The sequence below is a fragment of the Nicotiana tomentosiformis genome, chromosome 12 (genome assembly GCF_000390325.3).
Source record: "Nicotiana tomentosiformis chromosome 12, ASM39032v3, whole genome shotgun sequence".
Lineage (NCBI taxonomy): Eukaryota > Viridiplantae > Streptophyta > Magnoliopsida > Solanales > Solanaceae > Nicotiana > Nicotiana tomentosiformis.
Genome location: NC_090823.1, coordinates 29,225,078 through 29,297,166, shown reverse-complemented (window position 1 = coordinate 29,297,166; position 72,089 = coordinate 29,225,078). Strand labels below are relative to the sequence as shown.

General features: G+C 38.3%; 2 protein-coding genes and 1 long non-coding RNA gene across 3 annotated transcripts; all 3 read right to left on the bottom strand.

Moving 5' to 3' along the window:
- Positions 1–13,696: 13,696 nt before the first annotated feature.
- Positions 13,697–14,522, bottom strand: LOC138903750 (uncharacterized). Its single transcript, XR_011413142.1, has 3 exons — positions 14,392–14,522; positions 13,887–13,970; positions 13,697–13,774 (listed from the first exon to the last, which is right to left on the bottom strand). It is a non-coding gene; the product is annotated as an uncharacterized lncRNA (long non-coding RNA).
- A 14,959-nt stretch (positions 14,523–29,481) lies between these two features.
- On the bottom strand, positions 29,482–36,956 carry LOC104108140 (copal-8-ol diphosphate hydratase, chloroplastic-like). The gene is made up of 6 exons (XM_070192016.1): positions 36,894–36,956; positions 34,883–35,195; positions 34,409–34,592; positions 30,232–30,448; positions 29,933–30,050; positions 29,482–29,832 (listed from the first exon to the last, which is right to left on the bottom strand). The coding sequence occupies exons 2-4, from the start codon at positions 35,145–35,147 to the stop codon at positions 30,358–30,360; spliced, it is 540 nt and encodes a 179-aa protein (XP_070048117.1). The 5' UTR covers positions 35,148–35,195; positions 36,894–36,956; the 3' UTR covers positions 29,482–29,832; positions 29,933–30,050; positions 30,232–30,357.
- A 22,957-nt stretch (positions 36,957–59,913) lies between these two features.
- LOC138902406 (uncharacterized) lies at positions 59,914–60,360 on the bottom strand. Its single transcript, XM_070190272.1, has one exon. It carries the CDS (start codon positions 60,358–60,360, stop codon positions 59,914–59,916), a length of 447 nt encoding a protein of 148 aa, XP_070046373.1.
- Between the last annotated feature and the right edge of the window lie 11,729 nt (positions 60,361–72,089).

Genomic DNA, 72,089 nt, shown 5'->3' with positions numbered 1-72,089 from the left:
AACGAATGTATATAGTATTATTTTATGTACATAGATTCTTTAATTTCTTACCATATGTATACATAACTCAAGCTGAAAATAATCAGTTCAATTGAATACATAAGTCGCCCCAAATTTATTTTTGTCTGTTTGACTTATTTTGATAATTCAAAGGATAAAGTGAATGATGACTCTAATCACTAGCTAGTAATATTGTTGCTAGGGGCGTACGCACATTGCATGATACCGCTTCGTCAATTATTTTACTAAATATATATGTTAGATAATAAAAAAAATAAAAATATTAGGTAAAAATATAAAAATTACACGCTTATCGTTATAATAATTTATTCAATTTTTTACTTTTTAAAATAGTGGCACCTAGTGGCGGAGCCACATGCACCCAATGGTCGGAAAATTATACTGTTTAGCTCGGTAATGTTTTTTGAAAGATGTATATATACTATATATAATGACACCCCTTAACTTCTTGGTGAGTTTATTTCTTTATATTTTGATTTCCATTAATGAAAATTATGGCTCCGCCACTGGTGAAACCGCTTACAAAATTTGCTGTGTGCGCCACTGATTGTTGGAATAAGATATATAAAGAAGGAATCCTTGTATACTCACTGCATTTTGTAGTTGGTGATGGATGTCTTTGCCTAGGTCTTCAAAAGTTTCTTCTGATAGTTGGTGCAAAAACTGACGAAGATTTTTGAGAACTAAGATCTCTTTTGTTTCATTACTGCAACAAAGAAGGAAAAAAAAAAAAAAGCAAAATAACTTCTGTAAATATAGACACCGAAGTACCACTTAAATATTTGTTGTGAGAACTGAGAATGTGTGCAACTTGCTATGTATATTTTATAAATTTGTGTCCAACTAATCATCTTACATATTATACGAGATTTAGCCCACGCAAGTCGTTCTCTTGACTTCTCGACCGAGGTAACGTCGACCGATACAGGTCCCGAACATCGATGCCCGGAAGTGATCACCTAGCTCGAAACCAAGGCCGAGGTTCCGATCCGATGCCGAGCTCGAGTCAGTATCGAATTCACAGACAAAAAACTATTACAACCGCACCAAAGGAGAGAATCTCGGCGGGAATTAAGGAGGAGACACACCATCATGGGTCCTCCACTAGTAATATTATTCCATCATGTTGCTATAGATAAAGTAGTGATCCTTGACTATAAAAGGCAAGATAGATTGTAATAGAAGGCACTTTTTTGCTGGGATTCAGAATTAATTGTGTTTATCTTTCTAAAGCTCACTAAATATCTTTGTTCATCATTTTCTATTTTTGCACCACAAATAGCGTATTGTTATTTTCAGATCAAAGGAATCTACTTGCCCTTAGAACCATACATAAATTCAACGTTATCCGATTTTTCGGATAAACAGTTGCACTTCTCGAACCACCTATTCATGTGTTTAAGCAATATTAAGAAGATAAAAAAAACTTGATGATTTATTGTTTATAGAGATTTAAAAAGAAGAAGTTCCGGTGCATACTCTTGCATAATCAGCCATTCAAATCGATGTTGACTTTGGCATCTATTGTAATCCAATTTCGCCGCTTGTAAATAAACATTGTTGTTGATATCGGGCATTCTGCATGGGCAAATGATTAGCAAATTTCCAATTAGCCAACCACATACTTTGGGCTTTTTGGACTTTATTATGTGTAACTTAGGATTGTTCCTAAAACCTTAATGCTAGCCGCGGTTTGTGAGTGGCAGGGGCAGATCTTTCAATGTAAACATAAATACATATTGGCACTGAAGACATGATTAAACTATGGAGCCACATTTTTTACTTATGTACAGAAAAACCAAATGAAAACTAATAAAACAGTTTATTGACTAGAAAATAAAAGTGTTACCTGAATAACGTCTTGCCAATCCAAATATCATCTGCTCCACCATACTGTTCTATGTAAAGCCTAGCTTCCACCTGAGGTAAGCTGGCATACCATGAAAATTTTAGTGCATACCTTATCTATAAATAAATGTTTTACAACATATTTAGTAAATTATGCAAAGTAAAACATAAAGAGTATCACATGTTGCAGTTTTTCAAAATGAGTAGTTTATTTCTCATGGATTTAACTTATATATACTGCGTAAAGAAATTTACTATTAGTGTGTTGTAAGCTATTCTAACAGGCAGTTAATTTCCCATATTTTCCATGTTGCTAATCGCATTTTCTATGGATGATTACATGTAGAAATTAAAATCCCATTATTTACCACCCCGGGGATGTCCTTAGCTATGACCCATTTGTCTAAGCATTGGTTGTTTGCAAGACATTGCTGTAAGAAGTGATAAGTAAAATTCTTTGCCTCTTCAAGAATCTTTTCTCCTGGGAATAAAACTTGGGAACATCTATAGAGATTAAACATATGTGTTGGTGACCCGTCCACTTCACCTCTTTGGCAAAAGAATTGATCACCATCTTTGAAATTGTTTAGCGCATCTGTGACAGATAATAAAAAATTAGATCATTTATTGTATGTGGCGAAATTCGAATTTCGTGAGTCAAACAAGTTTTTCTTTGACCGTGATTTTTTCATATGCTTTTTAGATATTTTGAATTGTTAATTATTGTAACTTATAGTATTTTTTACATAGTTTTCAAATATATAAATTTTGTTTCAAAAAACTAAATTATTCTATGTCCTAATTCACGGTAAAAATGTAAATTCGAGCTCCCCCAAATAAATTGGGACATGGAGTAAGTAAAGTTTGCGAAATCAGTGAGGAACTCATTTTCCATTGACTTGCCTGGACTAACATCATACCCATGTAACCTTAGCAACCTTATAGCCATACATGTATCATCAACGTCACAAACGTTTGAATTCCTTCCACTGAAAATTCCATTCTCCTCGTCCCAATATCTGTAGTTCAACAATAAATTAGACTTGTCACATAAATTGCTCAAAATTGGTCATTTCATGCTTTTAATTGTGTGAAGCAAATATATTGCTCTTTGTTTACCTGAACACATGATTCAAAAGTTACTTGAACTCTTCCGCAAAATAATAAGAGATTCCAAGGCGTTGTAATCGATCAATTGCCCAAAGTCGTGTTACCAAGTCGAGTGGGTATTGTCGCGCTAGACATATTGCATGTATCATCATTTGAAACTTGTGATTTTAATCATGTTATAATATTTATGTTGCTACAAAACTTGTCATTAAGTGTGAATGAAACGGAAGTAAGGAGTACAATATTTTGGAATTGTTCATGGTATGTAACTAGAGGTAGCAATTTGAGCCCAAACCCATTTGACCCATCCAAGGTTGGGTGGGTCATTGACCCACCAATTTGTTAAACTCAACCCATCTTAACCCAGCATATCTCAGTCCATCTAGAATTGGGCTGATTTTTAGTCCAAATTGATCAATGAGTAACTTTGCTAAAATATCTTTAAAATAATTCTTTTAAATTTGATATGTTATATATGGCCATAAAAGGAAAAAAAGTTTTATTTGAAAATTAAACCATTCATAAGAAAATAATACATATTAGTTAAAGCTTGATAAGAGTTGAGCGGGTTGTTATGACTCAAATTTTAGCCCATCTTGACTCATCACATCTCAGTTCAAGTAACTTTTGAATTACCCGTCCATTTATTGACTAATCCCATTTGACCAGCTCAAAATAAGCCCGACTCGCCCATTTGGCACCCGTATATATAACATCATTGGACAAAGGAAGATTCTAGGTACCTCCTCCATTCTAGGAAGATATGCCAAACACTTTTCATCATTAGTTTCCATGAATGCAAAGGCAGGGGATGTTAATAATGATGAAAAGTGTTTGGCATATCTTCCGAACGTTGGATGTTAAGAATGAACCATCAGGCATTTGAAGCTTCAAAAGCCTTTGCCAGTCCAAGTTGTCCCTTAATCCTTCTAATGAATACAATACTGTTGTCGGAATCGTATGGATAACATCTTTAGGAATTCTGCAAAATAGAAATATATGAATAAATCACAGGAGGAAAGAACCGTTGACGTTAGAGACGACCCTGCTTAAGAAACTTGTAAAATTTTATAAGTACTCAAGACATTTATACCATAATAGATCATTTGATTTGGTGTAAATACTGAGTGCAAATTAGTATTTAAGAAGTTATTTTAGATATTCAATCGGCCTTTACCATTTTTATACAGTTGCCGGCAAATTAATGCTTATCATGAAAATTTCCTTATAAAAACCTAAGCGATCGATCTGATAGTATTTATAAGTATGTTGGACAAATTGTATACATATAACTTAAACTCGAAGATAATAACATAAAAATCATGTTTAATACTGAGAAATATATAGCAACACATTCCACACCTTTGTTTCTCTTAGGAAGGCATGTGTTCCATAGTGTTAATTCACTACAACAAAAGTGGTATTTAGCTACAAAATTATTAGCTACGATACAAAATTCGTCACCGATTGTTTACTTTTTGCGGCGCCATTTTTTGTGTAGTATCAGCCACAAAAGTAAAATTATTCGTGACAAATTAGTTTCGTCACCAATGTTGCATACAATTTGTGACGAAAATTTATTTGTCTTATAATTAGCTGAACTTTGGATACGAAAAGGTTTCGTCACTAAAAATGTATTGCCAAATAGCGACGGTTCAAAATTTGTAACTAAATGGTGTAAACTTTAGCCATAAAATTGTATACTTTTTTGTGACCTTACTTTTTGTCACTAAAAGTATAAATAATTAGTGACAATAATTTTATTGTCTCTAATCAAACCGTAACTTAGTGACAACAAAGTTTTGTCATAAAATATACAATATTTATATAGCGACGGTTTAAACTTTGTAGTAGATATTATGGTATCAAATTCAATTTTATATTTGATATTTCCAAATATCTAACGAGCCTACGTTAATTAATATACATAATTTTTTCATTTTTCTTTTACTTTACCTTTTTATTGTATAGCTTCAAATTATTTCAAAATTACTTTACTAGAGATGAGCAATTGTTAGGTATATTATATAGGTAATTCATATTATTAACATGATTTTATTGTTTAAAATTTTCTTCACATAGCAAGTGTAAATATCTATCTATGTAGAATATGAGAAGCAAATCAATGTGATGATACCAAGTGTAACAACAAAAATTCAACAAGTGTCAAATTTTAGGACAAAATTAGTTAGGTTAGTTAATAATTAGTTACTCTTTTTTTATTTGAATTAAAAATAATTAAATATTTGAATATTTTGAAGGAAAACTATTATAAAAAAAAAAGAAAAATTATATAAATAAATAACTTCAATTTAGAGATATACAAAATGATAAGAATAAATTATGTTTTGAGATGACAAAATTTTTGAATAATAGTAATTCATATGGTCATGCTATATGGATAAGATCATGTAACTAAAAATATTATAATAGGTAAAACTAAAGACAAAAACATAAACAATAATTTTAAGAAATAAATAAAATATATAAAGATATAATTAACTTATTATGTAGTAATTTTAATAAAAACGTTGAACTTTCATATTAAATACAAACGGGAAGAAGAATTCAATTTAATTTCTTTTTGAAAATAATACAAAATAATTATAATTATAATAATTAGTAGATTTATGACATTTAAAAAAAGAATTTCTCTGTTGAACCTTTGAACTAATTCAACACCATTATTTAGAAAAATAATATAATAATATTCGTATTATATATAAACACTAAATGAAAACAAATTAAGATATTATAGAACAAAAACTAATGTATAAAAGAGGAGAATAGATATAATGTGATTCTATTTACACTTTAAATTTATTTGATAAAATTAAGTAAATACATAATACTCAAAAATATTATTGATAAATTTAAATATTGATATAATTTAAGAAAGTCATACAAAATAAAGTCAAGTTAAATTTTAAGAACAATACAAAATTATATGAATTGTATTGTATTAAACTGGTAATTTATTAAAAATATTGTGATGACCCAAAATGTCATCTTTAAATTTAATAAGTAATTCTGTGTTCTAAAACCTCAAAAAGCACCATTTATCATTCCTCGACTTGTGTGCTCAATCCGTAAAATTTTTCGGAAAACTTTTCATGTGAAAAATAATTAAAATGGGAAATAGAGCTTTAAAACTCAACTAAGTTAACTTTGGTCAACATTTTGAGCAAACGGACCCGGATAAGTATTTTAATAATTCCGGTAGGGCTGTATCATGATTTGGGACTTGGGCGTATTCCCGAAATCGAATTCCGAGATCCCTAGCTCGAGATATGGAATTTTGATGAAAAATTAATAGCATGAAAGCTTAATGATTTCTAAGAAATTACTTATGTTGGATTTATTGACTTCGGGTCCGTATTTTTGTCCCAGAGCCCGATATAGGTCCACTATAATATTTATGACGTGTCTGCCGAATTTGGTGAGAATCGGAGTTGATTTGACATGATTCGGACGTCCGGTTGTAAAAAGTATAAGTTTTAAAGTTTTCTTGAAAACTTCCTTTGATTTGGTGTCCGATTCGTAGATCTAGGCATTATTTTGGCGATTTGATCGCGCGAACAAGTTCGTATGATATTTTAGGACTTATGTGCATGTTTGGTTTGGAGCCCCGAGGGCTCGGGTGAGTTTCGGATAGGCTACGAGATGTTTTCGTACTTAGGAAATCTAGTTTTCTGCATATTTCAGGCTTCTGGTATGTTCTTCTTCGCGTTCGCGAATGTACTCTCGCGAACGCGAAGAGCAAATTTGGGCTGGCACGTTTTGTGCTTCGCGTTCGCGACATAGTGACTGCGTTCGCGAAGGCTTGAGGTTCAAAGTTTCGCCTTCGCGATAGAAGCCTCGCGTTCGCGAAGGGAAAGAGACTGGCCAGGAAAAATTAGCCTTCGCGCTCGCAAAGGCCAAGCCAGGCAAGCATCGTGTTCGCGAAGAGTAAAAATTGGACAACACAAATTGTATTTCGCGTTCGCGAGAGTACCTTCGCGAACGCGAAGGGTAAAAATCCCAGAAACAGAACTTAAGTTCTGGAAATGGGGTTTCGATCCATTTTCAATTCCTTCCCATTTTTGAGCTCGGGTAAGGCGATTTTTGGGCGATTTTTACGGGAAAATATTGGGGTAAGTGTTCCTTATCCTATATTGATTATATTTCATGATTTCATACTCATTTATATCATGAATCCGTGAATTTATGGAAGAAAAATTAGATTTTTATAAATTCTTCCAAAAATAAAAATTTAAGATTTGAAGGTCCATTTAATATCTGAATTGGACAAATTTGGTATGGTTGAACTCGTATCGGAACGGGTGTTCGGATTTCGCGAGTTTTTTCGGAATTTGAGACATGGGTCCCACTGCCGAATATTTTAATGAATTTCATATTTTTATCCGGAAAATTTATAAATTCGTATGGAATTAATTCCTATGATTTGTATTGAATATATCGAATTGTTTGTGAATAGATTTGAAGCTTTCAGAGGGAAATTTAAAAGGAAAAGTTGTGGTTTAATAATTGATTGGAATCTGCAAAGCGAGGTAAGTGTCGTGGTTAAACTTGACTTGAGGGAATAGAACCCTTAAATTATTTGTTATGTGAATTGCATGTGAACGACGTATAGGCGAGGTAACGAGTGTCTATATATCGTCAAATTAATTGTTTGCATGCTTACTTGAAAAATCATAAATTATTTTTAATCATAAATTAATTATTATAATAATTGTTTCTCTCTTATTCTTTATCAAATATTGTTGTTACTTACTGATTTGGCGTACTCACGTTACTCCCTGCACCTTGTGTGCAAATTCAGGTGTAGCTGGACACGGTAGTGGTTATTGAGTGTTCTGGTTGCAGATTTTCTTGGAGATAGCAAGGTAGCTGTTTGGCGATCGCAGCCCCTGCTCTTCTCCCTCTTATCTTCCTCTAGTGGTATTTAGCTATTTTCCAGGCTGAGTTAGCGTTGATATTGTTAGACAGATTGTATTAGATGCTCGTGACTAGTGACACCCCAATGTCGGGCTTTTCTTTTCCGCACTTTTATTTTTTTTTGATTTGAACTCCTTAAATGAAGGTTTTATGTTAAATAATATCGAAATTATCTTGAAAATGAAAATATCGGTTTTGTTTGGAAATGAGTCGGCTTGCCTAGTTCCACGATAGGCGCCATCATGACAGGTTAGGTTTTATGGTCGTGACATATTTAGACACCGTTATTTTTTATGGATTAATCACTATATTTCAGACCTTACTTCCGCGTTTATTTTTTTGTTATTAATAAATTTAAAGATTGTTTAAAAATTGGTTAATATCATTCTAATGTTGACTTGCCTAGTAAGTAAAATGTTAGGCTCCATCACGATCCGAAAGTGGGAATTTCGGGTCGTGACAGCGCAAGCTCTAATAATAGTTTAATTTAAAAATATACGAAGTGTATCAGACTTGTGTCATGTTATAGATCTAGGTTCTTAGAGTTATTTACTCATTTCCTTCTTAATTTGGTTATTTGAGGCCTTAACATCGAGCCGATCCCAACATAGCCTATTTTAGTATCGAGCGAGTCAGCTTTTATAATACCAAGTTGAGTTGAGCCCTATCGAACTCTATTTCAATTTAATCAAGGCTGAATTGAGCCCAATCTTCTCTTCTCTATTTGTTTTCACATATTAGGGAATACATTTTCGGGATTTATCATTTAATCACATTATACTATATCCGAGAGTACGCAAGTTTGAAGAAAGTTAAATTTGAACTTTTTTTATGCTACTCATTAAGCAAAGCATACTAGAATATGAATTATTAGATATTGTGTTATGAAAATGATAATTTAATTTTAACTTAAGAATAAATTTGAAAAAAATGAATAAATTCATAGTATATGAATTGATCATAAAATATATAGAATTATGTAAAGTCGATGATGTTAAATTAAATATATAATATTAAGTATAAGTTATACAGTAAGCAAATAAATGAACAATGAAATCATATAATAAAAATTACGAAGTACAAAAGTTATAACTTTATCATCGAAGAATTTAACGGGAGGAAATATTTAACATCATTAAAAAGAAAAATTTATGATAAATTTTATTTTTCGATATATTATTTTAACGTAATCAAACTTTCAAAATCACACAAATTTAAAATAGTCAATATACTAATTTAATTGTGATTAATTTACATGAATTAAGACATAAATTTTTATGCATTTAAATTAAATATATAACAATATATTGAACTTCCAGAGATAAAAAAAGTAAATCAACAGTAAAATAAAAAGTTTGTACTTAATTGAATCTCACTAATAATTTAAACTCTTGAATTAAATGTTTTAATTAATACTATTCAGGTAATCTATAAAGTGTCCTTGAGTTATATTACTAAATTATATTACTGGCAACAATATTATTTTTGTTTCAACCATAAAGTGCCTTTGTGGTTTAAAAATGATTTGCTGATTAAAATTCCCCAATTTTGTGCAAAAGTAAAGCGGGAGGACTTCCCTCTCTTTCTTTTGGTTTTTGGTCGAACACTTCCCCCTTTTTTGTTCCAAACCCTTCCCAAATATTTTTTTTGATAAGGTAAACCGTTCCCAAAGTTTACCAGATGCTTCAGCCAGAGTTCCGAAGTTTGAGATCTGAATGATCCTCCGGCCTTTCCTCAACCCAAAATTAGGGCTTGAAATGGTAAGCTTATTCTCCTCTTGTCTCAAGGTTAGGGTTTAATTTGATTTTCATGTAAAAATTTGTTAGATTTGCTAAATTTTGGGTACAAATAGATTCTTATGCTTTCGCAACTCGAATGCTTTGTCACTGGCGGAATAACTTCATGACTTATTATTAAATCCGAGAATTTTTCAGTTGAAATAGAAAATACAATTACCAGAATATATTATTTACTATTTGTGTATCAGCTTAAAAGGTACTGAAATAATTGTAGGCTGGGGCTCAATTTATGTGGAGGATTTCGAGAAAATGTATCTGCACTTCCCATATGCATTGTCTCATTGTTTGGTTTTCTAACTTCTTAGGTTTATTGAAATGCTTTTTGATTTGGAGTTTGTCTATTAAACCATATTATGTTTTTTTTTCATTGTAATTATTTATCTAGGGACAGGTATGCATCTAACTTATAGGTGTTGTATGTTTTACCAAATCTCAGCTTAACAGAACTTTGTTGTTATAGCACTAGAATGAAAAGCCTTTCATTCCTTGTTTATGTGATTTACTTTGCATTGTCGAAGCCTTATTTTTACTTATTCGTTAAACTTTTTCTTTTTCATTGAACATATTAGCAATTTGTTAAATTTTATGTGCAGGGATGAGGGCCTAATATTGAGGTTAGACTCTTAATATCACTTTAATTGAATGACCTTATATCTTTAGAGTTTTTGTGCGTTTGTCCATAAGCTCGTTGCATATAAATATCTTTTTCAGTAATCCTGTACGACTTGGGATATGGTTGAGACAGTAATAATTATATATAACATGAACACTTTTGCTTCTCTTTTGGATTGGCAACTTAATATCAATTATGTCATATACAATTTCGTTCTTTTTTAGGGGGTGGGCAGAGTGGGGTGAAGAATAGTTAAGCTGAACTAACATGTTGCGTTAGAGAGGCTAAAGTTCAATTTTTTCAACAAACACGTCAAATAAGTAACATGGCTATTCTAAAAACTAGAACGCATGTGCTGCAACTGAAATTTTTATATGCACCCATTTGGGATCCTGGACTTCACTGTGTTAGTTTTAGAGGCTATTTCTTTTTGGTATTTACTCGGTAGAAAAAGATGGTTGGGGAACACCTTTTGACTGTGCACCTATCTCCTTTTTCCCTTATATAATGGAAGTTGGATGCATGCTAAAATGATGGGACATGCTGAGGCTCAGAATAAGTTCTAGTCTATTCTTAGTGAGGAGTTAAACTGGTAGAATTAACTATTAGATAAATGTGCTAATCTGACCTTTCTACATTTAAATTTTTTACTTGAATAAGTGGACTTGATATGTCCTAACTGGCTATTGATACATTTTTCTAATGAAGAGATAATTTTCTTTACTATCATTGCCTTCTGTCTGCATAATCGTTTCTTTTATAAGTTTTTTGAGATTGTCAACCAACCTTGAACCCTTGACCTAGTAGTTTGAAGAGAACTTCCAACCACTATGAACAAGGATGGCCGGTGTATTTTCTTCGAATTTGAATTTGTTAATGGTGAACTCTTCATTACTCCATAGAGGGACATGCAAGGGTATCAACATTCTGTATTAGTGCTACCACTTGAATTTTTTTTCCTTACTCTAACATGCATCTTTTTCAGCAAATCTATTGTTGCACCCTAGTGTGACTGTTAGATTGTTAACTCTTTTCCTTTGTATGTTATATTCCCTTAGTGTTGTTATCGTTATCCTGCTTTCGTGTAATTCCTTAAATTGCTGAACAAAGCAGCATCTACAATTCAATTGGATGCAGCATTACGCTAATGAGGAGTTCTTTTCTCTAACTTCAATCAAGGTATGTTCCCACTTCACAATGCTTAGGTATTCAGATAGAGAATATTTTTCTTGAATTTGGTTCCTCTAGGAAGTTCAATCATTGCTCCAGGGTATTTCTCAATTTATCCGTGTAAAAGATCATATAAGTTATATGTCATGGTTACTAAATTTATGGTCTGATTAGTTCCCGAAAATTTCCTATCTAGTATTTCATGTCACAAATTCTGATACTATTGGAAATGTAATGAGTTATTTTGAAAAATATGATAAGTTTAAAATAGAGCAAATTTTATATGGTTTCAATATAATGAATGCTTGATTGTTACACAATTGAGAACTTGTGTCTCTGTATTATGTGATTGATAAAGAGGATGTTTTTGGATTATTGATACGCCAATCCTCTCTTTGTTGATGTTTAAGCATTATCACCATTGTGAAATTTTGGCATATCTCAATTTCAACTATGTAAGACCTACATCTTATCTTTAAAATAATTAGATGTTCTTATTGTCAGCAAGCTTAGATTAGTAACACCACTATATAAGCATTAAGTAAACTCATTAAGTAGCCTTGTTAGAATTATCTCATACTAATGCTAATCTTTGATGGTTACAGGAAATTATATTTGTCAAGTCTTAAGGTCTTGTTGAATTTCTTACCAACATCTGGTTGCCATTGTATGTGCTATCTTTTACTTCTGCATTTTATTGTTTTGATAAATTATAATTGGATTATTATTAGAATTTTCTAATTTCTTTCTCTCTTTTGATCCTTTGCTATTTTTTTTAATATATGAAGGATACAGTTCTCCAACAACAGGAAATGAAGTCAACCACATACTAGGAGGAGTTTGAAGGCAAAGGAACAGTTTGGAGATCATTTATGTTATTTTTTGGGTCATGTATATATACATAGAAAATGTATTATAATGTATATTAGAATACTTTATATTGTTTGACTTTCTAGCAATGAAAGGTTCTTATATATTTCTATTTCTCAGAACTGCTTTATTGACTACAAAGTAACTTTGTATTTTATGATAATTTTATTTGTCATTTATCATGATAATTTATAGTGACAATTTTATTTTGTCAGTAATAGCAATGTTTTTAGCGATGAGATGATAGTTTTAGCTACAAAATTGTAAGCCAATTTTATTAAGGCAAATTTGTCACTAATTTTTATATTTAGGGTCGAAATATCTTTTTGTATATAATAGGTAGTTTTTAGTGACGGAGTTAAATTTGTTCTACTACGAAATACATATAACTTTAGAGACAATTAATGTTGTCACTAATTAAACTAAATAGTTAGTGACAAGGTAGTTTCGTCGGTATTGATGACTTCTTTAGTGACGAAAATATACTATCAACTACACTTTTTAAATACTTTTTTTGACAAATAAGTTTGTCACAAATACTATACATTTGGGGACAAAAATCAATTTCGTAGTTAATATAACTTTATTTAGTGACGAATCACTAAGTTGTCTTTGTATACCTTTAGTGACGTGCATTTAAGGACGAATGATTGACAAAAATATTTTCGTCATAAAAAGTTTTTTGTGACGAAATATGAATTTTAGGTGACAAAATAATTTGTCATTGATAATCGAATTTGTTGTAGTATAATGAGACAACACATGCTAGTGTGTTCAAGAGTCGATCATATATGCAGAATACAATCTCCTCTCCCCAAGACAAGATGGAAACATAGGTCTTTGATTATTTCCATTATTAGTAATATTTTGAATAAAGGAAACCCAAGCTGTTTCATAGGCTAAGACACTTGACCTTCCATCCTCCATCGAATTCAACATATGTTTAATCTCTTCTGTCAAACTTTTAATCTGTATTGTTCTGCTTACCTATTGAGACAAACAATTCAGCTATGATTTCATTTAACAAAAAAGAAATGTACTAGCTTGTTTTAATTTATGTGGTATAGTTTGAGTAGGTATGAAATATAAGAAAAAAATAACACTTTTCAAATATGTGATTAAGGGTAAATGAGAAGTTTAAAGTTATTTTCAAATATAAAATGGTATCATTCTTTTTATCCAAATATATTTTTTTAAAATAATATTTTCACTCACCAATCAAAACACCAGAAAACATTTTCTGTAAATAATAATATTTTTCAAAAATATATTTTTCATGTAAAATAACAATTTTATCACAAATTTGCGAGAAGTCAAGCTAAGGGAAATAATTTTCTTATCACCTGAATATCCTTTTCTCCGGAGTTGTTTGAGTGATCAGATTCTAAGTACTCATTCACGTTACCTGCAAAAAGTGTAGCTCATTTATCAAAACTTGCTTTGTGGTTCTAAACAATTCCTTAGGCAATATAATTGTTTAATGTATCATCTATCTAGCACAGTCGAAATGATCATACCAAGATAACATGCCTCACTAGGTGCACAATTGAGACGAACTGGTTTATATAGAAGTGAGCCTTCAGTTTGGAACAACCAATTTCCTGTGAATATATTAAATAAAAATGAAACGGCACAGTAATTAGTTATACTACTATTCGGTCCTAATTCTTATGATTTTATATGTGCTACTGAGAGTGCAAGTGAGGCGAATAGATAACTTGTTTTTGGTCCATTCCAAAAAGAATGACCCACTATTAATTCTAAATGAGAAACTTTTATAGCCATACAAATATTCTTACATGTTTAACACCACAAGTTTTAAAAGATTGTTGCCTTTGTTTAGGATCACAAGTTTTAAAAGTCTTCATTTTTTTTTCTTAAAGACGATGCCCAATCAAATAGGTTCAAATAAATTGGAACGGATGGAGTAATAATTTTCGTTTAAGCTCTACGAATTATGTAAACATTTCTTTGCACTGTTAGTAGATATAAGTTAAATACCGTATGAAAAAAGTAACTTACCGGGTCCATGTTTTTTAAACTCAGCTTGCTGTGGAGACAATGATGTATGGCTCTTGAGTTGATGAAGATGGCAGAAAAGTCTGTGACTGGACGTAATTATAACTTGCATTTTCTAATTTAATTTTTAATCTTTTATTCTTCTTATGAGAATTGGGGGAAGGGCGATAAAGATAATGAACATTTGAAAGAGGTAAGGCACTACTGACTTGTGAGGCAATATTGGAAATGGTTTGAGTTGTTGCAATGGCGCAGGCTTATTTATATATTGCCTCTTGATGAAGGGCAAATATTAAATTCTCGAATCTTTGTCAAACGCCCGATTCTGTGTCAAACGCCCACTAAAACTTTTGTTAGGTTTTGTGAAAGTAGTAACCTTTAGAACGGCCGATTCTTGTATTTTTACCGGAAACGAGTTGCGCTCTTGTTTCAGCAGCAATTGCATTATATTTTCTTGTTGACTTCACTTAACTTGCACACGTAAGGCAACGTTTTGTTAATGATCCAGCTATTAATACAACTGTTACATAACTGTTAATATTATTTTTATAAGTAATATAAGTATTTGAAAAAAAATCAAGTCTTTTTATCTGATATAGTATATTACAATAATCTTCTAATAACCTAGTGATACAATATTTTTGCCGCCAAAAAGAAAACTAAAAATATTTTTCACGTTTCGATTCAAATCCATTTGAAATTTTCTTTTTCCTTTTATTAAGAATATTATGTTCAAATTAGTAAAGACAAATTATATCATAAATGTCCACTATTATCGACAAGAGGGGTCCTTAAAATTTTTGGGCCTAAGGGTGGCTAGGGTCCGAAGGAGTTCGTGAAGGTTTTGGAGCGCTACCTGGCCATTTGGAAGGTTTAAAGACTAAAATGACAACCTAACCCCTCGATTCTAATAATAACGCTTTGGTTCAAATTTCGAAGCTTCAAACATGTTTATATATATATATATGATGTGTTAGGACTTGTAAAAATATTTGGATTAAGAGGGGCCCGGGAACACTTTGATATTATTGCATGAAAGTTGGAACTTTAAGGATTCTTAAGTTGATTTGATTTATAGCATTTTGCTTCGTGTTTCAAGATTTTACATAAGTTCATATAGCGTATTTGGAATAGTCTGAATCGTTGGATGGGTTCCGTGGGGTTCGAGATGTTTTGGAGGGGGAGGGAGGGAGGGTTGGAATGAAAAGTTTAGCAGCATAGACCAGACAGTATAGGCCACAACGTACTTACCATCGCACCCAAGCCAGGTGTGATGCCAGGCATGACGTACTAGCCATCACGCCTAGTCCAGGTGCGTTGCAGGGTGAGGCGCGCCCGTCCCTGACCGGTGTGCAATTTTTTTTCTTTGTATAAATAGTCCCAGTTTGTGATTTTGGTTCATTCTCACACATTTTGGAGACTTTGGGAGCTCGGATTGAGGGGTTTTCAGCTAGATCTACATCTATAACATTGAGGTAAGTGATTCTAACTTGAATCGATAAATATATCATAAATCTATCATCTAGTATACCTTAGAAATAATGATTAAAGGTGAAATCAAGAGATATTTTTGGAGAAAACCTAGAATCGATAAAAATGATGATTTGAGTGCCTAAATGATCTTAGATTGAAAATCTGAGCACAGATTTAGACTCGTAAGGTGTACAGACGTCTCCGTACCGATCCTTCAGACTCTACTAGGCTTGCTCGTGACTCGTGAGACCTATGCAACCAAGTGTTCTGATACCAACTGTCATGACCCGGAATTTCCACTAACGGGACCGTGATGGCGCCTAACATTTCACTTGCTAGGCAAGCCAACGTTAGAGAATCATCAAACCAATTCCTTATTTCCATTCAGTAAATAACATTAATTAACTAAGATGAAATATAATAAGTGCGAAATATTATAAAACTGTATTAATCACTACCACCCGGATCTGGAGTCACAATTCACGAGCATTCTAGAATTTACTACAAGTAATAGTCTGAAAGAAACACAACTGTCTGAATGAAAGAAAACAGTAGGAGATAAAAGATAGACAGGGACTTCAAGGTCTCTAAATGCCGACATATCTACCTTGAGTCTCCGGACAACGGATCAATAGCAAAATTCTCGATCAACCTGAGCTGGTATCAAAATCTGCACAGAAATTGCAGAGTGCAGTATCAGTACAACCGACCCCATGTACTGGTAAGTATCGAGCCTAACCTCGATGAAGTAGTGACGAGGCTAAGGCAAGGCACATACAAATTAACCTGTATAATTTAACAGTGTATATACGAATAACAGAAATGAAGAACTAAACAGGAAATGTCGGGAGAGAAACATACTGAGGGGAATACAAGATAAAGAACTACGACAGAATGATCACCGGAGCGGTCAATATACCATGAATCAACAAGAATAGTGAATACAGTAAGGAAAAATGCACGACATCACCCTTCGTGCTTTTACTCTCAATCTCACCATAAAATTAATAGAAACGGCACGACATCACCCTTCGTGCATTAACTCTCATATCATGGCACGGCATCACCCTTCGTGCTTTTACACTCATAATATGGCACGACATCACCCTTCGTGCTTTTACACTCACAATATGGCACGGCATCACCCTTCGTGCATTAACACTTACAATATGGCACGATATCACCCTTTGTGCATTAACACTCACAATATGGCACGACATCACCCTTCGTGCATTAACACTCTCTCTTACCATAATACAATGCATAAATAAAAACAGGAAGATAGATTAACAAGTACAAACCTTACTTCAACATTTGGTTTCATAATATCAATCTCAACTTTGAAATAAAAACTCAATTATCACCAGAAAATCCGTAAACATGATAAGGACGATAAATTGAACAACACTAGTATAACACGTAGCAATTTGGCATAGGAAAGGGACAATATAAGAAAAACAGAGAAAACATGAAAAATAGAGAAAACATGAAAAACAGGCAAATTGGTGGCGCATAAGTACTCGTCACCTCACATATACGCCGCTCACATGGATTTCACTTAGCACAACACTTACCTCGCTCCGAAGGCCACTTAATTCTCAATCACAGCTTTTTCTTTGGAATTCACCTCCAAACCACTAGTATCTATTCAAAAATGAATCAATAATATCAAATATTGCTAAAGGAATCAATTATATTGCATAAATTAAATTTCCCAAATTTTCTCCAAAAAGTCGAAAAAAAAGACCCCGGGCCCGCTTGGTCAAAACCCGAGGTTCGGACCAAAATTCTTCTACCCATTCACCCCCGAGTCCGAATATGTAATTAGTTTTGGAATTCGACCTCAAGTTGAGGTCTAAATCCCTAAATTCCTGAAATCCCTAGTTTCTACCCTAACCCCTAATTCTACCATGAAAACTCTAGATTTTAGGTTGAAAATTCAAATAATGTAATGGGCAATTGAAAGAAAATGGTTTAGAATCACTTACCAACAATTTGGAGAAGAAATGACTCTTGAAAAATCGTCTCTCACCGTTTGGTATATAAAAAATTTGAAGAAGGTAGTATGTGAATTGAACTAGTTTGAAGTTTGTAGTTGAAATTGAGTTGAAAATTTTCTTTGCAACACTTTGCAACACATGTATCTCACACACAGTTGTACATGGATATACATGGGAGACATGTGATACATATGAAATATATAAGAGACATACAGAAGATACACAATTATACCTGCAGAAATTTTATCTTCTTCCTTCGAACCGTAACTCAAAATTCAACTCAAATTTTCACAAAATTACCAAAAATTGAGATTCAAATTCTTTAAGATACATACAGTTTACTCTAACAATACCCACTTGAAATGAGTTTTGTAAAAGAAATTATTACCATGAAACACGACCTTTCATCCTCTTAATTAGATCATGCAATCATTTGTAATTGTTCGTTGGCGTTCCTGACCTATTTTCCAATTGAGTTAAGGTTATCGTCAAGCTACATTTTTAACTATCATAAATTATATACGAGTACAGGCCTGACTTTAAAGTAAGAAGCTTTGTTTTGCTATAATCACAAAAATGACTATTGCTGTTGGTGACAATTTGGGTGTTGCAAAGTCAATTACTTCCATTATTTGCGGGAACATTATTGAGCTAATATTCTGGTTTAAATGCTGTTGTATTAATGTTAATTGACTTCAATTAGTGTTCTATATTTGTATCTATAGACAGATCTATTTATAGAAATTGTGACAATTAAATTGTTTAGATTAGTGTAGCTGGTTCACTGTAAATGTGAGTCATAATGAAAAGTAAGGACCAGAAGCCACGAAATAAAGAGAAAGAAGCTTTAGCCACTTGTAATAAAAAGAGGATTTACGGCTAATAATAACAACATTTTATGAGTTAGGTTAATGTTGATAGTGTTTTGCTTTGAGCTGTCAAACTAGATAGGTTTTTCATGCAATAATATGCTATGTCTGCGTTAGACCATTCAAATTAATGCGAACCTCTCTTACAATATTTATTTCGTCAAAAAGGATATGAGAAGCACATTAACTACTCTATTAAAGTAGAGTTAACCATTCCTCTCTCTCTTTTTTTTTTAAAAAAAAAACCATTCCTATCTTGTATATGAGTTCTTTAAATTTTTTCTTATCATTTGTCAACAGAGAATGCCAGTAAGTGGCAGCTGTTGCAAGCATGCCAATTGTTCTTGAATCAATCTTCTTAGATATAATTAAAAATTTCAAAAGTAGTACTAGTATTTACACTAATTTGTTATCATCGTTACTTATAGACGATGTTTTAAAATATTTTTTTGGATTTGCTCGAGGCTCGCCCAACGTTCAATGTTCAGGACTCGCCCAGTTATTCCTAAACAGATCATGGTCAAATTTTCTAGCTAACATTGTTGACCCTTAAATTTTTTAACCAATGAATAATGAATTCATCTATAAAAATATGAAGATTGAACGCAACTCAAATAACGGACCATAATATTATACATTTATCAGTAAATGAGAACATCGTAAGGGTGAATATCATTTGAATATTTCTTCTTCAATTAGATATGTTAAAGTTTTATCTTCACTAGTTATTAGTTTTCATGTCTTAGGTCTATAAGATTATCATACTTTTATTATTATGCTATTTGAAAGCAACTTTATATTTGAGGTCAAAGAACATTGCTTGAGTGAATGTTCAATGGAGAGGTCAACCAGTCGAAGAGGCGACTTGGGAGATCGAGCATGATATGCGTAGCCATTATCTTGACCTTTTTAGCACTTCAGGTATGTCTCTATACGCCTTCGAGGACGAACGTTAGTTTTAAGAGGGGAAGAATGTAACGATCTGGCAGTTTGTTATGAGTATTTGAGCCATGTTCCCCTTTTATTGCCTCCTCTATGTTCAATTGTAGTTATGTGTTTTTTCGGGGTGGTTGGTTTGGTTTTAAGTGAGTTTCGGAGTGAATTGGGACACTTAGTCTCAAGGTTAAAAGTATCAGTTGAAAGAGTTGACCGAAATTTGATTTTTGTGTAGACTACTTTGGAATGGTATTTTGATGGATCTGATGCTTCGTATGGTGATTTTGGACTTAGGCGTATGTCCGGATGTTGATTTGGAGGTCTGTAGGTTGATTTGGTGCTTTTTGGCGAAAATTAAAATATTGAAGGTTTGGAAGGTTGAGAGGTTGATCGAGTGTTGACTTTATTGATATCGGGCTCGGATTATGATTCTGGGAGTTGGTATAGGTCTGTTGTTTCATTTGTGACTTGCATATAATATTTCATCTCATTCAGAGTTTGTTTGATATGATTCAGCATTAGTTTAAGAAGTTAAATGTTCATTGATTCAATAGGCTTAAATTGGTATGCAATTCGTAGATTTTAAGTTGTTTGATGTGATTTAAGGCCTGGAGTAGGTTCGTGTTGTGTTTTGGGACTTGATAGTATGTTCGAACGGGGTCACAGGCGCCTTGGGTGTGATTCGGGTTGAGTTTGGACTCATTTGGAGATTTGAAGGATTTATGGATGCCTGCTGAGTTCTGGTGCAATCACACCTGCGAGGGTATGGCCGTAGGTGAGGCACCGCAGTAGCGGCCCCTTGGCCGCAGATGTGAGATGAGACTGGGTGAGCTGGGTCCGTAGGTGCAGAGGTCCTTGCGCAGGTGCGCAACCGCAGATGCAGATTCCTTCCGCAGAAGTAGAGTCTTGTCTGTTGACTTGGGACCGCATGCGTGGTCTCTCTCTGCAGAAGCGGACGCACAGGACTAACCTTGGGCTGAAAGCAGTGACAAGCTCAGAAAGATACAGTCCAAATCAAATAATGACAATACATATATAACAAGATAATGACAGTAATAACTCATAAAACTTTAATATTCAGCTCGTGCACAGTACATAAATTTAGGCGTGCTATCAAGTACAACAATTTAAGCTCAACACTAATAAAATATGCCAAGTACTGCTAGCACGAGAAATGTTACATCTTTATGCCTACATGTCAAATATGCATGTGAAATGTAATGCATCACAATGATAATCCCAGGTACTCACACTCTCAGAGTACTCAATATGTCTGTCTCAATGTACCACTCAGCATACACAATCACTCAACACTGTACGGATGCCTGTGCTAACTGCTGGTATGTCAGACTCTGGAGGGGCGGATCCTGCCCAAGCACAAATATAAAACCAATATGGCTTGCTACAGCATGCAGTCCGATCCCATAATTATAAATAAGCCAATAAGGCATGCTGCGACGTGCACCCCCATCGCCAATATCACTCACAATTCGGCTCCCAGACCCCAACTCAGTCATCAATCTCTCTAGTCTCACGTGCTCACAAATGTCATACCACTCAGCCCAAACAATAATAAAATGATGTAATAGTAAGTGATAACAGAGACCGATATATGATATGCAAATGAATAAATATGTCTGAGTACATAATTGCAACTTAAGCAAATAACTCAACAACAAAAATGACCTCAGTGGGTCCTAATAGAATAAGCATATAGCCTAAACATGATTTCTAACATGGATCATAGCTCATTATTCTAACACGTAGGAATTACACGGATAGAAACAAGACTAGATAACTACACAGTACTACAGAATCAACCAAGTCATAATTACCATGGTGCACGCCCACACACCCGTCACCCCAACACCAACCATATTAGATGTATTCCAAGGTTTCATACCCTCAGTACCAATTTTAGAAGTGTTACTTACCTCAAAGTGCTCAACTCAATACACCAACAAACCCTTGCCTCATGAATCGGGTGACCTGACCATAAATCGACCCTTAAATCCCCAAATCTTACTCTCCAATCCCTAGTCCAAAATGCCACAAATTTCACCTCATAATACATAATCTAGGTGGAAAAATCAATGGGTATTCAATATTAATGGATAAAAGTGATCAAAAGTAGCTTACCTCTTGATTTTTAGTGAAATCCCTCACAAATATCGCCCCTAGCCGAGCTCCCTAAGTCAAAATATGAAATAATTATCTAACCCACGATTTGGAGTTTTCAAATCTTCCCAAGTATGCCTTCTTCGCGAACGTGGAAAATGCCTCGCATTCGCGAAGCACAAAACTTCTCAGCTGAAAATTCCTCTTACCCGAACGCGACATCCCAGTCGCGAACGCGATGACCTTTGACCCCAAGCCTAAGTAAACGCGACCCCATTCTCGAGAACGTGAAGGCTAAATGTCTGATGCCCAAGCCAACCTAACCCTTCTACGCGAATGCGGAAACCCTCTCGTGATCGTGTTGAACATAGCCACTAAACCTTCACGAACGCGAAGAAAAAAATCCTCCTACCCCTGAACAACTCTACGCGAACGCGATCACTTCATCCCGAACGCAATGAAGACTGCACCCGACACCAGATCAGCAGTTCTATAAGGCCAAAATGCAATCTGAATCAATCTGAATCTCACCCGAGTCCCCAAGGACCACATCCAAACATACCAACACATCCTAAAACATCATACGAACTTAGTCGAAGCCTCAAATCACGTCAAACAATATCAAAATCATGAATAGCACCCCAATTCAAGCCTATTGAAACTATTGGATTTCCAACTTCTATAATCGATGCTGAAACCTAAATCACACAACGGACCTACTCTAACTTCCAAAAGAAAAATCCAAGCCCAGTATCAACAAAGTCAACTCGCGGTCAAACTTCTCAACTTTCTAACTTTCGTCAATTCAAGCCAAAATGACCTACGGACCTCCAAATCAATATCCAGACATACTCCTATGTCCAAAATCACGATACGAAGGTAACAGAACCATCAAAACTCTATTCCGAAGTCATTTACTCTTAAGTCAACATTCGGGTAACTCTTTCAACTTAAACTTCCAACCTTGGGACTAAGTGTCTTAATTCATTCTGAAATATCCTCGGAATCAAACCAACTACCCTGAAAAATAACATGACCACAAATTAATTTAGAATAAGAAATAAATAGGGGAACGAGGCTAAAATACTAAAAGCGACCGATCAGGTCATTACATTCTCCACCTCATAAACAAACGTTCGTCCTCGAACGGGTCTAGAATCATACCTGGAGTCTCAAATAGATGTCTCCGGATCTCCCCCTCGTCTCCCAAGAAGCCTCCTCGACTGGCTGACCTCTTCTTTGTACTTTCACTAAAGTTATGCCCTTTAATCTCAACTTTCAAACCTGCCGATCCAAAATAGCCACCGCCTACACGTCATAAGTCAAATATCCATCTAATTGAACCGTGCTGAAGTCCAAAACATGAGACACATCACTGTAAGACTTTCGGAGCACGGAAACATGAAACACTGGGTGAACACTCGATATACTAAGTGGTAATGCAAGCTTATAGGCCACATCTCCAATCCTCTCAAGCACCTCAAAAGGGCCAATATACCGAAGGCTCAACTTGCCCTTCTTCCGAACCTCATCACACCCTTCATGGGTGAAAATCTGAGCAATACATTCTCTCCTGCCATATATGAAACATCACGAACATTTCGATCGACGTAAATCTTCTGTCTAGACTGTTCCATGTGAAGCCGATCCTGAATCAACTTGACCTTTTCCAAGGCATCTTGAACCAGATCCATTCCCAATAACCTAGCCTCCCCCGGCTCAAACCATCCAACTGGAGATCGACACAACCTCCCTTATAAGGCCTCATAAGGAGCCATCTGAATACTCGATTGGTAGTTGTTGTTGTAGGCGAACTCTGCAAGCAGTAGAAACTGGTCCTAAGAACCCCGAAATCTATAACACAAGCGCGTAGAATATCTTCAAATATCTGAATGGTGCGCTCGGAGTGTCCGTCCTTCTGAGGGTGGATTTTGGTACTCAACTCAAACCGTGTGCCTAGCTCTCGCTACATTGCTCTCCAAAACTGCGATGTAAAATGCGTGCCATGATAAGAAATAATGGACACCATCATACCGTGAAGACAAAAAATCTCATAGATATAAATATCAGCCAACTGCTCCGAAGAATAGGTTTTCACCACCGAAATAAAATGTGCGGACTTAGTCAACTGGTCCACAATCACCCAAATAGCATCGAATTTCTTCAAGGTCCGTGGTAGCCCAACACTGATGTCCATGGTAATACACTCCCATTTCCACTCAGGAATTTCAAACCTCTAAAGCAAACCGCCCGGCCTCTGATGCTCGTACTTCACCTGCTGGTAGTTCAAGAACCGAGATACACTCTCCACTATATCATTATTCATTCTTCTCTACCAATAGTACTGCCACAAGTCCTGATACATCTTCACAACACCAGGATGAATGGAATACCATGAACTATGGGCCTCCTCAAGAATAAACTCACGTAACCCATCCACATTAGGCGAACAAATCCAATAAAAACCTCCTTGGAATCACAGTCTGAACCATGTCCTTAAGGACAAGCAAATAGGGGTCGTCATACTGACACTCTCTGATGCGATCATATAAAGAAGACCGAGAAACAACGTAATCTAGAACTCGTCTAGGCTCCAAAACTTCTAACCTCATTAACAGATTGGCCAAGGCCTGAACATCTGATGCGGTCTCTCACCAACAAGAATATATGCAAGGCTACCCATACTCACCGTTTTTCTACTCAAGGCATCAGCCACCACATTGGCCTTCCCAGGATGATACAAAATGGTAATATCCTAGACTTTTAATAGCTCCAATCATCTCCGCTGCCTCAAATTTAGATCCTTGTGCTTGAACAAGTGTTGTAGGATCCGATGATCTGTAAATACCTCATAAGACACACCGTAGAGATAATGCCTCCGAATCTTCAATGCATGAACAATGGTTGCCAACTCTAAATCATGAAGGGGTAGTTCTTCTCATGGAGCTTGAACTGGCATGAAGCATAAGCAATCACCCTACCCTTCTGCATTAAGACATACCCAATACCAATCCGAGAAGCATCACAATACACTATATATGAACCCGATGCTGAAGGAAAAACTAGGACTGGAGTTGTGGTCAAGGCAGTCTTGAGCTTCTGAAGGCTCTCCTCACACTCATCAGACCACCTGAATGGGGCACCCTTCTGGGTCAATCAAGTCAAAGGTTCCGCAATGGACGAGAAACCCTCCATGAAGCAACGATAATATCTGACCAAGCTAAGAAAACTCTGAATATCATTAACTGAGGACGGTCTGGGCCAATTCTGAACTACCTCAATCTTCTTCGGATCTGCCTTGATACCCTCACTGGACACCACGTGTCCCAAGAATCCCACAGAATCAAGTCAGAACTCATACTTGGAGAATTTAGCATAACGTTTCTTCTCCCTCAATGTCTATAATACAATCCTCAGTTATTGTGCATGCTCCTCCTGGCTACGTGAGTATACTAGGAAATCATCAATAAATATTGTGATAAACTAATCAAGATATGGTTGGAATACACTGTTAATCAGATGCATGAATGTTGTTGGGGCATTGGTTAGCCCAAAAGACATCACAAGGAACTCGTAGTGACCATAGCGGGTCCTGAATGCCGTATTTAGAATATCAGAGTCTTGAATCTTCAACTGGTGATACCTAGACCTCAAATCAATCTTAGAGAACACTCTTGCTCCCTGAAGCTGATCAAATAAGTCATCAATGCGCGGTAAAGGATACTTGTTCTTAATTGTAACCTTGTTCAACTGCCTATAATAATTGTACATCTGCATAGTACCATCCTTCTTCTTCACAAATAGAACCGTTGCACCCCAAGGTGACACACTAGGCTTAATGAACCCCTTATCAAGAAGAAACTTCTCTTTCAATTCTTTCAACTCTACTGGTGCCATACGATACGGAGGAATAGAAATAACCTGAGTGCCCGACACTAAGTCAATACGAAAATCAATGTCCCTGTCGGGTGGCATCCCTGATAGGTCTACAGGAAACACATCCGGAAAGTCTCTCTCTATCGGAACAGACTCAGTGGTAGGAGTATCAGCACCAATATCACTTACAAAGGTCAAATATGCCAAATATCCCTTCCCAACCATTTGTTGGGCCTTCAAATATGAAATCAACCTACTGAGGACATAGTCCAAAGAATCTCTCCACTCAATCCTAGGCAATCCCTGCATCACCAATGTCACGTTTTTAGCGTGACAATCCAGAATCGCATAACATGGGAAAACTAATCCATGCCTAGAATCACATCAAAATTAACTATACTAAGTAGTAAAAGATCAACTCTCCTATCCAATCCCCCAATGGTCACCACACATGACCGATACACACGGTCCACAATAATAGAATTTCCTACCGACCTATTAAAATCTTTGTTTATTATTTACCTCCCCGGGGATGTCCTTAGCTATGACCCATTTGTCTAAGCATTGGTTGTTTGCAAGACATTGCTGTAAGAAGTTATAAGTAAAATTCTTTGCCTCTTCAAGAATCTTTTCTCCTGGGAATAAAACTTGGGAACATCTATAGAGATTAAACATATGTGTTGGTGACTCATCCAGTTCACCTCTATGGCAAAAGAATTGATCACCATCTTTGAAATTGTTTAGCGCATCTGTGACAGATAATTAAAAATTGGATTAAGCCACCAATAAATGCTTCGTATGTGGGGGAATTTGAATTTCGAGAGTCAAACGAGTTTTTCTTTGATCGTGATTTTTTTTATGCTTTATATATATTTTGAATTGTTAATTATTGTGATTTATAGTATTCTTTACATAGTTTTCAAATATATAAATTTTGTTTCAAAACCCTTAAAGATTCTATGTAACGACTCGGCCGGTCGTTTTGAGTATATTAGCCCCGACCCCCTATTTATTACATTCTCTGTGTTATACTGTGGTTATGTGACTTGCCGGAAGGTTTGATTTTTGATTTCGGAGAGAAATGGGACACATAGTCTCTAAATTGGAAGTTTAAGTTGTAGGAGTCGACCGTAGTTTGATTTGTGTGAAGACGACTCCGGAATAGAGTTTTGACGGTCCCAATAGCCCTGTATGGTGATTTTGGTCTTATGAGCGTGTCCGGATGTTGATTTGGAAGTCCGTAGGTTATTTCAACATTAATTGGCGAAAGTTAGAAAGTGGGAAGATTTTGAAAGGTTTGACCGGGAGTGAACTTTTTGATATTGGGATAGGATTCCGATTCTAGAAGTTGGAATAGGTCTGTAATGTCATTTATGACTTATATGCAAAATTTGAGGTCAATCGGACTTGATTTGATAGGGTTCGACATCGAATGTAGAAGTTAAGAGTCTATAAGTGTTTTAGGCTTGAATTGGGGTGCGATTCATGTTTTTGATATTGTTTGATGTGAATTGAGGCCTCGACTAAGTTTGTATCGTGTTTTAGGGCTTGTTGGTATAATTTGTTGATGTCCTAGGGGCCTCGGGGGGATTCAGATCGATATCGGATCATTTTTAGACTTAGTGAATATGTTGAAGCTCCCAGTTCTATTGTCATCGCACATGCGGAGGGACTGGCCGCATGTGCGAGCAATGGAGCGCAGAAGCGGAAAGGGGCTGTCCAGGCATGGCTCGCAGATGCGGAAAAGGTTCCGCATAAGTGGCTTTGCTTCTGCGGCGAGGAGGTGCCAGAAGCGCTAGTGGTCGCAGGTGCGACATTTTATCCGCTAAAGCACAAGCGCATGTGCGCTTAGGGTGTCCACAGAAGCGAGATTTCTGGGCCTAAGTGAGGGCTGGACCTGCGATGGGTTTTTCGCAGGTACGGAGCCGGAGATGCGGCAATAAGGTCGCATGTGCGACATAACTGGCAGAAAAGGGGAAAATCGAGGGTTTTATTTCATTTATTTTTCGGGACTTTGAGAGTTCGGATTGAGGGGAGATTTTGAGGGATTTTCAGAGGAAGCATTTGGGTAAAGATTCTTGACTCGTTATTGATTAATTCCCATGAATCTACTGTTAATTATACCTTTTAATTATGGTTTTGGAGTTTAAAACTAGGGAAAAAGTGTAGAAGTTCTTAGACCAAGTTTTTGGGTTTTGAAAGGCTAAATGAGGCTGGATTTGGATAATTCTTGTATGGTTGAACTCGATATCAAATGGGTGTTCGGATTTTATAATTTTGGTCGGGTTCCGAGACGTGGGCACTTTTTGGAGCAATTTTTCCAATTCTTGCAAAAATCTTTATTTCATTATTTAAACTAATTTCCTATAGTTATATTTATAGTATGGAATTGTTTTGGCTAGATTCGAGCCGTACGTAGTTGGAAAAGTGAGGGGAAGGCCTTCTAATTGATTGATTGTGTGTGGTTTGAGGTAAGTGACTTGTCTAACCTTGTGTGGGGGAAATTTCCCTTAGGATTTGGTATTATGGTGATAATTTGTGATATGTGAAGGCCGTGCACGCGAGGTGACGAGTGCGTACACGGGTTAAATATTGAAATTCTGATTTTTGCTACGTAGTTTCATTTTCATGCCTTAACTGGGTTACTTTATTATGTTGTTGTCATCATGCTTAGCCTAATTTCACATGTCTACTTGTCTTATCTCTTATTTGCAACATGTACTACATGTTTAGTTGAATTACTTGCTTTCTTAATCCCGTATTCATTACTTAACTGTGAAAGCCTTTATTTGAAATTGTTATTCTTGAAATATCTTGCTGTTGAGTTTGGCGTTGAGTTGCAAGGTTGTGGTTTATATTGAGGCAAGGTGTAAGTTGTGAACTTCATGTTATTTAGCTGTTATGTTTGGATTTCGTGTTATTGTTAAGGTGATTATTTTGGTTGCTTGCACGAGGTTTCCGTTGTGCTGTTATTATTATTGCATGAGGTTTCTGCTGTGCGGTTGTTATTATTTGCATGAGGTTTCTGTCGTGTCGTTGTGAATATTGATACGCATGCAGTGGTATAAGGTCCAGGTGTTGAAACGCATGCGGTGAGATAATATAGGCTTGATACGCGTGGCTAGTAGGGGAACTACTAGAAGCCATGTGGTGTGATAAGGTGGGCTAAAACGCGAGATGCTATTTCGGAAAAATAATTTTTCAAAACTAATTATAAAGACTTCTGCGGTGATATAAGGAAAGATTTTGATTTTGAGGGAGTACGAGGCGGTACCTCGGGAGTGCCCTGTTGATCTTCTCTATTTGCTGTATTGTTTGTTGTTATTTTCCTTAACCTGTAAGATTCTTGCTCCCCTTCATGTTGTATTAGCTTTCTTTGGACTCTATGTTGTCATTTTTCCGTAAACTCCTTATTGTTTCACTTCCCTGTCAGTCTTATTACATCATTATATCTTTTGCTTGTTTCTTATTATTTCCAGTAGGGACCTGACTTGACCTGATCACCACTCTGTCGAGATTAGGCTTGACACTTACTGGGTACCGTTGTAGTATACTCATACTATGCTTCTATACATATTTTGTGCAGATACATGTATATCCTATCAGCCTCAATATTAGAGTGTTGTGTTGCTGCTTGGAGACTTCAAGGTACACCTGCCCGCGTCCGTACGCTTCAGAGTCCCCTTCTACCCTTGTTCTTTCTTATTTCTTTATGTTTTTGATAAACGGTGATGTATAAGATTGTTCAGCATTGTATCTAGAGCTTGTGACTTATAACTCACCGGGTTTTGGGAAATTATATGTATTGAGCTTATAGTCTATTGATAAAATTGTTGAAGTTTTGAAATTTTAAACTTTTATTTGATGTTTTCGCATATTGTTAGGCATACCTAATCTTAGAGATTAGGTGCCGTCACGACATCCTACGGAGGAGATTTGGGGTCGTGACATTCTATGTCTGGTCAAAATCCAAATTCGAGCTCCCCCAAATAAATTGGTACATGGAGTAAGTAAATTTTGCGAAATCAGTGAGGAACTCATTTTCCATTGACTTGCCTGGACTAACATCATACCCATGTAACCTAAGCAACCTAATAGCCGTACATGTATCATCAACGTCACAAACGTTTGAATTCCTTCCACTGAAAATTCCATTCTCCTCATCCCAATATCTGTAGTTCAACAATAAATTAGTCTTGTCACATAAATTGCTCAAAATTGGTCATTTCATGCTTTTAATTGTGTGAAGCAAATATATTGCTTTTTGTTTACCTGAACACATGATTCAAAAGTTCCTTGAACTCTTCCGCAAAATAATAAGAGACTCCAAGGCGTTGTAATCGATCAATTGCCCATAGTCGTGTTACCAAGTCGAGTGGGTATTGTCGCGCTAAACATATTGCATGTAATTAGTGCATGTATCATCATTTGAAACTTGTAATCTTAATTATGTTATAACATTTATGTTGCTACAAAACTTGTCATTAAGTGTAAATGAAACGGAAGGAGTATAACTTTTTGGAATTGTTCATGTTATGTAACATTATTGGACAAAGGAAGATTGTATTTACCTCCTCCATTACACTTTTGAACAACATTTTAAAGCTATGCCAAACACTTTTCATCATTTGTTTCCATGAATGCAAAGGCAGTGGAAGCAGTGGATGTTAAGAATGAACCATCAGGCATTTGAAGCTTCAAAAGCCTTTGCAGTCCAAGTTGTCCCTTAATCCTTCTAATGAATACAATACTGTTGTCGGTGTGCAATGGATAAGATCTTTAGGAATTCTGCAAAATAGAAATGTATGAATAAATTTGTAGGAGGAATGAGCCTCTGACCAATGGGTTCAACAACTGAATGCAATATATGGAATATATAGATATAATAGTGGAAAAATACTATATTGACCTGCTTGATAATTTTTTACTCTCTCTCTATCAACTCCAACCTATTTTTCTCTCTCTGACTGCCGCCTACTCAACACAACCTGTCCCAGAAGATTTTAAGCAGCTCCAACGCGACCCACCAATTTCTGGTCAGTTCTTCGGTGAATTGCAGTGCTATCGCTTTAGGAAGACTCGCCCCAGGTTGTATCTCTCCTGCTTTGGTATTTGTGGATTGGTATATGTATATTTGCTTGCCTATTTCTTATTTGTATCTGAAGTATTCTTGTATTAAGACTTGCTTGCCTTTATCTCTATCATACGTAAATTAAGTGCCCCGTTAATACCCAACTCTTGCCTGCTTATTTGTATCCATAATTAGCATCTTTAAGCCTTTAATTAATTTTTAAACTATTCATTGTGTAACTCTTTGCTAGTCTAGTGGCAGTAATAACTCAGTACCCCTTAGACTAGTGGTCGCAGTGAGCTATGATAGAGTGAGGTCATGTCCTCAGGTGGGGCGAGGGGTGGGGGGCAAGGGTGTCAAGGGGGATAAGGAACCTCTAGGTTGAGAGTTGGGTTATGGAACATAGGGACATTAACGGGAAAGTCTATAGAGTTAGCGAAGATTCTCCACAAGAGTAAGATTAACATGGCATTGTCTAAGAGGCAAGATGAGTCGGAACTAGAGCTCAGGAGGCTGATGTGTTTAAATTGTAATACTCAAGAGGGGTGAGAGGGAAGAATGGGGCAGGCATCTTAGTAGATATGGAACTTAGAGAGCTAGTGGTAGAGGTTAGGATGGTGAATGGCAGGCTGATGGCTATTAAGTTAGTTGTGTGAGGGTATATTTTGAACATAATTAGTGCTTTCGCGCCTCAAATAGGTTTGGACGAGCAGGTTAAAAGGCGCTTTCGGGAGGATTTAGATGGGTTGGTGCGGGAAATTCCATACACCGAGAAGCTTGTTATATGAGGAGACTTTAGTGGACACGTTGGGAGGTCGTCTGGAGTATGACAGTGTGCATGATGGTTTCGATTTTGGAGATAGAAATGGAGGAAGTACTTCGTTGCTGGAGTGTGCTAAAATACTTGTTCACCTTCCAGAGTGCGGTGGCCGAGACCCAAATTGACTATCAACTCCTCAGGAAGTGTGATAAAGGTTTATGCACGGATTGCAAAGTCATCGTGGGTGAGAATCTTACGACCCCACACATGCTATTGGTTATGGACTAGAGATCAGACGGACAAGGAGGAAGAGGGTTGGGTTTGGTCTATTTAGGATCAGGTGGGTGCCTTGACCAAGGACAAAGCTCAGGAGTTGGGGGAGAAGCTGCTCGCTTTGGGGCCTGTAAGAGTAGTGAGAACGCAAGTTATAGGTGGACTAAGATAGCGAATTATATTAGAGAGGTTGCGATAGAGTTGTTAGGGGTCTCGAATGGGTTCTCTGGTGGCCATAAAGGAGACTGGTGGTGAAATTAAGAGGTTCAGGGAAAAGTGGAAGCTAAGAAATCGGCATATTTGATGCTATTAGAGAGCATAGAGAAGGTAGAGAAGAGGGTAACAAGGAATGGTGTAAGAAGGCTAAGAAGGAGGCGAAGTTAGCGATTACTATGGCTAAGACCGCGACGTTTGGATATTTGTATGAAGAACTTGGGGACAAAGGCGGGGATAAGAAGCTGTATAGGCTGGTGAAGGTGATAGAAAGGAAGGTCCGTGATCTAGACCAAGTGAGGTACATAAAAGACAAGGAGGGTAGAGTTTTATTGGAGGTGGCACAGATTAGGCGAAGGTAGTAGTCATGCTTCCATAAAAGCTTGAATGAAGAAGGGGACAGGAACATTGTACTGGGCGATTTGGAGCACTCTGTGAGGCGTTGAGATTTTGGGTACTGTAGGCGCATAAGAGTAGGGAAGGTCGAAGGGGCTATGCGCAAGATTAGTAGGGGTAGAGCGACCGGGCTAGACAAAATCCCTATAGAATTCTGAAAGAGTATGGGTAAGGCAAGCTTGGAATGGCTCTCTAAGGTTGTTTAACATCATTTCTAAGACGAAGAAGACACCTGAAGAGTGGAGGTGTAGTGAGATAATTCCGTTGCTTTCTTGGGTCACGTTGTGTCAGCAGAGGGTATTCAGGTGGAACTAAGATGTTGAGCCACACAAAACGTTTGGGAGAGGATGGTATAAAGGGAGGATGAGGAGGAGTGTGTCTATTTTTGAGAACCAGTTCAATTTTATGTTAGGTTGACCGATTACGAAAGTCATTCATCTTGTGAGGAGATTGGTGGAGCAATATATGGCGATGAAGAAGAACTTGCATATGAAGTTCATATACCTAGAGAAATCTTACGATAAAGTCCCGAGAGAGGTTTTATGGAGATGCTTGAAGGCTAAAAGTGTGCTTGTAGCTTACATTAGACTGATCAAGGACATGTATGATGGAGCTAAGACACGGGTAAGGACATAGGGAGGATACTCAGAATACTTTCTGATTGAGATGGGGTTGCATCAGGGAACAACAGTTAGCCCATGTCTATTTTCCTTGGTGATGGATGCATTGACGCGACACATTCAAGGGGATGTGCTATGGTGCATGTTATTTGCAGATGATATAGTTCTGATTGACAAGACGTGATGTGGTATCAATGAGAGACTGGAGGTTTGGAGATGTACCCTTGAGTCTAAAGGTTTCAAGTTGAGCAAGACCAAGACAGAATACTTGGAGTACAAGTTCAGCGGCATTACCTAGGAAGGGGATATCAATGTAAGGTTTGATACACAACTCATTCCTATGAAAGGGAGATTCAAGTATCTTGTTTTGTAATATAGGGTGATGGAGACATTGATGGGGATGTCACACATCGTATTGGAGCAAGGCAGATGAAGTAGAGGCTCGCTTCCTGTATCTTATGTGATAAGAATGTGCCACTGAAGCTTAAAGGTAAGTTTTGCAAAGTAGTGGTTAGATCGACTATGTTGTATGGGAGAGAGTGTTGTCCAATCAAGAACTCTCATGTCCAGAAGATAAAAGTAGCTGAAATGAGAATGTTGAGATGGATGCATGAGCATACCATATTAGATAAGATTAAGAATAAAGTTATTCGGGATAAGGTGGGAGTGACCCCTGTGGAGGATAAGATGCGAGAAGTGAGGCTAAGATGGTTCGAGCATGTTAAGGGGCGAAGCACATATTCCCCGGTTGGAAGGTGTGAGAGGTTGGCCTTGGTGGATATGAGAAAGGGAAAAGGTAGGACAAATAAGTCTTGGGGAGAGATAATTAGGCAGGACATGGTGGAGCTTGAGGTTACAAAGGACGTGACCCTTGCTAGAAGAGTGTGAAGGTTGAGGATTAGGGTAGAAGATTAGTAGTTAGTCGAGCATTTTCTTTTGCCTTCCTTAGTTCGAGAGTGTTAGTATTAGTATGATATCGTTTTATCCTTAGATTGCTATTACTACCTACCGCTTTATTGCTAGATCTTGGTTTCGGTTTTCTTAATATCTTGTATTGTTACTACTTGCTGTCAATGCTTCTTTCATCTTTTCTTTAGCTGAGGATCTATCGGAAATAGCCTCTCTTCCCTCACAGGGTAGGGATAAGATTGCATATATCTTACCCTTCCCAAACCCTATTTGTGAGATTCTACTGCGTTGTTGTTATTGTTGTAGTGAAAAAATACTATACTTTCAGTAAATATTAAGTTCTGAATTCATAAGATAAGAAGTACAATAACTTTGATGCTAAAAATCTTATAGATGGGACCCTTAAAATTTAAATTTTGGATCGACGGTAAGATCATGTGACTTAAATATTAGTCAGCCGAAGTCATTGGGAAAATGCAAAGATGACAAAAGAGTAGTCATTTTACCTTGTAAACTTTACTTCTCTCCTTGCATAAATATCCTTTAATACTGGAGCATCATACGGAATGTCAATATCTAATTGTTGAGCTTTCTCAAGGAGAGCAGGAAATACAAATTCAAATCCACAAGTCATGTGTTCAACTTCCCCTGTCTCTAGCTTGCTTAAGTTTTCTTTGATAAACATCACACCTAGGAAACAAGAGTGGCCCATTGTAAGCATGCAAGTATTGGATCAAGAATAAAGTTTAACAGGATTGTATACTAAATGCTAAGGAGCTTAAGAAACTAGTAAAATTTTGGTGTAAATACTGAGTGCAGATAAGTATTTAAAAAGTTATTTAGGCTATAAAATTCTTTACCATTTCTATAAAGTTGTAGGCAAATTAATGCTTATCATGAAAATTTCCTTAGAAATACCTGAGCGATCTGATTGTATAAATATATTGGACAAAGTGTAAACTTATAAATTTTAAGTTCACCTTTGTTTCTCTTGTGAAGGCATGTGTTCCATAATGTCAATGCAACTACACATGCTAGTGTGTTCAAGAGTCGATCATATATGCAGAAGACAATCTCCTCTCCCCATGAACCATCAGGAAGTTGATTGTCTATAATCCATTGAAGACAAGATGGAAACATAGGTCTCTCATCACTTCCATTATTACTAGTATTTGGAATAAAGGAAACCCAAGCTGTGTCATAGGCTAAGACACTTGACCTTCCATCCTCCATCGAATTCAACATATGTTTGATCTCTTCTGTCAAATTTTTGATCTGTATTGTTCTACTTACCTATTGAGGCAAACAATTCAGCTATGATTTCATTTAACAAATAACCGCTTTTAATTATTTATGAAATTATTTCTGGAACAAGCCACGATGTCGTACACTTGTCGTTTTGATACACATTGCAAACCGCGCCACATGAAATGCACTCGCGATTTAACATGCTTACCGTTGAATCAGGAACCACAACAAAAGATCGATAATGTAAACTAAGTAGTGGACTAATCTGAATCTTGGCACAACAATGAAATTTTATACTTAAATTATATAAATCTAAATCACACCGTTCAATAATAAGGAAACAAATATATCAAAATCTATTTGTCTTTATGGTAAGTCTTAAACATATCCATACAGAACATAGAAAGCTGCAATTTTACACATATCGATCTCATAAAGGCAGCAGAGAACAACAATTAATCTGAAGCAAGAAAATGATAGAAAACATGCTTTCAAATTAGAGCTAAGCACACGAGGAACTAGGTTCAGAAAATCAAAGTAAACACAAACAAAATTAACATAATAACATCTCACATTAACATAATTAAACGGGTAAATCCATGAAGCACCGCTAAAGCTAGCCAAAGTAAAAAATTTATTTAAAAGTAGAAGAGAATTGACCTTTATATTGATGAATAAAGCTGAAAATTTGTAATCAATCGGAATAACAAAACAACAATCATTGAACGAAAACGCCAAAATTACGAACCGGAACCTCGAATCGACACCAGAAAACTCAAAACCCAAGTGCGGCCTCAATCAAACTCCATGAGCCGAGATCAAAAGTTTTTCGCTACTGTTCACTCGATTCCCCACTTTTGTTTTTTCTTTTCCTTAGGAATCAGCAACAGAAGCCGTTTCCTTCCTATATGTGACTATCTTTGTTTTTTTTATTTTTTATTTTTCCATCAAGTTCCAAAAAGGAATGAAAAGGAGATGAGCTTTACAAACAGTTTCTTTCCTAGGAGTTTAGAGTGGCAGAGGCGAGAGGATCTTCTTTTTGTGGGGGGTGCGGCTGATTCATTCTGCGTAAGGAGGTGGTGGTGGCTGCCGTTCTTAGGGGTGTTTTTAGTGTGGAAACGAATGATTTTTTTGTGAAAGAGTGGAGTCTTTCTTTGTGTGTCTGTTGGGAGGTGTTCGGGTGTAGAGGAATTAGGTTTAATTTAGGGATTATAAAAGGGTTGTGGGTTAGGGAATGGATAAATGGGTTGAGGGGAGGAGTGGGCTCAGGTCCGAAAATGGGCTTTACCGATAAATTATTTTGGCCCAAATTCAATTCTTTCTCGTTGAACAAAAATAAAAATACTACCAAAATAATTTAATTAATCTTAGTTAATAAAAATAAACTATTTTTGTGTTTTTAAACTTATGTTTTAAAATAAAAATTAAAAGTTGATGGAAAATCCTATAAAAATGAAAATAAGTAAATATTTTTGAAATACTATTTTCAAAAGTTGCGCGGGTCAAAAATTACGTGCTTACAGGTACTTATGCTTTTTTTCTTATTTTCAACTATAAAAAGGTATCATTCTTTTTATCTAAATATATGTTTTTAAATAACATTTTCGCCCCCCAATCAAACACCGGAAAATATTTCCCGTGAAAAATAATATTTTTCAAAACTATATTTCCATGTGCGTAAAATAACAATAATGTTTACAAATTTGAGAGAAGTCAAGCTAAGGCAAATAATTTTCTTATCACCTGAATATCCTTTTCTTCGGAGTTGTTTGAGTAATTAGATTCTAACTCATTCACATTACCTGCAAAAAGTGTAGCTTATTTATCAAAATTTGCTTTGTGGTTGTAAACAATTCCTTAGCCAATTGTTTAATGTATTATATATCTAGCACAGTTGAAATGATCATACCAAGATGACTTGCATCACTAGGTGCACTACTGAGACGAACTGGTTTGTATATAAGTGAGCCTTCAGTTTGGAACAACCAATTTCCTGTAAATATATCAAATAAAAATGAAACGGCATAGTAATTAGTTATACTACTATTGAGATAGCAAGGGGTAAGTAATTGACTGTGATATTATTCCTTCCTAATGCTTATGATTTTACAAGGACCTATCCTTGTCCGAAAAAAATTCAAATGTATATTGACTTCCCTTGACACAAGCTGAAGGTTCAACCCACCGATTAAAGGGTTGGAAAAGTTTCTAAAGCTCACGGGTTGATTCCTTGCCCGCGATGTATTATTATATTTTCTACTACAAACGACACCCTTTAGTAAAAATTCTGATTCCGCCGCTGGCGTTTATTCATATAATAGACTTATATATATGGAATATGAGTTGGAGTTTATGATTATACGTTGTATATATATATATTAAAAGCACCTAAAAGATATTTGTCGTTTCTTTTTAAGACTAAATTCGTCCATACTATGCATGTTATAATATCTCCAAAATTCACACAGATTGGTAAGTTGAATTCTTATGATAAAAATCAGCTACATTATCTGTATGAAGTTAAACTCAAATTTTAAATAGTAAAATTCAGATATTTTTGAACTTTATTGGCTAATTTCCTTTGATATACAAAATATATTATTCCCTCTACCCGAATTTGTTTTGATGCATTTTAAATTTTAAGAGTCAAACGAGTTTTTCCTAGATCCGAGTTTTTCGTAGATCGCGACTTTTTATATGTATTTTAAATAATTTAAATTATATTATGACTTATATTACTTTTGATACAGTTTCAAATTTGTAAAATTTTATTTTAAAAAAATAAATATCGTATATTTGAATTGCAGTCAAAATTAAAATGTTTGACTCATGGAATCCAAAATGATCAAATAAATTGGAATAGAGGGAATAAAATTTTAAATTTGAATAATTGAAAGAGTAATGCCTGCCAGCTTTATAGTGGCGGACATTGGTATATTTGATCTATGAGGTAAAAAGTGTGACTTATACATGTACTGGTCTGCGAAGGGACCAAAGTTGAACTTGAAAGGGGTTTATTGTAAAGTTTGTCTTAAGAAATTACCTCATCAAAATAGGAGGGAAAAATTAGTATTCATACAAGGGCGAGTTCGAGATTCAACCATCAAAGGTTAAAGCCTATGAAGATAAAAACACGAGGCTCCAAAAGTTGAATTAGAGCAAACAACAGTTTGGTATCTAGGTCTGAGCTATTACAAGATGCAAAGGCTTTGGCGAGTCATGTGATTGCCTTAAATTTTATTGAGATGAACTTCAAGCTTTTGATTCAACAACGTGTTTCTGCTTGTTTTAGAAACTTGAAACGACAGACAAATGGTAACCATAAGACGACCTCGCCAGTAGGTTTTAAGTTGTATCTCCTCTAGTATGCTGTGATTAGGGGTGTACATAGGTCTGATTGGTTCGAATTTTTCAATTATCAAACAAAACCAATGGTATCGGGTTTTTAAATTTATAAACCAAACCAACAAAGTCGGGTTTTTCAATCTCTATTTTTCTCGGGTTTTTTCGAATTTTCTGGTTTTTTTTTCCGGTAAAGTCTTCATAGCATAAAATATGTAACTTGTGCTCCAAATATTTCTTAAGTATAGCTAATAAATACTAATATTAATTACATAACTAAGCACTAAAGAAAAAGATAAACTAAGTTATGCATTTTATTATAAACCAATGTAAAACTAAAACAATTATCCAATACTATCGTCACTCCTAGTATTGAATTGAATTTATTTTGTTAGCATTATTATTGATTTGAACTTTGTTGGAGTTACTACATTTATGCACTTTAAAATTTATTTACCATTCAAGAATGTTAAGTCTAAATTTGAAATAATACGCTAAAAAATAAAACTGTGAAAAAGTTTAAGAAACATTTATAAATTACATTACAATAAATATTTATATGTATAAAATATTTATAAAAATTATATAAATGTACACTATCTGGTTGGTTTGGTTTCGGTTTGACTTTTTTTTAGTTAAAACCAAACCAAACCAATTATGGTCGGGTTTTATTTTCCAATACTAAACCAAATCAAACCAAACGACAACGGATTTTTTTTTTCTGGTTTGACTCGGATTATCGATTTGGTGCGGTTTATCATTTTCTTTGTACACTTCTAGCCGTGATAGGTCAATAATTCGTGATCTATAGCATAAGAGACAATAAGATAGGTTAACAAATTAGTGCTGGACTTCTTTTTTATTTGTTTTCAAAAATAAAACTTTTAGGCTGAAACGTAATGGGACAACTTCTAAGTAATTGTTCCAGGCTAAAATTTAAATCAATAACCGAGGTAAAGCGTGATATTTCTCTCTTCAAATACTAATAAGTTGTTTTAGAAGATTGACGTTTTCATCATAATACTATTTGCGTACTCTTTTAACGCAAAGACAAAAAATGCAAAACAAGCCAATTTTTTGATCGTACTCCTATCATTGAACTCATTATATTTTTGAATTTTTAATTCAGGTCTACTATTTATTGTAATTTTAATAAATTTATACACATAAATTTATATTTCGTGTCTAAAGTTATGAGTTCATATGAACCTCGCGCTGATGCTCTACCTCCACCCCTGAGTTGAATGAAAGACAAAAATACAGGATTAGGAAAATAAAAAAGAACATTTTCGACTCAACATTTTCTGAAATTCTATCACAAAAAGTCAACCATTCCATAGCAGTGGGAAATATATTTACATCTAAATTCCAATCTATGAAATTTTGCAATAAATTTCCTGTAAGAAATCCAAGTTAGTGTAAACTCCACTGATTACGTAAACATTTCTTTGCACTGTCAATAGATATAAGTTAAATCCCGTATAAAAAAGAGTAACTTACCGGCTCCATATTTTCTAAACTCAGTTTTCTGTGCAGATAACGATGTAGCACTCTTGAGTTGATGAAGATGGCAGAAAAGCCTGTGACTGGACGTAATTATAACCTGCATTTTCTAATTTAATTTTTTTTATCTTTCTTCTTTCTTCTGAGAATTGGGGAAGGGAGATAAATACAATGAACGCTTGAAAGAAGGTTAGCTTCTCTACCTTCAGGGCATGATCTACGTACACATTATCCTCCTCAGACCCACCTATAAGACCATGCTATGTCTGTTATTGTTGTTAATTGGGGAAGCGAGATAAAGACAATGAACTTTTGAGAGAGAAAAGGCACTACTGACTTGTGAGGCAATATTGGAAATGGCTTGAGTTATTGCAATGGCGCAGGCTTATTTATATATTGCCTCTTGATGAAGTGCAAATATTAAATTCTCTTCGATTCTTCAGCCTAATTCTGTGTCGATTGTTCGCGAATCTTTGCATGAAATAAATTCTCAAACGCACTCTAAAACTTTTGTTAGGTTTTGTGAAAGTAGTAAACTTTAGAACGGCCGATTCCAGTATTTTTACCGGAAACAAGTAGCGCTCTTGTTTCTGTGTGGCCCAATTCAGATAAAACAAACAAAAGAAAAAAAATAAAGAAAATTGTGATTGGAGAAAAAGAAAGTTAGGCCCCTCCTATCTTAGAATTGCAAACTCCATTTAAAATGTGCAGGAGATTTGTAGTACCCAATAATAAAGGATAAAGAAAAAGATAAAAAATGTTGCAGAAGTCAAATTGGACTGATGAAAAATTTGCAAGTTGGGTCGGCTTAACTTTGCAAATTGTTGAATCAATCTGATTGGTTGAGTTGGTGACAATTTTGCCTATAAAACGAACTATTCGCTTCTCATTGAAAACACACCAAAATAAGAGAGAAGTATTAGAGCCGTGAGAGTAATTCACAGATTATTTTGTAGATTAATATTGTGGTGAGATATATAAAATAAAGAGTGTAATTTCTTTTGAGTCGTAATAATCTTTTGACACTAGACATTTGTAATATTATAGTGGTATTATATTGCTTCTTTCGGGTATTTTATTTTACCCCGTTAAAAAGATTTGGTGTAATTATTAATTTTTTGTATTATTATTATTTGACGTGGATATTATTCCTGGGCGGGATATATTTATTTTTTCCCTAACAGTTTCAGTAGCAATTGCATTGTATTTTTTTGTTGACTTCACTTAACTTGCACACTTAAGGCAACGTTTTGTTAATGATCCAGTTAAGGATAATCCTAGTATGGATCTCCCTGGGAATTCACCCTTAATCACAACTAGTAGTGATGTAATCACGGTGCATATAAGATGTTGTATAGAAATTTCTTTAAAGGAAACTCCCTCCCCCCCCTATATATATATATATATATATATATATATGTGTGTGTGTTTTTTGCTAACCTAGTACATTGTGTATATAGGTTAGCTTTGTATGCACATTTAATATCTCCAAAATGCTCTTATTATTGCTACCATCACATTAAATCTAAGGACTTTTTTGTCTTCTTACAAAATTCCACATTTCATCTTAAAGTAAACCCAACATATGAGAATTCTTTCCTGTCAAAATCCCGTCACGTTTCTCCTCTTTTCATTCTACCCGCAATTGAAGAACAAATCACAGAGATGACATTAAAATATTATGTTCAAATTTGTAAAGAAAAATTAATTCATAAATTCACTATTAGCGACAAGAGGTCCTCAAAATTTTGGGGCCTGACTTTACTTGCCTTACCGAAGGGTTGGCACTGTCAGACTTACACATACAAATCAACATAAACTTTGTGCTTCCCGAAGATACATGACTTCTCTAGAAACTTCTCATCACACTCCAAAATTAGAGTTCCATCATCAATCGAACGGTATGTACCATATTATCCGATCAATAACTCATGCGCGTAGTAGTTCATAAAACATATACCATGGATGATTAGTTCGTCGGCCAGTAGTATATGAGATCAATACATAATGCAATAGAACATGTGATCACATCGCTAAACTACACCAAAATACATCAACAACTCCCACATGGAATCATGGAACTTACGGACATTCTACCATTAAAATATATGCTCCGAACATAGCAATATTATACAAGTAAATGAAAAACTAATATATATACAGCGTGTAACGATATAACCGATTGTTTTGAGATTTAATACCATGTTCTCTAATTTGAAACTTCCCATTTGGTATTTTATGATTTGCCTATATGGGCGGCTCGGGTCTTGAAGGAGTTCGCGAAGGTTTTGGAGCGCTATCTGGCCCTCTAGAAGGTTTAAAGGCTAAAATGGCAACCTAACCCTTCCGATTCTAGTAATAACACTTTGGTTCAAATTTTGAAACTTCAAATAAGTTCATATGATGTGTTAAGACTTATAAATATATTTGGAATTGTACGCGAGGGGCTCGAGATCACTTTAGTGTTATTGCATGAAAGTTGGAACTTTAAGGATTCTTAAGTTGATTTGAGTTGTTGATTTAATTTATAGCATTTTGCTTCTTGTTTCGAGATTTTACATAAGTTCAGATAGCGTATTTGGATTAGTCTGAATGTATGGAGGGGTTCTGTGGGGTTTGAGATTCTTGGATAGGGCGGGGGAAGGAGTTGGAATGAAAACTTCAGCAGCCTAGACAAATAGTGTAGGCCGCAGCGCACCTGCCATAGCACCCAAGCCAGGTGTGATGTCATGCACGACGTACTGAAGATCACGCCTAGTCCAGGTGCATTGCAGGGTGAGGTGTGGCCGCCCCTGTCCGCTGTGTAATTTTTTTCCTTTGTATAGATAGTTTCGGTTTGTGATTTTGGTTCATTCTCACACATTTTGGAGACTTGGGAGCTCGGATTGATGGGTTTTGAGCTAGATATACATCTATAATATTAAGGTAAGTGATTCTAACTTGAATCAATAAATATATCATGAATCTATCATCTATTATACCTTAGAAATAATGATTAAAGGTGAACTCAAGAGATATTTTTGGAGAAAACCTAGAAAAACCTAAATGATGATTTGAGTGCCTAAATGACCTTAGATTGAAATTTAAGCATAGATTTAGACTCGTAAGGTTATGGGTCAACTTGATTTGATCTTTATTTTGGGTTTCAATCATGTAGGCCCAAAGTTAATTTTTGTTGACTTCGATCGAGATTAAATCTTTCTTATGGAATTGAATCGTATGATTATATTTGACCTAGTTAAGCATTTTTAAATTAGATTATGGATATTTAGAGGCTTCCGAGCAAGGTAAAGCAGTGTTTGAAGGTTAAAGCTTGTCCTGATAGAGGTAAATATCTTTGTTGACTTTGATGGAAGAATTTTTCCTACAAATAATATTGTCACTATGTGTTGTGTGTTTGAGGATAATGTGTATGCGACGTGACGAACATATATACGGATGTAAAGGTTAATCCATGTTTGGGGTAATTTATTAGGGCTTTTTATGCCTTCTTTGCTACATGCCTTGTTGCATGCTTTATCTGTTGTATCACTAGTTGAGTTTCTTATTTATACTAGTATAATATTATAAGCATCCTTCACATATTAGTTTAATATTATGGATTTCATGTACCTATTTTACATGGTAGAACTATTGGGTCATACATTTTTCTTATATACACCATGTTAGCATATATATATCTTGTTCTCATTGCTTATATTGAGAATGTTGGGAGACGTTGAGTTAGAGCGTGTGGAGTCATGTTCTTCTTGAGGTATCGATAAAGGCATGTTGTACATGCTCTTGAAGTGCATATGGATTTACGTTTCTGTTGCACATGGATTTGGATCCATCTCTCTAGAGTCCCATGATTATCCATGCTACTTTGGATTGTGTCTATGCAAGTTTGTGATTTATATACCAGTTAATGAGTTGTGCATAAATGTAGAAGTTTTTTCTATTTAAGTGATCAGTAGTACTACTTGATGCATTATTAAATGCGTTACTTATGCATATCATATATGTATGCTGATTTAATATATTCTTTATATGCATTGGACTTATTTATTTGCGATAGAATCTTTTACATTACTTGCTCTATTGTGTATATCTTATAATGTTGTCTCTCTGCGTCTTCTCTATTACCGTTGTGTATAAAATTGCATAAGTTTGTAAAGTGAGTAACTTTTTGACCAAACCTTTGCAACTACTTCATTGAGGTCGATTAAGGTTCTTACTCAGTACATGAGCCAGTTGCAGTAATATTATATTTTTGTGTATATATATATATATATATGTGTGTAGATTCTGAGACAAATATGATTGAGCAGCACTCAGGAGGGTGCTTAGGAGCTGTTGTGACTTTCAAGATGAGCTGCTTGGATTGGATCGCAGTGCCTTAGAGTCTTCCTATCTTATTATTATTGTTTCTTATTCCAGACAATGGTATACTTATTCAGACTCATGTACTATTCGATTGTAGCAGCTCATGACTTGTACTACTAGACCTTGGGGTTGTTTTAATAATCCGCATTGTATTATCTATTGTTTATATTTTATTTATATTATGACTATTAGACTGTATTTTGGATTGCTTCAGTACGAACAAAATAGGAATTTGCGACGAACAAATTATGTAGCTATAAAGAAAAATCCGTCACTAATTCTATTTAGTGACGAATTAACGATAGATTATAAGAAATTATGTTAGCTACGAGTGGTTAGCGACATATTACCAACTAAGTTCGTAGTTAATTTTAATTTTTTTGTAGTGCTTGTTTTTCGACTGGTTTTGGGATGTTTGAATAGTTGAGGTGCATCCTAAAGGTTTATATGTAATCTTTTAGAACTCATATAGGCTCGTAACATATTTTCGGTTATTTACATGTCATTGAGTGGTTTATTTATATCATTACCTCAAGATTTATTTTAATCACACTCAGGTTGTTGAGTGTGTCACGACCCCAAATTTCCTCTGTTGAATGTCGTGACGGCACCTAGTCTCTAAGATTAGTTAAGCCTAACAATATGCGGAAACATTAAATAAAAGCTTAGAATTTCAAAACTCCAACAATTTCATAAATAAAATATGTAAACTCAATAGGTACACCTCCCAAAACCTGGTGAGATATAAATCACAAGCTCTAAGTGCAGTGCTGAACAATCCTATACATCATTGTCTATAAAAGTGAAATAAAATAAGGAAGAACAGGATAGAAGAGGACTCCGAGGCATGCGGACGCGGGCAGGTGTACCTTGAAGTCTCCAAATGGAACTCAGCGTACTAGTGTCGGGACTAATAAGATAAACCTGGATCTGCACAAAAACATGTGGAGAAGCGTAGTATGAATACACCACAACGGTACCCAGTAAGTGTCAAGCTTAACCTCGGTAGAGTAGTGACGAGGTCAGGTCAAGACCCTACTGGAGATAATAAGAAACAAGATGAAAGATATAATGATAATGACAAAGGAAATGAAACAAATAAGGAATTTACGGAAAGTTAACAACACAGAATCAAGACAGTTAATATAACATGAAAGGAAACAAGGATTTACATGTTAAGGAAACAAACAACCAAGGAAAATATAACAAATAAAGAAAGATCATCAATGGCCAATTACCGAGGTACCGTCTTGTAGTCTTAAATCATAAAAGTAACTCATAGACTTTTCCTGATATCACCGCATGAGCCTTTACATTTGGTTTTTAAAATTATTTTTCTGAAATAGCACCCCGCATTTTTAGTCCACCTTATCACACCGCATGGCTTCTAGTAATTCCCTTACTAGCCACGAATATCAAGCTCACCTTATCTCACAGCATGCGTTTGAACACCAGACCTTATACCATCGCATGCATATCAATAGTAACAACAACACGACAGTAACCTCGTGCAAACCTCAAGTGCCCAATATCACACTTTCCAGAAAAAGCCAACAATAATAAAATTTCACAAGAAGGAGCTCACGGCTCAACCACAATGTACACAAAGTCTCAACAATAAAAACCGGAGAGTAATTCAATAACTGATATTTCACAACGTACACTTTGCCTCAATAGAAACCACGACCTTTGCAACTCAATACCAAACTCAACAGCAAGATATTTCAAAGATAGCAAATTTCAAGTAAAGAATCCCACAGTTAAATAATGAATACAGAATTAAAGAAAGGAAGTAATTCAACTAAATATGTAGGAGAAGTTGCAAATAAGAGATAAGACAAGTAGACATGTGAAATTTGGCTAAACATAGTGACTATAACATGTTAAAGTAACTCAATTAAAGCATGAAAAGTAAACTACGTAGCTAAAACCGAAATTTCAACATTTAGCCCGTGTATGCACTCATCACCTTGCGTACACGGCCTTCACATATCACAATTATCATAACAATACCAAATCCTAAGGAGAATTTTCCCCACACAAGGTTAGACAATTCACTTACCTCAAAACATGCTAAATCAATCAACTAGAAGGCCTTTCACTCAATTTTTCAATTCCTAACGGCTTGAATCTAGCCAAAACAATTTCATACTACAAAATATAACTATAGGAAACTAATTTAAATAATGCAATTATGATCTTAGCAAAGAATTGAAAAATTGCCCCAATATCGAGTCAAGAATTTAACCAAAATCGAGTCAAGAACTCTTACCCCAACAATTTATCTGAAAAACCCTCGAAATTTTGCCTCAAACCGAGCTCCCAAAATCCCAAAATAAAATATGCAGACTAACCCTAGAAAATTCCCTTTTTTGCCCAGTGAATCCTCATCTGCGGGCCTTACTGCTGCACCTGCACCTCTGCACTTGCAGAAATTCCATCGCAAGTGCGGTCATAACTTATTCCTCACTCCCCGTTTCTGCGAGCAAAGGGACGCACCTACGACTACTGTCGCCCTTGCGATCCTTCCTATCGCAAAAACGATGTCGCTTTTGCGAAACATATTTCGCTTCTGCGCCCCTAGCTGGGCATGCCCAAATCAGCATCTGCGACCAAGTGATCGCTTTTGTGAGCCCGCACCTGCGGCCAATCCCTCCGCAGGTGAAAAGAAACTAGAACTGCCAACCTTCACCCAAAAACTCAGCAAGTCCAAATTGATCTGACTTCAATCTGATTCACACCCGGGGCCCACGAGACCCCGGCTGAATATACCAACAAGTTTCAAAAGACATAATGGATCCACTCAAGGCCTAAGATGACATCAAACAATGCTAGAATCACGAATCACACATCTATTCAAGCCTAAGAAACTATGAACTTCTAAATTCCAAACCAACGCCGATTCATACCAAGACGACTCCGATTGACCTCGAATTTTACACACAAGTCATAATTGACATTACGGGCCTATTCTAACTTTTGGAATCGGGATTCGACCCCGATATCAATAAAATCCACTCCCTATCAAACATCCCAAATTCCTCAAATTTCCAACTTTCGCCAAATCACGTCGAGACGACATACGGACCTCCAAATCAATATCAGGACATGCTCCTAAGACCAAAATCATCATAGAGAACTATCAGAATCATCAAAACTCTATTCCAGAGTCGTCTTCACACAAGTCAAACTATGGTTAACTCATATGACTTAACCTTCCAACTTAGGGACTATGTATTCCATTTCACTCCCAAACTCACCAGAAACCAAAACTAAACACCCTGGCGACGTAACCACAATATAAGATAGAGGAAGCATAAATTAAGGGATCAGGGATAAAATAGTCAAAACACCGATCGGGTCGTTACATCCTCCCCCTCTTAAAATAAATGTTCATCCTCAAACGAGTATAGAGACATACCTGAAGTGGTGAAAAGATGAGGATAACGGGTACGCATATCATGCTCAGTTTCCCAAGTCGTCTCCTCGACTGACTGACCCCTCCACTGAACTTTCACTGAAGCAATATTCTTTGACCTCAACTTTAGAACCTGCCTATCCAAAATGGCCACCGATTCCTTAATATAAGATAAATCCTTGTCCAACTGGACTGAGCTGAAATCCAACACACGAGATAGATCGCCGTGATACTTTCGGAGCATAGAAATATGGAATACTAGATGAACTGCAGCTAGACTGGGTGGTAGTGCAAGTCTGTAAGCTACCTCTCCAACCCTCTCAAGAATCTCAAAAGGTCTGTTATACCTAGGGCTCAACTTGCCCCTCTTCCTGAACCTCATAACACCCTTCATGTGCGAAACCCAGAGCAAGACCCATTTCCCAACCATGAATGCAATGTCGCGAACCTTCCGATCCGTATAAGTTTTTTGTCTAGATTGGGTTGTACGAAGTCGATCCTGAATCAATTTAACCTTTTCCATAGCATCCTAAACCAAGTATGTACCCAATAGCCTAGCCTCGCCCGGCTCAAACCAACCTACCGGAGACCGACACCGTCTACAATACAAAGCCTCGTACGGGGCCATCTGAATGCTCGATTGGTAGCTATTTTTGTAGGCAAACTCCGCAAGTGGAAAGAACTGATTCGAAGAACCCCCAAACTCTATCACGCATGCACAAAGCATATCCTCCAATATCTGAATAGTGCGCTCAGACTACCCGTCCGTCTGAGGGTGAAATGTTGTGCTCAACTCAACCCGAGTACCTAACTCATGTTGTATGGCTCTCCAGAACCGCGTTGTAAACTGTGTACCATGGTTAGAGATGAAGGATACTGACACACCATTAAGCCTGACAATCTCGCGAATATAAACTCGAGCCAGCTGCTCAGAAAAATAAGTAGTCACCACGGGAATGAAATGAGCCGACTTGGTCAACCTATCCACGATCACCCAAACTGCATTGAACTTCCTCTAAGTCCGTGGGAGTCCAACAACAAAATCCATAGTAATCCGCTCCCATTTCCACTCTGGAATCTCTAGTTTCTGAAGCAATCCACCTGGCCGCTGATGCTCATACTTCACATGATGACCGTTTAGGCCCTGAGCAACATACTCCACTATGTCCTTGTACCTTCTCCTCCACCAATAATGTTGCCTCAAGTCCTGATACATCTTTGCGCCACCTGGATGAATGGAGTACCGCGAACTGTGAGTCTCCTGGAGAATCAACTCATGCAAACCATCTATATTAGGCACACATAGCCTGCCCTGCATCCGTAATACACCATTATCTCCAATAGTGACCTCCTTGGCATCACCGTGCTGAGCCGTGTCCTTAAGGACAAGTAGATGGGGTGGTCATATTGACTCTCTCTGATACGATCATAAAGAGAAGACCGAGAAACCACATAAGCCAAAACTTGGCTCGGCTCAGAAACATCCAATCTAACAAACTAGTTGGCCAAGGCCTGAACATCCAAGGCTAATGGACTCTCTACTACCGGTAGATATGCTAAACTGCCCAAGCTCTCTTCTTTGCGACTCAAGGGATATGCCACCACATTGACCTTCCCGGGATGATATTGAATGGTGATATCATAGTCCTTAAGCAACTCTAACCACCTCCGCTACCTCAAGTTAAGATCATTCAGTTTGAACAGATGTTGTAGACTCGGACACCGTACAAATAGTGTCGCCAGATCTTCAAGGCATTAACAATAGCTACTAACTCGAGGTTGTCTAGACGCGTAGGCAATCACCCTACCGTCCTGCATCAACACCGCACCGAGACCAATACGCGACGTATCACAGTACACAATATAAGACCCCGAACCCGAAGGCAACACCAACACTAGGGCTGTAGCCAAAGCTGTCTTGAGCTTTTGAAAGCTCTCCTTACACTCCTTAGTCCACCTAAATGGAGCACCCTTCTGGGTCAGTTTGGTCATAGGTGCTGCTGTAGACGAGAAGCTCTCTACAAATCGATGGTAATACCCCACAAAACTAAGAAAACTCCGGATCTCTGTAGCTGAAGACGGTTTGGGCCAACTCTGCACTGCTTCAATCTTCTTCGGATGTACTTTGATCCCTTTACTCAACACTACATGGCCCAAAAATGCTACCGAATCAAGCCAAAATTCATACTTTAAAAATTTTGCATATAACTTTTTTTCTCTCATGGTCTGAAGCACGGTCCTCAAGTGATGCTCATGATTCTTCCGGCTTCGGGAGTACACTAGAATGTCGTCAATAAACACAATGATGAAAGAGTCAAGATAGGGCTGAAATACACTGTTCATCAAGTGTATGAATGTTGCTGGGGCATTGGTCAGCCCAAATGACATCACAAGGAACTCGTAATGACCATATCGAGTCCTGAAGGTAGTCTTCGGGATATCTGGCTCCCGAATCTTCAATTGATGATAGCCCAAATGCATGTCAATCTTAGAGAACACTCTGGCACCCTTTAGCTTATCAAATAGGTCATCAATACGTGGCAATGGATACATGTTCTTCACTGTAACCTTGTTCAACTGGCGATAATCAATACACATACGCATAGAACCATCCTTCTTCTTTACAAATAAGACTGGAGCACCCCAAGGCGACACACTAGGCCGAATGAAGCCCTTATCAAGAAAATCTTACAATTGCTGGTGCCATATGATAGGGTGGAATAATAATGGGCTAAGTGCCCGGTAACAAATCAATGCCAAAATCAATATCCCTGTCGGGTGGTATGCCCGGAAGATCCACCGGAAATACATTTGGATAATCCCTCACTACCGAAATTGACTTCACGGTAAGAGTATCAACACTGACATTCCTCACGAAAGCAAGATAAGCATTACACCCTTTCTCAACCATATGCTGAGCCTTTAGAAATGAGATAACCCTGCTAGGAACATAATCTAAATCACCTCTCCACTCTAACCGTGGTAATCCTAGCATAGCCAGCGTCACGGTCTTGGCGTGACAATCAAGAATAACATGATAGGGCAACAACCAGTCCATGCCCAAAATAGTATCAATCTACCATACTAAGCAATAATAGATCGACTATGGTCTCAAAACCACCAAGAACAACTAAACACGATCGATACACATGAACAACAATAATAGAATCTCCCACATGTGTGGACACATATACAAGAGAACTCAAAGAATCACGGGATAGACCCAAATATGGAGAAAAATAATACGACACATAAGAATAAGTGGAGCGTGGATCAAATAAGACTGATGCATCTCTATGACAGAGCGAGATAATACCTATCATGACTGAGTCAGATGCAGCTGCCTCTGTCCTAGCAGGAAGAGCATAATATATGTCCTGGCCTCCCCCTCTAGGGCGACCTCTACCTGCTCGACCCCTACATCTGGCTAGCTGTGCAGATGGAGTGGTAACTGGAGCGGTAACCATAGCATGAGGACCTGATGGAACACGCGGAGCTTAAGTAGTCTATGGAGGTGCACCCCTCCTGAGTCTGGGGCAGTTACTCACCATCTGACGAGTGTCACCATACTCAAAACAAGCTCTCGGAGGACATGGCTGTTGTGGCTAGCTCGAGCCTGATCGGTTGGACTGACCACTGAAAGCACCCCATGCAGGAGGTGCATTAGATAATGGCGGTGCATAATAGGGAGCCGAGGGCCTAGGAGTGTCCGGAATACCGCTGGAAGCTGGAAATGCTGAATGAACAGGGCGGCTCACATAGCCCCTACCATGACGATTTGCAATTGGGGCACGGGCATCACTATATGTACCAGAATCTCGAGGCCTCTTAGCCTCCCTGTCCTCTCTCTCCCAGGCCCATATAGCCACAAATCTCCTAGAGATCGCCACCACCTGCTGGTATGCAATGTCCATCTCCAACTCTCGGACCATGCTAAATCTAATACCAGGTTTGAGCCCCTCGATAAATTGATGGACTCGCTCTCTAATAGTAGCAACCAAGGTTGGTGCATGCTTGGACAAATCACTGAACCGGAGTGCATACTCTGATACGGTCATAGAACCTTAGCGCAACTACTCAAACGCTGAGCGCCATGCATCTTTGAGACTCTGGGGAACAAGCTCCCTCAACCAGACTACCCAACTCATATGCTCACCACCACTGATAAGCCGCTCCCTTAAGCTGGAACGTAGTGAAAGCAACTCCACTAGACTCTGCCATACCCATAGTAAAGAGGATACGGTGGCACTCCTTAAAAAAACCCTGGGCATTCTCTGAAGCCAGGCCGCTGAAAGCAGAAGGGTGGTACTTCTTGTACCTCTCGAGCTTGAGTTGTTCCCACTCAGTAGTTGTTGCCCTAGCCTCGGGCTGAATGGGGGCGACCTGCTGCACTGGTATGACCTCTGGGACCTGTTCAACCTGGACCCGCTGCTTTTGGGTATGGGCGGCGGGCGTCTGTGCTCATCCCTCAGCCTGAGATGTGGAAGGATCAAGTGGGATAAACCCTTCCTGAGCTAAAGTGTCGAACATGCTCAGAAACTGGGCGAGGGTCTCCTGGAGTGTTGGGGTAGTAACAGGCGTCTCGGGTGCCTGCTCTCCAACTGGAGCTACTGGTGGCTCCTCTGTAGCAGCTTATACAGGTGCTCTGGCTGCACTAGTGGACGTCCTCGGTCTCTAACCCAGCCCCGGCCACTCGCGGCTCTAGCGGGGGCGCGAGTATCTAGTCATCCGATCTGGCTGTGTGTGTCCTCACCATATGTGAGAGAATAGAAAGATAGAAGTTTAGAATCCCGAAGTCAACAATTTTGCACGATAAGAAATCAAAGAAGTGAAGCTTTTCCTAACAGTTTCATAGCCTCCCGAAGATAAGTACAAACATCTCCGTACCGAACCGCGAAACTCTACTTAACCTGCTTGTGACTCATAACACCTATGAACCTAGAGCTCTAATACCAGCTTGTAGCGACCCCAAATTTCCTCCGTAGGATGTTGTGATGGCACCTAGTCTATAAGACTAGTTAAGCCTAACAACATGCAGAAACATTAAATAAAAGCTTAGAATTTCAAAACTCCAACAATTTCATAAATAAAATCTGTAAATTCAATACACCTCCCAAAACCTGGTGAGATATAAGTCACAAGCTCTAAGTATAGTGGTGAACAATCCTATACATCATTGTCTATAAAAGTGATATAAAATAAGGAAGAACAGGATAGAAGGGGACTCCAAGGCCTACGAATGCGAGCATGTGTACCTTGAAGTTTCCAAATACAACTCAATGCACTGGTGCCAGGACTGATAAAATGTACCCGGGTCTGCACAAACACATGTGCAGAAGCGTAGTATGAGTACACCACAACGGTACCCAGTAAGTGTCAAGCCTAACCCCGGTCGAGTAGTAATGAGATTAGGTCAAGGCCCTATTGGAGATAATAAGAAACAAGACAAAAGATATTTAGATAATAACAAAGGAAATGGATCAAATAAGGAATTTACGGAAAGTTTACAACCCAAAATCAAGACAGTTAATATAACACGGAAGGAAACAAGGATTTACACATTAAGGAAACAAACAACAAAGGCAAATACAACAAATAACTAAAGATCATCAAGGGCCACTACCGAGGTACCGCCTCGTAGTCCCAAATAATAAAAGTAACTCACAGTCTTTTCCTTATATCACCGCAGGAGCCTTTACATTTAGTTTTGAAAACCATTTTTCTGAAATAGCACCTCGCGTTTTAGCCTACCTTATCACACCTCATGGCTTCTAGTAGTTCCCCTACTAGCCATGGGGATCAACCCCACCTTATCTCACCACATGCTTTCCAATACTCAGATCTTATACCACTGCATGCGTATCAATAGTAACAACAGCACGGCAAAAACCTCGTGCAAACCCCAAGTGCCTAATATCACACTTGCCAGAAAAAGCCAACAATAACAAAAGTTCACAATAAGGAGCCCACGACTCAACCACAATGTACACAAAGTCACAATAATAGCAACCGGAGAGTAAATCAATAAATGATATTTCACAACTTATACTTTGCCTCAATAGAAACCACAACCTCAATATCAAACTCAACAGCAAGATATTTCAAGGATAGTAAATTTCAAGTAAAGAATCCCACAGTAAAATAATGAATCCAGAACTAAAGAAAGCAAGTAATTCAACTAAACACGTATTATACCCTATTTTAACCGGGTCAAAACAAAGTTTAAAATACTGGTAATTTCAAGTTTATTAATTAAAAGAGTCGCCACCTAATTATTTTAAAGGTGAATTAGGACACAAATTTTAGCTAAGTAATGCTTAAAATTAACTCCGTTTTATGGTCTACTTAGCCTTGAGAATATGGATAAGGGTTCTAATTAATCCTATAGGGAAGGTTATTAATGCATCATATATGATCCGTTAATAACAGTTAACCGGCCAAACTTAGGTTTTTTAGTTTAAAACTTATTAAAAGTAGCAATTGAGGTTTATAACTAATTAATATATATATATAGGCATAGCTTTAAAAGTGTCCCGACCCGAAATTTCTCACCGACGGGACCATGATAGCGCCTAACATTTCACTTGCCAGGCAAGCCAATATTAGAGAATCATTACCAATTCCTTATTTCCATTCAGTAAATAACAATAACTAACTAAGATAAAATATAGTAAGTTCAAAATATCATAAAACTGTATTAATTACTACCACCCGGATCTGGAGTCACAATTCACCAGCATTCTAAAATCTTACTACAAGTAATAGTCTGAAAGAAATACAACTGTCTGAATGAAAGAACATAGTAGGACATAAAAAGATAGACGGGGACTTCAAGGTCTGTGAACGCCGACAGATCTACCTTGAGTCTCTGAACAACGGAACAATAGCAAATCTCGATCAACCTGAGCCAGTATCAAAATCTGCACAGAAAGTGCAGAGTGCAGCATCAGTACAACCGACCCCATGTACTGGTAAGTATCGAGCCTAACCTCGGCGAAGTAGTGACGAGGCTAGAACAAGACACCCACATATAACCTGAACAGTATAATCATGCTAGTGGTAACAACAATAAATAAGAAATAACGCAGAAATAATGGGAAGGAAACATACAGTGGGGGGATACAACATAAATAGTGAGAATAATGAAAAGACAAAATTAAACCGGAAATCTTTAAACGAATTGAGCAATTAAGACAACAAGGAAAAACTGCACGACATCACCCTTCGTGCTTTTACTCTCAACCTCACCAAGTAATAAATAAGATTGCATGGCATCACCCTTCGTGCTTTTACTCTCTTCCTCACAATATAAATAAAACATGCACGACATCACCCATCATGCTTTACACTCTTCTTCACAATATAAATAAATCATGCACGACATCACCCTTCGTGCTTTACAATCTTCCTCATAATATAAATAAATCATGCACGGCATCACCCTTCGTACTTTACACTCTTCCTCACAATATAAATAATCATGCACGACATCACCCTTGCTTTACTCTCTTCCTCACAATTCATAGAATCAATAACAACAGATAAAGAGAAATTTCACAAGAAATCAGTATTTCATCAATGATTACTTTCAAAATTTTATCAACCTTGGTGAAACCGGGTACAAGTCTCCCAACATTTCAACAACAACAGTAAGCATGGATAACAAGATTTAAGACTACAAATTTGCAAGAAAATGGAATTTCACTCGCATGCTATGACTCGACCACAACGTATAGATGCTCGTCACCTCAACTATACATCGTATTCAATAACAAAACACGTAGCAATTACTCACACAATACCTATTCCCTCAAGCCAAAGTTAGACTCGACACTTACCTCTCTCCGAATGCCACTAAATTCTCAATCACAGCTTTTCCTTTAGAATTCACCTCCAAACCACTTGTATCTATTCAAAAATGACTCAAGAACATAAAATATTGCTAAAGGAATCAATTATATTGCCTAAATTAAATTTTCCAATTTTTCCTTCAAAAAAGTGGAAAGATCGACCCCGGGCCCGCTTAGTCAAAACCCGAGGTTCAGACCAAAATATTTTTACCCATTCACCCCCAAGCCCGAATATGTAATTAGTTTTGGAATCCGACCTCAAATTGAGGTCTAAATCCCCAAATTCCCGGAATCCCTATTTTCTACCCTAACCCCTAATTCTACCATAAAAACTCGAGGTTTTTGGTTGAAAATTCAAGGAATGTAATGGTTAATTGAAAGAAAATGGTTTAAAATCACTTACCAACACTTTGGGGAAGAAAATGACTCTTGAAAATTGCCTCTACCCGTTTGGTTCTTGAAAACTATTGAAGAAATGGCTTAAACCCGTGTTTGATTCTGTTTTATGCACTAGGCGACAGTGTGCATCGCGTTCGCGAGGCCACTGTCATGTTCGCGAAGGATACTGGCTGCCAAGCCTTCGCGTTCACGAGACCCAGCTCGCATTCGCGATGGTTACGCCCCCCTGGTCTTCGAGTTCGCGAGACATTGCTCGCGTTCGCGATGAAGGAACGACCAACCCTCCCCCAGGTCCCCAAGTGCTTCGCGTTCGCGAAGGGTAAATCCCCCATCACTTCGCGTTCGCGAAGAAGAATTCTTAGCCTCACCTGATTACTATTCGCGTTCGCAAGAGTACCTTCGCGAACGCGAAGAAGGACATGCCAGAACACAGATTCTGCAGAAAAACTAGATTTCCACAGTCCAAAACATCCCGTGGCCCATCCGAAATCACCCGAGCCCTCGGGGCTCCAAACCAAACATGCACACAAGTCTAAAAACATCATACAAACTTGCTCGCGCGATCAAATTGCCAAAATAACATCTAGAAGTACGAATTTAGCACCAAATCAAATGAAATTCTCAAGAACACTTTAAAATCCATAACTTCTCAACTGGACGTCCGAATCACGTCAAATCAACTCCGTTTCTCACCAAATTTCACACACAAGTCTTAAATATCATAATGAAACTGTACCGGGCTACGGAACCAAAATACGCACCCGATACTAAAAGTGCCAAATATCAATCAATTCTTAAAAATAAATAATTTCCAAACTTTTAATTTTCATCAAAAATTCATATTTGAGCTTGGGACCTCCGAATTCAATTCCGGACATACGCCCAGGTCCCAAAATTCGATACGGACCTACCAGGACCATCACAGGATGGATCCGGGCCTGTTTACCAAAAATGTTGACCGAAGTCAACTAAAATCAACTTTTAAGGTAAAAATTCTTATTTTTATTAGTTTTTAACATAAAAGCTTTCCGGAAACCTGCCCGGACTGCGCACGCAAATTAAGGAGGATAAAAGTGAGATTTCTAAGGCTTAAGAGCGCAGATTCGAGTTCTAAAACATAAGATGACCTTTTGGGTCATCACATTCTCCACCTCTAAAACAACCATTCGTCCACGAACGGACATAGAAAAATACCTGGGCTGGTGAAAAAGTGGGGATATATACTCTGCATATCGGACTCGGACTCTCAAGTAGCTGCCTCAATAGGCTGACCTCTCCATTGCAGTCGAACTGAAGGGTAACTCTTTGACCTCTCCTCATAAGTCAAATTCTTGTCCAACTAGACAGAGCTGAAATCTAACACATGGGATGGGTCACCATGATATTTCCGAAGCATAGACACATGGAATACCAGATGAACTGAGGATAACCCTGGAGGCAACGCAAGTCTATAAGCTACCTCCCCCACTCTCTCGAGGATCTCAAATGGCCCGATATACCTAGGGCTCAACTTGCCCTTCTTCCCAAATCTCATAACACCCTTCATGGGCGATACCCGAAGCAATATTCTATCTCCAACCTTGAATGCAATATCATGAACTTTACGGTCAGCATAACTCTTTTGCCTGGACTGAGTTGTGCGAAGTCGACCCTGTATAATCTTGATCTTGTCCAAGGCCTCCTGAACTAAATCTGTACCCAATAACCGAGCCTTCCCCGGCTCAAACCACCCAACTGGCGACCTACACCGTCTACCATATAATGCCTCATAGGGAGCCATTTGAATGCTCGACTGGTAGCTGTTATTGTAGGCAAAATTTGCTAACGGCAAAAGCTGATCCCGAGAACGTCCAAAGTCAATAACACAGGCCCGGAGCATATCCTCCAAGATCTGAATAGTACGCTCGATCTGCCCATCTGTTTGGCGGCCAATTCTGGACTGCCTCAATCTTCTTGGGATCCACCTGAATAACCTCTGCTGATACAATGTGACCCAAGAAAGCAACTGAACTCAACCAAAACTCGTATTTTGAGAACTTAGCATATAACTGGCTGTCTTTCAGAGTCTGAAGAACGATCTGAAGGTGCTGCTCATGATCCTCTCAACTATGGGAGTAGATCAAGATATCATCAATAAACACAACCACGAAGGAATCCAAGTAGGGTTTGAACACCCGGTTCGTCAAATCCATGAATGCTGCTGGGGATTTGTCAGCCCAAATGACATCACTAGAAACTCATAGTACCCATACCGAGTCTGAAAAGCTGTCTTAGGAACATCGGATGCCCTAATCCTCAACTGATGGTAGCCAGATCTCAAATCAATCTTTGAAAATACCTTGGCACCCTGAAGCTGATCAAATAAATCATCAATCCTTGGCAATGGATATTTGTTCTTGATGGTGACTTTGTTCAACTGCCGATAATCTATACACATCCTCATCGATCCATCTTTCTTCTTCACAAACAACACAGGTGCACCCCAGGGCGAGACACTAGGTCTAATGAAGCCCTTATCAAGCAAATCTTGCAACTGCTCCTTCAATTCTTTCAACTCTGGCGGGGCCATGCGATATGGTGGAATGGAAATAGGTTGAGTGCCCGGAGCCGAATCAATGCAAAAATCAATATCCTTGTCGGGTGGTATCCCCGGAAGGTCTACAGAAAACATCTCTGGAAACTCACGAACAACCAGCACCAAATCTAAGAAAGGAACCTCCGTACTAGAATCGCGGACATAAGCCAAATAATCTAGACACCCCTTCTCGACCATATGCCGAGCCTTCACATAAGAGATAAACCTGCTGGCAGAATGGCCAAGATTCCCTCTCCACTCTAATCGAGGCAACCCTTGCAAGGCTAAGGTCACCGTCTTGGCGTGACAATCTAATATAGTATGATAAGGTGACAGCCAATCCATACCCAGTATGACATAAAAATCAACCATGTCGAGAAGTAGAAGATCTACACGAGTCTCAAGACTCCCAATGGTGACCACACACGAATGATAAACACGATCTACTATAATAGCATCTCCCACTGGTGTGGACACATACACATGAGCACTGAATGAATCACGGGGCACAACCAAATAGGAAGCAAAATAGGATGACACATAAGAGTAAGTAGATTCGGGATCAAATAGAATTGAAGCATCTCTACTACAAACTGAAACAGTACCTGTGATAATAACGTCAGATGACTCAGCCTTAGGCCTGGATGGGAAAGCATAACACTGGGGCTGGGCCCCACCACCCTGAACTACGTCACTGGGATGACCTCTAGATGGCTGGTCTCCACCTCTAACGGCCTGACCTCCACCTCTAATAGTCTGACCTCTACCTCTATCTCTGTCTGCCTAACCCGTGCCTCTGGTTGGCTGAGCAACTGGTGTAGCAATTGGTTCCGGAACCATGGCACGAGAACTCTGATGCTGTGAGCTGCCTGTTGCCCGAGGGCAAAATATAGCAATGTGCCTCGAATCACGACAAATATAACATAACTTCGGCTGCTGTGACTGCTGACCCTAAAACTGACCCTGTCATCTTGAATAACCACCCTGATGACTCTGGAGTGGAGGTGCACTAATAGAAGCTGGTGGTGCACTGTAGGCTAGCTGGTCGGAATAATGCATCTAAGGGCCACGACCACCTGAGGCACCGTGAGATGCCTGAAGCGCTGAATGAAACGGCCTGGGTGGATGGCCTCTACCAAAAGTACTCCTGCCTCTAGGTGAGGCACCGTTGAACTCACCGGAATGACGAGGTCTCTTGTCAGACCCCTGACCTCCCTGAGTAAGAACCAGTTCGACACGTCTGGCGACATTAGCAGCCGCCTGAAAAGAAATCTCACTTCCCGTCTCCTTAGCCATTTTCAATCTGATAGGCTAAGCAAATCCATCCATAAACCTCCTCACCCTCTCTCTCTCGGTGGGAAGCATAAGAACAGCATGACGGTCCAAATCCACAAAATGAGTCTCATACTGAGTAACAGTCATACTGCCCTGCTGGAGATGCACAAACCGACAGCGACGCTCCTCCCTCAATATGATAGGCAGAAACTTCTCTATGAAGAGCTGAGAGAACTGGTCCCAAGTAAGAGCAGGCGACCCAGCTTGTCTTGTCAACAAGTAATCTCTCCACCATTTCTTGGCAGAACCAGTCATCTGAAATGCAGTGAAATTGACCCCGTTGGTCTCCACTATACCCATGTTCCGTATAGCCTCGTAACAATTGTCAAGATACTCCTGGGGATCCTCTGAAGAAGCACCGCTGAAGTGAACAGGAAAGAGCTTGATAAACCTATCTAATCTCCATAATGCCTCAGAAGACATAGCTGTCCCATCTCCGACCTGTGCCGCAATAACCGACTGAACTAATCTGACTGGCTAAGCTGCTAGAGCTTGATACTGGGCAGCTATTTGCTCCGGAGCGGGAGTGGTGGGAGTCTGGGCTCCTCCTCCGGCCTGAGATACTGCTGGTGCCATGAGAAATGCACCAGTGTGGGACACACTCTCCATAAGGCCCACCAAACGGACTAAATCGTCCTAAAGTACTGGGGTAGCAATGAACCCCTCCGGAACCTGAGCTAGTCCGACAGGAACAGTCTGGGCTGTAACCTCCTCGTCAATCTCTATCTGAGGCTCCACTGTTGGGACTGCTGCTCGGGCCCTAGGCTGAGCCCTACCCCTGCCTCGGCCTCCGGCACGGCTTCGGCCTCGACTCTGCCCCTCGTAGGAGCTGTCACTGGAGGCTCTGGCTGCTGCTCAGCAGAGGAAGCGGTATGTGTTCTCGCCATCTACTAGAGAATAAAAGTAGAAGAGTTCAATCAATATTGAGAAAGAAAAATTACAAGACAGAGAAGGAAAGAAGTGAAACTTGTTCCTAAACTTCATAGCCTCTAGAAGATAAGCACAAACGTCTCCGTACCGATCCTTCAGACTTTACTAAGCTTGCTCGTGAATCGTGAGACCTAGGCAACCTAGGGCTCTAATACTAACTGTCATGACCCGAAATGTCCCACCGACGGGACCGTGATGACGCCTAATATTTCACTTGCCAGGCAAGCCAACGTTAGAGAATCATTACCAATTCCTTATTTCCATTCAGTAAATAACAATAACTAACTAAGATAAAATATAGTAAGTGCGAAATATCATAAAACTGTATTAATTACTACCAACCGGATCTGGAGTCACAATTCACGAGCATTCTAAAATTTTACTACAAGTAATAGTCTAAAAGAAATACAACTATCTGAATGAAAGAAAATAATAGGACATAGAAAAATAGAAAGGGACTTCAAGGTCTGTGAACGGCGACAGATCTACCTTGAGCCTCCGAACAGCGGACCAATAGCAAATCTCGATCAACCTGAGCTGGTATCAAAATCTGCACAGAAAGTGCAGAGTGCAGCTTCAGTACAACCGACCCCATGTACTGGTAAGTATCGAGCCTAACCTCGGCGAAGTAGTGACGAGGCTAGGACAAGACACCTACATATAACCTGAACAGTATAATCATGCTAGTGGCAACAACAGTAAATAAGAAATAACGCAGAAATAATCTGAGGGGAACATACAGTGGGGGGATCCAACATAAAGAGTGAGAATAATGAAAAGACCAAATTAAACCGGAAATGTTAAAACGAATTGAGCAATTAAGACAGCAAGGAAAAACTGCACGGCATCACCCTTCGTGCTTTTACTCTCAACCTCACCAAGTAATAAATAAGATTGCACGGCATCACCCTTCGTGCTTTTACTCTCTTCCTCACAATATAAATAAATAATGCACGACATCACCCATCTTGCTTTACACTCTTCCTCACAATATAAATAAATCATGCACGACATCACCCTTCGTGCTTTACACTCTTCCTCACAATATAAATAAATCATGCACGACATCACCCTTCGTGCTTTACACTCTTCCTCACAATATAAATAAATCTTGCACGACATCACCCTTCGTGCTTTACACTCTTCCTCACAATTCATAGAATCAATAACAACGGATAAAGAGAAATTTCACAAGAAATCAATATTTCATCAATGATTACTTTCAAAATTTTATCAACCTTGGTGGAACCGGGTACAAGTCTCCCAACATTTGAACAACAACAGTAAGCATGGATAACAAGATTTAAGACCACAAATTTGCAAGAAAATGGAATTTCACTCGCATGCTATGACTCAACCACGACGTATAGATGCTCGTCACCTCAACTATACATCGTATTCAACAACAAAACACGTAGCAATTACTCACACAATACCTATTCCCTCAAGCCAAAGTTAGACACGACACTTACCTCGCTCCGAAGGTCACTAATTCTCAATCACAATTTTTCCTGTGGAATTCACCTCCAAACCACTTGTATCTATTCAAAAATGACTCAATAACATCAAATATTGCTAAATGAATCAATTATATTGCCTAAATTAAATTTTTCAATTTTTCCTTCAAAAAAGTCAAAATATCAACCCGGGCCCGCTTGGTCAAAACCCGAGGTTCGGACCAAAATCTTTTTACCCATTCACCCCCGAGCCCGAATATGTAATTAGTTTTGGAATCCGACCTCAAATTGAGGTCTAAATCCCCAAATTCCCAAAATCCCTATTTTCTACCTTAACCCCTAATTCTATCAGAAAAACTCTAGACTTTTGGTTGATAATTCAAGGAATGTAATGGGTTATTGAAAGAAAATGGTTTAAAATCACTTACCAACACTTTGGGGAAGAAAATGACTCTTGAAAATCGCCTCTACCTGTTTGGTTCTTGAAAAATGTTGAAGAAATGACTTAAACCCGTGTTTGATTCTGTTTTATGCACTGGGCGACAATGTGCATCACGTTCGCGAGGCCACTGTCACATTCGTGAAGGGTACTGGCTACCAAGCCTTCGCATTCGTGAGACCCAGCTCGCGTTCGCGATTGTTACGCCTCCTGGTCTTCACGTTCAGGAGACGTTGCTCGCGTTCGCGATGAAGGAACGACCAACCCTCCCCTAGGTCCCCAAGTGCTTCGCGTTCGCGATGAGCAAGTCGCGTTTACGAAGGGTAAATTCCCCATCACTTCGCGTTCGCGACCAGGCCTTCGCGTTCGCGAAGACGAATTCTCAGCCTCACATGATTACTCTTCGCGTTCGCGAGAGTACCTTTGCGAATGCAAAGAAGGACATGCCAGAACACAGATTCTGTAGAAAAACCAGATTTCCAAAGTCCAAAACATCCTGTGGCCTATCCGAAACTCACCCGAGCCCTCGGGGCTCCAAACCAAATATGCACACAAGTCTAAAAACATCATACGAACTTGTTCGCGCGATGAAATCGCCAAAATAAAACCTAGAACTACGAATTTAGCACCAAATCAAATGAAATTCTCAAGAACACTTTAAAATCCATAACTTCTCAACTGGACGTCTGAATCACATCAAATCAACTCCGTTTCTCACCAAATTTCACAGACAAGTCTTAAATATCATAATGAAACTGTACTGGGCTCCTGGCCAAAATACAGACCTGATACTAATAATGCCAAATATCAATCAATTCTTAAAAAAAATAATTTTGAAACTTTTAATTTTCATCAAAAAATCATATCTTGAGCTAGGGACCTCCGAATTCGATTCCGGGCATACGTCCAGGTCCCATAATTCGATACGTACCTACCGGGACCATCAAAGCACGGATCTGGGCCGGTTTACCAAAACTGTTGACCGAAGTCAACTAAAATCAACTTTTAAGGCAAAAATTCTTATTTTTATTAGTTTTCAACATAAAAGCTTTCTAGAAACCTGCCCGGACTGTGCACACAAATCGAGAAGGGTAAAAATGAGTTTTTAAGGCTTAAGAGCGCAGATTTGAGTTCTAAAACATAAGATGACCTTTTGGATCATCACATTCTCTACCTCTAAAACAACCGTTCGTCCTCGAACGGATATAGAAAAATACCTGGGCTGGTGAAAAGGTGGGGATATCTACTCCACATATCAGACTCGGACTCCCAAGTAGCTGCCTCAATAGGCTGACCTTTCCACTGCACTCGAACTGAAGAGTAACTCTTTGACCTCAACTGACGAACCTGCCGGTCTAGAATGGCCACCAGCTCCTCCTCGTAAGTCAAATCCTTGTCCAACTGGACAGAGGTGAAATCTAACACGTGGGACGGGTCACCATGATATTTCCGAAGCATAAACACATGGAATACAGGATGAACTGAGGATAACCCTGGGGGCAATGCAATTCTATAAGCTACCTCCCCTACTCTCCCGAGGATCTCAAATGGCCCGATATACCAAGGGCTCAACTTGTCCTTCTTCCCAAATCTCATAACACCCTTCATGGGCGATACCCAAAGCAATATTCTTTCTCCAACCATGAATGCAATATCACGAGCTTTACGGTCAGCATAAATCGTTTGCCTGGACTGAGCTTTGCGAAGTCGATCCTGTATAATCTTGACCTTGTCCAAGGCCTCCTGAACTAAATCTGTACCCAATAACCTAGCCTTCCCCGACTCAAACCACCCAACTGGTGACCTACACCGTCTACCAAATAATGCCTCACAGGGAGCCATCTGAATGCTCGACTGGTAGCTGTTATAGTAGGCAAACTCCGCTAACGGCAAAAACTTATCCCAAGAACCTCCAAAGTCAATAACACAGGCGCGGAGCATATCCTCCAAGATCTGAATAGTACGTTCGGACTGCCCGTCTATCCGAGGATGAAATGTTGTGCTCAACTCAACTCGCATACCCAACTCACGCTGAACTGCCCTCCAAAAGTGCGAGGTAAACTGCGTACCTCGATCAGAAATGATAGACACGGGCACACCGTGAAGACGGACGATCTCACGAATATAAATCTCTGCCAATCGCTCCGAGGAATAGGTAACTGCCACAGGAATGAAATGCGCTAACTTAGTTAGCCTGTCAACAATGAACCAAACTACATCGAACTTTCTCTGAGTCCGCGGGAGTCCAACAACAAAGTCCATAGTGATACGCTCCCACTTCCACTCAGGAATATCTAACCTCTGAAGTAAACCACCAGGCCTCTGATGCTCACACATTACCTGTTGGCTATTTAGCCACCGAGCTACATAGGCAACTATGTCCTTCTTCATTCGCCTCCACCAATAATGCTACCTCAAGACCTGATACATCTTGGCGGTGCCCGGATGAATAGAATACTAGGAACTATGGGACTCCTCAAGGATCAACTCACGACGTCCATCCATATTAGGCACACAAACATGACCCTTCATCCTTAAAACCCCGTCATCTCCAACAGTAACTTACTTGGCACCACCGTGCCGCACTGTGTCTCTAAGGACTATTAAATGAGGATCGTCATCCTGCCGATCTCTGATGCGCTCAAATAAAGAAGACCGAGAAACTGTACAAGCTAGAACACGATTGGGCTCAGAAATATCTAACCTCACGAACTGGTTGGCTAAGGCCTGAACATCCAATGCAAGCGGTCTCTCACCAACTGGGATATATACAAGGCTACCCATACTGACTAACTTTCTACTCAAAGCATCGGCCACCACATTGGCCTTCCCGGGATGATACAATATAGTGATATCATCGTCTTTCAATAGCTTTAGCCACCTCCTCGGCCTCAAATTGAGTTCCTTCTGCTTGAAGAAATACTGCAAGCTCCGATGATCAGTGAATACCTCACATGGCACGCCGTACATATAGTGCCTCCAAATCTTCAGCGCGTGAACAATGGCTGCCAGCTCTAGATCATGAACAAGGTAATTCTTCTCGTGAACCTTCAACTCTCGTGAAGCATATGCAATAACCTTGCCACCCTGCATCAATACTGCACCCAGACCAATACGAGATGCATCACAATATACTGTATAAGATCCTGAACCTGTGGGTAACACCAATACCGGTGCCGTAGTCAAAGTTGTCTTGAGCTTCTGAAAGCTCACTTCACACTTGTCTGACCACCTGAACGGGGCACCCTTCTGGGTCAATCTGGTCAACGGGGCTGCTATGGATGAAAACCCCTCCCCAAATCGACGGTAATAGCCCTCCAAACCCCGAAAACTACGGATCTCTGTAGCTGATGTGGGTCTGGGCCAATTCTGGACTGCCTCAATCTTTTTGGGATCCACCTGAATACCCTCTGCTGATATATAGTGACCCAAGAAAGCAACTGAACTCAACCAAAACTCACATTTTGAGAACTTAGCATATAACTGGCTGTCTTTCAGAGTCTGAAGAACGATCCGAAGGTGTTGCTCATGCTCCTCTCGACTGTGGGAGTAGATCAAGATATCATCAATAAACACAACCACGAAGGAATCTAAGTAGGGTTTGAATACCCGGTTCATCAAATCCATGAATGTTGCTGGGGCATTTGTCAGCCCAAATGACATCATTAGAAACTCATAGTGCTCATACCGAGTCCGAAAAGCTATCTTAGGAACATCGGATGCCCTAATCCTCAGCTGATGGTAGCCAGATCTCAAATCAATCTTTGAAAACACCTTGGCACCCTGAAGCTGATCAAATAAATCATCAATCCTTGGTAATGGATATTTGTTCTTGATGGTGGCTTTGTTCAACTATCGATAATCTATACACATCCTCATCGATCCATCTTTCTTCCTCACAAACAACACAGGTGCACCCCAGGGCGAGACACTAGGTCTAATGAAGCCCTTATCAAGCAAATCTTACAACTTCTCCTTCATTTCTTTCAACTCTGGCGGGGCCATGCGATATGGCGGAATGGAAATAGGCTGAGTGCCCGGAGCCAAATCAATGTAGAAATCAATATCCCTATCGGGTGGCATCCCTGACAGGCCTGCAGGAAACACCTCTGGAAACTCATGAACAACCAACCAGCACCAAATCTAGGGAAGGAATCTCCGCACTAGAATCTCGGACACAAGCCAAATAAGCTAGACACCCCTTCTCGACCATATGCCGAGCCTTAACATAAGAGATAACCCTGTTGGCAGAATGGCCAAGATTCCCTCTCCACTCTAATCGAGGCAACCCTTGCAAGGCTAAGGTCACCATCGTGGCATGATAATCTCATATAGCATGATAAGGTGACAACCAATCCATACCCAGTATGACATCAAAATCAACCATGTCGAGAAGTAGAAGAACTACACGAATCTCAAGACTCCCAATGTTTACCACACACGAACGATAAACACGATCTACAACAATAGCATCTCCCACTGGTGTGGACATACACACACAGGAGCACTCAACGAATCATGGGGCACAACCAAACAGGAAGCAAAATAGGATGACACATCGGAGTAAGTAGATCCGGGATCAAATAGAAATGAAGCATCTCTACTGTAAACTGAAACAGTACCTGTGATAACAGCGTCAGATGACTCAACCTCAGGCCTGGCTGGGAAAGCATAACACTGGGGCTGGGCCCCACCGCCCTGAACTACATCCCTAGGACGACCTCTAACAATCTAATCTCTACCTCTACCTCTGGCTGCCTGACTCCTGCCTCTGGCTGGCTGAGCAGGTGGCGTAGCAACTGGTTCCGGAACCATGGCACGAGAACTCTTATGATGTGAGCTTCCCGTTGCCCGATGGAAAAATCTAGCAATGTGCCTTGAATCACCACAAGTATAACATAACTTCGGCTGCTGTGACTGCTGACCCTGAAACTGACCCTGTCGTCCTGAATAACCACCTTGATGACTCTGGAGTGGAGGTGCACTAATAGGAACTGGTGGTGCACTATAGGCTAGCTGGTCGGAATAATGCATCTGATGGCCACGACCACCTAAGGGACCATGAGATGCCTGAAGCGCTGAATGAAATTGCCTGGGTGGATGGCCTCTACCAAAAGTACTCTTGCCTCTAGGTGAGGCACCGTGAACTCACCGGAATGACGAGGTCTCTTGTTTGACCCCTGACCTCCCTGAGTAAGAACCAGTTCGACCCATCTGGCGACATTAGTAGCCGCCTAAAAAGAAATCTCACTTCCCGTCTCCTTAGCCATCTGCAATCTGATAGGCTGAGAAAGTCCATCAATAAACCTCCTCACCCTCTCTCTCTCAGTGGGAAGCAGAAGAACTGCATGACGGGCCAAATCCACAAAACAAGTCTCATACTGAGTAACAGTCATACTGCCCTGCTGGAGATGCTCAAACTGACGGTGACGCTCCTCCCTCAATGTGATTGGCAGAAACTTCTCTATAAAGAGCTGAGAGAACTTGTCCCAAGTAAGAGTAGGCGACCCAGCTAGTATGGTCAACAAGTAATCTCTCCACCATTTCTTGGCGGAACCAGTCATCTGAAATGCAGCAAAATCGACCCCGTTGGTCTCCACTATACCCATATTCCGTAATACCTCGTGACAACTGTCAAGATACTCCTGGGGATCCTCTGAAAGAGCACCACTGAAGTGAACATGAAAGAGCTTGATAAACCTGTCTAATCTCCATAAGGCCTCAAAAGACATAGCTGGCCCATCTCCGACCTGTGCCGCAATAACCGGCTGAACTAATCTAACTGGCTCAGCTGCTGGAGCCTGATACTGGGGAGCTATCTGCTCCAGAGCGGGAGTGGTGGGAGTCTGGGCTCCTTCTCCGGCCTGAGATAGTGCTGGTGCCATGAGAAATGCGCCAGTCTGGGCCACACTCTCCATAAGGCCCACCAAACAGACCAAAGCATCCTGAAGTATTGGGGTAGTAATGAACCCCACCGAAACCTGAGCTAGTCCGATAGGAATAGTCTGGGCTGGAACCTCCTCGTCAATCTCTATCTGAGGCTCCACTGCTGGGACTACTGCTCAGGCCCTAGGCTGAGCCCTGCCCCTGCCTCGGCCTTCGGCACGACCTCGGCCTCGACCTCTCCCCCGCGTAAGAGCTGTCATTGGAGGCTCTGGCTGCTGCTCAGCTGAGGAAGTGGTACATGTTCTCGCCATCTGCGAGAGAATAAGAGTAGAAGAGTTAAATCAGTATTGAGAAAGCAAAATCGCATGACAGAGAAGGAAAAAAGTGAAACTTGTTCCTAAACTTCATAGCCTCTGGAAGATAAGCACAGACATCTCCGTACCGATCCTCCAGACTCTACTAAGCTTGCCCATGAATCGTGAAACCTAGGCAACCTAGGGCTCTGATACCAACTGTCACGACCCGAAATTTTTCACCGACGGGACCGTGATGGCGCCTAAAATTTTACTTGCCAAGTAAGCCAACATTAGAGAATCATTACTAATTCCTTATTTCCATTTAGTAAATAACAATAACTAACTAAGATAAAATATAGTAAGTGCGAAATATCATAAAACTGTATTAATTACTACCACCCGGATCTGGAGTCATAATTCACGAGCATTCTAAAATTTTGATACAAGTAATAGTCTGAAAGAAATACAACTGTTTGAATGAAAGAAAATAGTAGGAAATAAAAAGATAGACGGGGACTTCAAGGTTTATGAATGCCCACAAATCTACCTTGAGTTTCTGGACAGCGGACCAATAGCAAATCTCGATCAACCTGGGCCGGTATCAAAATCTGCACAGAAAGTGCAGAGTGCAACATCAGTAAACTAACCCCATGTACTGGTAAGTATCGATCCTAACCTCGGCGAAGTAGTGACGAGGCTAGGACAAGACACCCACATATAACCTGAACAGTATAATCATGCTAGTGGCATTTTGTGAAAAAATTCATCGCATCCATATTGTTACGATTTGTGAAAAAATTATGAAGTTGGTGAATTGAAGTCTTCAAGTCTTCAACGATAATCAATTTTCAACAAGTTGTTCGTTAATTCGGAAAGCTCGATCCAACTCATAATTTTTAATATTATAGTTTTGTTTGTTTTATTTATTTTCTATTATTTGATTAATTAAGATGGCTTCCTTAAAAAATATTTTGGTAAAAATAAGGGAAAATTCAAGAGTGGCGAATCTAGTGGCCAATCTGTTCCTCCTCCACTGCCCCCGCCTCCACGACCCAAACTCCATATCCATCCTACACCTGCTGTTCTTGATAGCAATAATAGTTTATTACAATTTACTGAAAGTCAATTTTGCCCTAATGTTGGAGCAGGTGAACAATTAGACCATAAATTAATGAATGCTCTTTATTCTAACCCAACTATTGATGAAAATGATGAGGAGGAAATAGATTTTGATGAAACTCAACCGGATGACGATACACCCACTAGTCATGCTCCTGAAGTTAACCCAACTAGTGATAATCCAAATGATGCCCCGTCTGATACTCCTGTTAAAGATCCTACTTTTTCTAGACAACGTACCAAATGGACGGAAACATCTCTTGTGTGGCCATTTTTTACTTAACTAATTCTACAAAATAAGGCTAAGTGTAAAACTTGTGGCAAGGAGTTAGCTTTTAAATATTTTTTTTTGGGGGAGGGGGGGCGCACAAGCAATATGGATGCGATGAATTTGGCCTAAGAGAAAGAAAGTTCCTAAACCTTGTCCAACTAGATGAAATTACATTGATAAAAGTTAAGTTGTTGCATATGAATATAGAAACCCCATCAACTCAACGTTTAATGCTCATGTAAGTGATGATGATGAGTACCTTACAAATACGGATTGGGCTAATGTTAAAATGTTTGTAGAGTTTTTAGAAAAATTTCATATTGCTACAAATAAATTTTCTGGGCAATATTATCCTACTATTTTTAACTGTTTAGGTTATATTGCAGAACTTGCAAATTTGTTTGCTCATTTTTCAGAGGGTGGGAAAATTTATAAACTTGCTATTGATTCTATGAGAAAACAGTTTAAAAAATAGTTTTTCCCTATTCCCCCTACTTATGGTGTTGCTGCTTTGTTAAATCCTTGTATGAAATTAAAAGATCCTCAATTTTGGTATGAAACTGTTTATAAAGGCTTAGCACTTGAAGATGAGGAGTTGTCTAAACTTCCGGAAGCAATAGCCTCAATTAGAATAAATACTCAAACTATTTATAATGCTTATCAAGTTGCATTAGATCATGCTAGACCAAATGTTCCAACTCCTTCTTTTGATTCTCAATCATCTAAAAGAACTGCGGGAGTAAGAGCACTTAGTGCTTGGGCAGGGTTTAGGGATTCTCAAGGTTCTAGTAGTAGTGATTTTTCACAACTAAATAAGCTTGAAGTTTATTTGTCACAGGAAATTGAAGAAGTGAATCCCGACGGCTCCTTTAATCTTTTGGAATGGTGGAAGGAGAAAGAAAAATACTTTCGGTTCTTTCAAGGATGGCCCGAGACATTTTAACTATTCAAGCTTCAACAGTGGCATCGGAGAGCGCTTTCAATCAAGCAAGACTTCAACTCGGTGATTATAGAGCATCTATGAGGGAGAGCTTGGAAAAATCAGTACTTTTCAGAGATTGGGTCTGTTCGGAAAGAAGAAATTTTGGACTTGCTGAATCACAACCAGAGGTAGATGAAGCTTACGAAGAAATGCTAGCTGAACTTGCGGAGGATGCAGCTTTGCCCAGAAGCGGTGATGATCAAGCTTCTTTTCCGCCACTACCAACGGAAATTTGTCCGGACCTTGATGGATTTATGAAGTTTGTAAGAGATACCATGTAACTTGCGTACATGGCCTTAACATATCACAATTATCACAACAATACCAAATCCTAAGGGGAATTTTCCTCACACAAGGTTAGACAAGTCACTTACCTCAAACCACGCTAAATCAATCAACTAGAAGGCCTTTCCCTCGATTTTCCAACTCCGAACGGCACGAATCTAGCCAAAATAATTTTATACTGTAAATATAACTATAGGAAAGTAATTTAAATAATGAAATTATGATCTTAGCAAATAATTGAAAAATCGCCACAAAAAGTCAACTTGGGACCGTATCTCGGAACCCGACCAAAATTATAAAATCCGAATCCCCATTCGATATCGAGTCCAACCATACAAAAATATCCAAATGTGACCTCATTTTTCCTTTCAAAATCCAAAAACTTAGTCTAAGAATTTCTACACTTTTTTTCCCAATTTTTCCAACTCAAATCCTTAATGACATGCTAATAATAATGATAGATTAATATAATTTAACCAAAATTGAG

Coding starts and splice junctions, on each gene's coding strand:
- LOC104108140 (XM_070192016.1), bottom strand. CDS start 35,147: ATGTTGAATTCGATGGAGGATGGAAGGTCAAGTGTCTTAGCCTATGAC. Junction 34,593..34,882: donor CCTTCACAAGAGAAACAAAG/GTGAACTTAAAA, acceptor CTTGTTTCCTAG/GTGTGATGTTTATCAAAGAA. Junction 30,449..34,408: donor AGAGAAGTAAAGTTTACAAG/GTAAAATGACTA, acceptor TCTATTTTGCAG/AATTCCTAAAGATCTTATCC.
- LOC138902406 (XM_070190272.1), bottom strand. CDS start 60,360: ATGTCTTCTGAGGCATTATGGAGATTAGATAGGTTTATCAAGCTCTTT.